The sequence below is a fragment of the Eleutherodactylus coqui genome, chromosome 4 (genome assembly GCF_035609145.1).
Source record: "Eleutherodactylus coqui strain aEleCoq1 chromosome 4, aEleCoq1.hap1, whole genome shotgun sequence".
Lineage (NCBI taxonomy): Eukaryota > Metazoa > Chordata > Amphibia > Anura > Eleutherodactylidae > Eleutherodactylus > Eleutherodactylus coqui.
The window spans coordinates 265,373,185-265,445,273 of record NC_089840.1 but is presented as its reverse complement, the minus strand read 5'-3'; the positions used below and the strand labels follow the sequence as shown (position 1 = coordinate 265,445,273).

General features: G+C 44.2%; 1 protein-coding gene across 1 annotated transcript; it reads left to right on the top strand.

Annotated features, from left to right (window-relative positions):
• The first annotated feature begins 34,486 nt into the window (after window positions 1-34,486).
• Window positions 34,487-61,509, top strand: LOC136626288 (solute carrier family 2, facilitated glucose transporter member 3-like). The gene is made up of 10 exons (XM_066601227.1): window positions 34,487-34,713; window positions 44,222-44,320; window positions 49,411-49,571; window positions 51,947-52,187; window positions 53,236-53,398; window positions 55,733-55,920; window positions 56,019-56,123; window positions 56,314-56,415; window positions 59,365-59,568; window positions 59,768-61,509. The coding sequence occupies exons 1-10, from the start codon at window positions 34,699-34,701 to the stop codon at window positions 59,975-59,977; spliced, it is 1,488 nt and encodes a 495-aa protein (XP_066457324.1). The 5' UTR covers window positions 34,487-34,698; the 3' UTR covers window positions 59,978-61,509.
• Window positions 61,510-72,089: the final 10,580 nt, after the last annotated feature.

The following is a 72,089-nucleotide window of genomic DNA, read 5'->3' as shown; positions in this document are numbered from 1 at the left end:
CATGGCACGTGCGTGAGGCTGCCAAGCTGCAGAGCCGCCACTAAGTTACGGCCGTTGTCACACACGACCATGCCCGGTTGGAGGCTCAGCGGCGCAAGCCAGCGGTCGGTCTGCTGTGTCAGACCCTGCAGCAGTTCGTGGGCCATGTGCCTCTTCTCTCCTAAGCTGAGTAGTTTCAGCACGGCCTGCTGACGCTTGCCCACTGCTGTGCTGCCACGCCGCGCAACACCGACTGCTGGTGACGTGCTGCTGCTGCTGACACATCTTGATTGCGAGACAGAGGTTGCGTTGGAGGAGGAGGAGGAGGGTGCTTTAGTGGAGGAAGCATACACCGCCGCAGATACCAGCACCGAGCTGGGGCCCGCAATTCTGGGGGTGGGTAGGACGTGAGCGGTCCCAGGCTCTGACTCTGTCCCAGCCTCCACTAAATTCACCCAATGTGCCGTCAGGGAGATATAGTGGCCCTGCCCGCCTGTGCTTGTCCACTTGTCCGTTGTTAAGTGGACCTTGGCAGTAACCGCGTTGGTGAGGGCGCGTACAATGTTGCGGGAGACGTGGTTGTGCAGGGCTGGGACGGCACATCGGGAAAAGTAGTGCCGCCGCCACCATGCTTTTGAAAGCCTCCGTTTCCACAAGCCTATATGGCAGCATCTCCAGGCTGATCAGTTTGGCAATGTGCACGTTTAACGCTTGAGCGTGCGGGTGCGTGGCGGCGTACTTGTGCTTGTGCTCAAACAGTGGCGCTAGCGACGGATGCTGGATGGGGCCGAGGACAGCGGAGGTGAGGGTGTGGGTGCAGGCCAGGAGACGGTAGTGCCTGTGTCCTCAGAGGGGGGTTGGATCTCAGTGGCAGGTTGGGGCACAGGGGGGGAGGCAGTGGTGCAAACCGGATGCGGTGAACAGCCTTCCTCCCACCTTGTGGGGTGCTTGGCCATCATATACCTGCGCATGCTGGTGGTGGTGGCTCCCCAGCTGATCTTGGCGCGACAAAGTTTGCACACCACTGTTCGTCGGTCGTCAGGCGTCTCTGTGAAAAACTGCCACACCGTAGAGCACCTTGACCTTTGCAGGGTGGCATGGCGCGAGGGGGCGCTTTGGGAAACAGTTGGTGGATTATTCGGTCTGGCCCTGCCTCTACCCCTGGCCACCGCACTGGCTCGGCCTGTGCCCACACCCTGACTTGGGCCTCTGCGTCCTCACCCGCGTCCACGTCCTTTAGGCCTACCCCTACCCCTCAGCATGGTGTATTACCAGTTGTGCAGAAACAGAATGCTGTAATTAAATGTGCCGCTTATTGGCCTGTGGTTGGAGGCTGACTTCGCTTACCGAACGCACAGCAGAGCCAGAAAATAATTTTGCGCAAGCCTGCTGTAACACTTAGCTGGCTGCGTATGAATTAGGAGGACAACTACACCCAGCACAGACCCAGTACACTGAGGACAGTCACAGGCAGCCCAAATAGATTTTTTTCCCAAATGTTTTTGGAAAGGCCCACTGCCTATATTCAATAAATATATGTCTTCTGTCCCTGCCTCACCACTACTGGCCCTGGAGTATGTAAAATAACTGCAGACTGTTGCACTGTGGACTGGAATACAGCGGTGATGTAACAGCCAACACAGAGCCAGGAAATAATTTTGCGCAAGCCTGCTGTAACACTTAGCTGGCTGCGTATGAATTAGGAGGACAACTACACCCAGCACAGACCCAGTACACTGAGGACAGTCACAGGCAGCCCAAATAGATTTTTTTCCCAAATGTTTTTGGAAAGGCCCACTGCCTATATTCAATAAATATATGTCTTCTGTTCCTGCCTCACCACCACTACTGGCCCTGGAGTATGTATAATTACTGCAGGGCGCAATGCTCTGCACGGCCGATATACAAAAAAAAAAAAGTGCAACACTGCAAAAAGCAGCCTCCACACTACTGCACACGGTTAGATGTGGCCCTAAGAAGGACCGTTGGGGTTCTTGAAGCCTAAAATACTCCTAACGCTCTCCCTATAGCAGCTCCGGCACCAACAGCACTTTCCCTCCTCTATGTCAGAATAAATCTGTGGCGAGCCGCGGGAGGGGCCGATTTTTATACTCGGGTGACACCTGATCTCGCCAGCCACTCACTGCAGGGGGGTGGTATAGGGCTTGAACGTCGCAGGGGGAAGTTGTAATGCCTTCCCTGTCTTTCTATTGGCCAGAAAAGCGCGCTAACGTCTCAGAGATGAAAGTGAAAGTAACTCGAACATCGCGTGGTACTCGTCACGAGTAACGAGCATCTCGAACACGCTAATACTCGAACGAGTATCAAGCTCAGACGAGTATGTTCGCTCATCTCTAATCAAAATGTAATTTCAACATAGAGTTATCATGATGCACCAACTATACAGTCCCACAATGACACCTGACTAATTCCTCTCTGCTAAAGCTTCCAATGTTAAAAAAACAAAAAAACATTTTTGCTTTTACAACTACCGGTAACTTTTTTTTATTCCTTCTGTGCATCTAACATAAGAGTCCAAAGAGTCCAGATTAAACATCTGCTCCCATTTTGTGTCTGCAGCTCCACTGCTGTCCTATGTGTCTCCGTGATCACAAAACACAATATACAGTGGGGTAAAAAGTATTTAGTCAGCTACCAATTGTACAAGTTCTCCCACTTAAAAAGATGAGAGAGGCCTGTAATGGACATCATAGGTAGACCTCAACTCTGAGAGACAACATGAGAAAACACATCCAGAAAATCACATTGTCTGATTTTTAATGAAATTATTTGCAAATTATGGTGGAAAATAAGTATTTGGTCAATAACAAAAGTTCATCCCAATACTTTGTTATATATCCTTTATTGGCAATGACAGAGGTCAGACGTTTTCTGTAAGTCCTCACAAGGTTGGCACACACTGTGGCTGGTATGTTGGCCCATTCCTCCATGCAGATCTCCTCAAAAGCAGTGATGTTTTGGGGCTGTCGCCGGGCAACACTGACTTTCAACTCCCTCCAAAGGTTTTCTATAGTGTTGAGACCTGGAGACTGGCTAGGCCACTCCAGGACCTTGAAATGCTTCTTAGCATACAGGTGCTGCTAAATCAGTAACTGGCGAAAAACAACATATGGCCATCCAGTTCAGCCAACTGCCCCTCAATGTTGATCCTGAGGAAGGAAAAATCTGGCAATCGGAATAATACCTGGATCACCGACCCTTCTGAAGTTATTAATGATGCGTCCAGGCCCCTCATGTACTGTTGTAGTGAGTTCCCCATCACCACATCCTCCAGCAGAGAGTTCCATAGCCTCACTACTCTTACAGTAAAGAACCCCCTTCTATGTCAGTGTGGAAACCTTCTTTCCTCTATATGTAGAGGGTGCCCCCTTGTTAAGTCACAGTCCTGGGTACACACAGATCATGGGAGAGATCTCTGTATTGTCCCCTGATATATTTATGCATAGTTATTAGGTCACCCATACAGACATCTTTTTTCTAAACGAAATAATCCCAATTTTAGTAACCTCTCTGGGTATTGTAGTCCGCCCATTCTATTCATTAATTCAGTTGCCCGCCTTTGTACTTGCTCAAGCTCTGATATGTCCTTCTTGAGTACAGGTGCCGAAAACTGTCCACAATATTCCATGTGTGGTCTGACCAGTGACTTGTAAAGAGGAAGAACAATGTTCTTGTCATGTGTCCCTAGACCTCTTTTGATGCACCCCATGATTCTATTTGGCTTGGCAGCAGCTGCCTGCCACTGGTTACTCCAGTTAAGTTCACAGTTAATTGAAATTCCCAAGTCCATCTGCATGTCAGTTTTGCCCAGAGGTTTCTCTCTAGTGTGTAATGGTGACAAGTATTTCCTGCCCATGTGCAGAACCTCACATTTATCAATGTTAAACCTCATTTGCCACTTTTCTGCCTCCAACTTATCCAGATCCTCTTGAAACCGCCTTGTATCCTCTCTTGTTAATTTCTTTAGATAGTTTTGTATCGTCTGCAAATATTGATATTTTACTGCACAATCCTTCTACCAGGTCATTAATATATATATATATATATGTGTATATATATATATATATATATATATATATATATGTATATATATAGAATAGGGCCCAAAACCGACCCCTGTGCTACCCCACTAGTAACAGTGACCCAATCATTCTATGCACCATTTATAACCACCCTCTCTCTGCTTTCTATCACTGCCCAGTTACTTACCCCTTACACACATTCTCACCCAGACCAAGCATTCTCATTTTATATACACCAACCTTTTATATTGCACAGTATCCAAGACTTTGGAAAGGTCCAAATATACAAGATCCAGTGTCTCTCCTCGGTCCAGTCTAAAACTTACCTCCTTGTAGAAGCTGATCAGGTTACTTTGACAGGAGAGATCTCTCATAAAACTGTGCAGATACAGAGTTATACAGCTATTTTCCTTGAGGTCCTCCAGGATAGCATCTCTTAAAAACCTGTCAAACATTTTACCCACAACAGTAAGTAAGACTTTCCGACCTGTAGTTTTCAATTTCACTTTTTGACCCCTTTTTGAATTTCAGCATCATATTGGCTATGCACCAATCTGGTGGAACAGACCCTGTCACTATAGAGTCCTTAAATATAAGAAACAAGGGTCTGTGTATCACATTACTTAATTCCCTTAGAACCTGAGGACATATGCCATTGGGACCCGATAATTTGTCTATTTTAAGCTTTTTTTTAAGACCGCACTTCTTCCTTTGTTAAGGCCCCTTTACACGGAGCGATGATCGCTCAAAACCGATCTTTTGAACGACAATCGTTGCGTCTAAACGCACGGCCATTGTCCGCTTTTCGTGCAATGCTCAGTGATCGTTAAATTCAAGCCAGCCTAAAAATCATTGTGCAGTCTTATCAGGACCACACGCTGAGTTCTCCACGGGTAGTGTTGATAGTATTGTTTCCGCTATTTAACCCACCAAAGAACAAAGGAACTGAATGCAGATAAGAGCCCTCCGGATATTAACTGCATTCAGCTAAAGACTTCATTTGCATGCTAATAAGCTGTTAAGTAGCTGAGTAGCTACTTAATAGTTTATGCGAAATGATCGCTCAAAACTGTCGCTCAAACTGTCGTTTAAACGATTTTTGAGCGATCATCGCTCCATATAAATGGCCCTTTAGACTAGTGCAATTCAATAGAGAGTTTACATTACCACTCTGCATTTCATCTGACATTTCATTTTCCTCTGTGAATACACTGGAGAAAAAGCTATTTAATAGATTTGCTTTCTTCTCATCACCCTCTACAATTTCTCCTACATTATTTGTTAAAGGGCCAAAACTCTAAAGTATAACTCTTTTTACTATTTATATAGCTGAAGAACAGGTTATGATTACTTTTATTCTCCTTAGCAATAAGTCGTTCTGTCCCCATCTTTGCTGCTTTTATCTGATTTTTACATAATTTACCGCGATGTGTCGAACTTGAGCGCCAGGAAGATAACACGCCGTTCGACAATGCTGGTCTTTGTGGCAGATTGCCTTCTCTGTCCCCCTAATAATTGAGTCCCCCACTACCAAGACCTGTCTAGCCTGCCCTGCGCTCTCATTCCTTCTTACAGGAGCAGACATTCCCTGGTGGTCAGAGAGCATGTCGTGCTGTAGCGGTGCTTTTCCTGTAATGGCACCCCCTCATCTGCCAACTTTGCAAACTTGTTAAGGGTGTGCGAGGACTAGCCTTCCTGTAGCTCTGATAAACCAAAATCTGGCCAATAAGAAACGTCACTGATGAAGCTTAAGCAACCATTGTTCTGGCCTCATTCATCAGTAACAGTTTTGGTAATACAGATAAGTTTGGCCCCTGCACTGTGGGAAATGGGAGGTCTGGTTGGATGGAGTTGATTAAAATCTTTGGCGATGACACATGCTTCGTTCACCCGACATAAGGATGATCACAACACGTTCTGCTTCAGATAGTGACATCATTCACATTGTCTGTAATGGAAAAAAACACTTTGTTAAGATGAGAATAAATAAAGTTATATTAAAGGGGTTGTCCCGCGAAACAAAGTGGGGGTATACACTTCTGTATGGCCATATTAATGCACTTTGTAATGTACATTGTGCATTAATTATGAGCCATACAGAAGTTATTCACTTACCTGCTCCGTTGCTAGCGTCCTCGTCTCCATGGTGCCGTCTAATTTTCAGCGTCTAATCGCCCGATTAGACGCGCTTGCGCAGTCCGGTCTTCTTCTTTTCTGAATGGGGCCGCTCGTGCCGGAGAGCGGCTCCTCGTAGCTCCGCCCCGTCACGTGCCGATTCCAGCCAATCAGGAGGCTGGAATTGGCAATGGACCGCACAGAAGACCTGCGGTCCACCGAGGGTGAAGATCCCGGCGGTCATCTTCACAAGGTAAGTAAGAAGTCACCGGAGCGCGTGGATTCAGGTAAGCCCTATCCGGTTTTCTTTTTTAACCCCTGCATCGGGTTTGTCTCGCGCCGAACGGGGGGGCTATTGAAAAAAAAAAAAACGTTTCGGCGCGGGACAACCCCTTTAAGATGAAGCACATCATTGTTTTTCTGGTGAAATTCTCCAACAGTTTCATATATCACACACCTATCTTACCACTGGAGAAATCAGAGATCAATCCAAATGGTGGCTTTTAAAACATCCTGACTAGAGATGAGCGAGCGTACTCGCTAAGGCAAATTACTCGAGCGAGTATTGCCATTTTCGAGTACATGCCCGCTCGTGCCAAAAGATTCGGGGGCCGGCGGGGGTGAGCGGTGAGTTGCGGGAGTGAGTATGAGGGAGCGGGGGCGGAGAGAGAGATAGATTTCCCTCCGCGTTTCTCCCCCGCCGCCCCCCGAATCTTTTGGCACGAGTGGGCATGTACTCGAAAATGGCAATACTCGCTCAAGTCATTTGCCTTAGCGAGTACGCTCGCTCATCTCTAATCCTGACAGGTTCCCCCCTCCCTCACAGCTTGCATGCGAAATTGCATCACAGTCTGCAATACTATTTTATTCTATATGGGTGTTTTCACACTTTAGAGACACCCTATGTAACTGATTCTTTACTTCCTATCTCCTTTCTAATCTGTTGATGCTTATCAGCTGCAGAAGGTTCTAAAGGCCCATTTACACAGAACCTTTATTGCTCAAAATGTGTTCAAATGCACAAATTTCCGATTACACACCAGCCAACCCCCAACTCAGTCACAAGTCGGCGTGTCTCCAGTGGGACTAAAGAAAAGGCAAAGCGCATCGAAATGCTTTCAGCGTTTTATGCTGGATTTTATCCAAATAAAAGTACTCGTTTTTTATTCAAACATGTGCACATGTTTCCTAAAATAGGTTGCGCCACCCTATCAGTTTTTTGTCCTACTTCTCTCTCTCATTTTTTGGCTGTCCAACCAATTAGGTTGCACAGTTACTGATTTGGCAGCACCTGAAGCTGTATGCACGTATCTCGCTCTACTGCACACGATAAAACCATCTCTTGAAAAAAACTGAAAAGAGATCTTGTTTTTTCCTCACTGGAGTAGCTCCACCTCCTCCTCCTTTTCCACCCCCGTCTTTTCTACTACGTACAAGAATATAACTGCGATAATACTGCCTACAATGTACAATAATACAACTACTATAATGCAGCCTCCTATGTACAAGAATATAACTACTGTAATGCAGCCTCCTATGTACAGGAATATAACTATCATAATACTGCCCCCTATGTACAAGAATATAACTACTATAATACTGCCTCCTATGTACAAGAATATAACTACTATAATACTGCCCCCTATGTACAAGAATATAACTACTATAATAATGCCCCCTATGTACAAGAATATAACTACTATAATACTGCCCCCTATGTACAAGAATATAACTACTATAATACTGTTCCTATGTACAAGAATATAACTACTATAATATTGCCCCCTATGTACAAGAATATAACTACTATAATACTGCTCCTTATGTACAAGAATATAACTACTATAATACTGCCCCCTATGTACAAGAATATAACTATCATAATACTGCCCCCTATGTACAAGAATATAACTACTATAATACTGGCCCTATGTACAAGTATATAACTACTATAATACTGCCCCCTATGAACAAGAATATAACTACTATAATACTGATCCTCTGTACAAGAATATAACTACTATAATACTGCCTCCTATGTACAAGAATATAACTACTATAATACTGCCCCCTATGTACAAGAATATAACTACTATAATACTGTCCCTATGTACAAGAATATAACTACTATAATACTGCCCCCTATGTACAAGAATATAACTACTATAATACTGCCCCCTATGTACAAGAATATAACTACTATAATACTGCCCTCTATGTACAAGAATATAACTACTATAATACTGCTCCCTATGTACAAGAATATATCTACTATAATACTGCTCCTATGTGCAACAATATAGCTTCTATAATACTGCCCCCTATGTACAAGAATATAACTACTATAATACTGCCCCTATGTACAAGAATATAACTACTATAATACTGCCCCCTATGTACAAGAATATAACTACTATAATACTGCCCCTATGTACAAGAATATAACTACTATAATACTGCCCCCTATGTACAAGAATATAACTACTATAATACTGCCCTCTATGTACAAGAATATAACTACTATAATACTGCTCCCTATGTACAAGAATATATCTACTATAATACTGCTCCTATGTGCAACAATATAGCTTCTATAATACTGCCCCCTATGTACAAGAATATAACTACTATAATACTGCCCCTATGTACAAGAATATAACTACTATAATACTGCCCCCTATGTACAAGAATATAACTACTATAATACTGCCCCTATGTACAAGAATATAACTACTATAATACTGCCCCCTATGTACAAGAATATAACTACTATAGTACTGTCTCCTATGTACAAGAATGTAAAAAGACAAGGATTGCCCATGCACAATGATCTATTGCTGTCAAGCACACAAGATGTACATGAGGTTCTTAGTACACCCTGTGATTATACTCTATAGGCCCTCTTGCCCCTTATGATGACGTCTTTTTTATATGTCCCTTAGGCTATTGAATGCAGCACATGGCTTATCTTGTTATCATCTCTGCTACATATAAAAGCTGTATCGGTCAGCTGTTTGAAGTATTTTCAACCTCATTTGCATATCTAAATCTTTATTATCTAGATTTGGAGTATTAAGTGTTGGCACTTCTGTGCTCTCTACATAGTTGACATTCATTTTTCACATTGCTGTTTGTTTGTGGATTAAAAATGCTGGCAAGTAAAGATGTGTGAATCAGGTCAGGACATAGAATGTATTAAAAGGCAATAAGTATAATTATATAATAGTATGTTATGATCTTCTTATAATACTTCAGAAGATTAGGAATGCATGGCTATTTTGATCTATAAATAGCACCACACTTGTCCACAGGTCTTACATAGTATTGCAACCTAGCCCCATTCACTGCATTGCAGATACGCTGTAATAGCAGACATAACTAATGGAGAGGGGTGGCTCTGCTTCAGGAAGGGGCAGTCATGTTTTCCTTAGGGACCATTACACAGGACGAAATATTCCACATTTTTGCAGAATATGTCCTCTTATGGAATATTCAGCACCAAACTCTGCACTGCTCATGTAAGGATTTGAGTGCAGAATTGAAAATAGCTTAATCCTGCTGGCAATTCCATATTAAAACCCACAGTTAGCAGTGCAGATTTTGGTGCGGAATTCAGGGACAGCATACTCCGCAACACTATTGTGGAATATTCTATCCAATGGGAAAGGTGCCTAATAGAGATGAGTGAGTATACTCGCTAAAGGCAATTGCTCGAGCGAGCATTGCCTTTAGCGAGTACCTGCCCGCTCGAGACTGAAGGTTTGGGTGCCGGCGCGGGGAAGTGGTGAGTAGCGGCAGTCAGCAGGAGGGAGCGGGGGGGGGGGGGGGATGGGGAGAGAGGGAGAGAGAGATCTCCCCTCCGTTCCTCCCCGCTCTCCCCCGCAGCTCCCTGCCTGCCGCCGGCACCCGAACCTTCAGTCTCGAGCGGGCAGGTACTCGCTAAAGGCAGTGCTCGCTCGCTCATCTCTAGTGCCTAACCTACAAAACAAGCTGTGATTGTTCCCAGCAAGAGGAGCCAAGTAATCTTGTAGATATGATACCTTTTAATGGCTAACAAAAATACATGATGTTAATGCCAGCTTCCGAAGAGGCATGCAATTTCATTCAGCCTGAAGAAGAACCCTACGTTGGTTCGGAAGCTCGCTATAACATCATGTAGTTTTGTTAGCCATTAAAAGGTATCACATCTACAAGATTACTTGGTTTCTCTTGCTGGGAACAATCACATTTTGCTCTACTGGCTAACACATGACCAAACCTTTGTTTTCATTATACAAAACAAAGTGACCCGTGGAGCTCCTTAGACAAGACAATGACAAGAAAGTTGGGCAAAATTTCAAATCAATGTTAGGTTCTTAGAAGACACCTTTCCTTAGCTGGGTATAGATGTCCATAGAAGCCTATGTGTCTGTGTTCAGCTACTGAGAAGAGCTGACAAGGAACAATGACAGCCAAAGGGGCACAGCGCTCTGGAAAGGACTTTTTAACCCCTTAGGCCTCCTTCCCACGAGCGTGACGGGCTCCGCAGCGTAATATTCCGCTGTGAAGCCCGTCACGGCGCCCCCCAGAGCCCCTATACTTACCTGCGGGAGATAGCGTGAAATCGCTTCCCCGCCCACCGCCGCGCGTCACCGCCCGTCACCGCCCACCACCGCCGCGTCACCGAGCGTGTCACGTGCACGGCCGGCCGTGTCACGTGACGCGGCCGGACCGCGTCATTTGGCGTCATATGACGCTCGGCGGTGGGCGGGAAAGCGTTTTTTCACGCTATCTCCCGCTGGTTACAGCGGGAGATAGCGTGAATGGACGGCTTCCATTGACTGCAATGGAAGCCGTCAGTGCGTACAGCCCGTCCTCACCCGCAGAAAATAGAGCATGCTGCGGGTGAGGACGGGAGAAATCGCGGTGCGTAATTCCGCGGTGGAATTACGCATCGTGAGCATTGTGCTATTAGGTTCAATAGAACCTAATAGCTGCGTGCAACGCAGCGGATTTTCGCCGCGAATTACGCGGCGGAAATCCGTTCGTGGGAAGGAGGCCTTAATGACCCAGGCTGTAAAGTTACGTCCTGCACGTTCGGGGTATGTATAATACCTTATTTACCCTGCATGGTGAATTCGTTAGAAAAAAAAAGACAGAAGGCCAGAAATGCGCTTTTTTGGTCACCCCATCTCCATGAAAAAATGTAATAAAAAACGATCAAAAAGTTCTATGTACTCCAGAAATACACCAACGGAAACTACAGGACGTCCCATACAACATTAGCTGTCGCACAACTTTGGCGATGAAGTTATATCTTTCAGAAAATGGCAGCAGAAAATAATTTTAAAAAATTAGGTATCTTTGAAAAAAAATAAAAGTAGTACAGCAAAAAAAAAAGCGATGTAAATTTGGTAGCATAGTAATATTCATAGTGACCCATAGAATAAAGTTATCAGGTCATTTTTGTTACAGTATGTACGCCGTAAAAAGAAGACACACCCAAAGATGGCAGAATTTAGTTTTTTTTTCTATTACGCTCTACTAAGAATATTTTACAAGTTTATCAGTACATTATATGGTACCATTGAAAAATACAACTTGGCCCGTAAAAACAAGCCCTCAGACAGCTATGTTGATAGATAAATAAATAAAAGAGCTATGATTTTTAAAGGGGGACGGAGGAAAAAACGAAAATGGAAAAAAAGGGGGACGGTCCTTAAGAGGTTAAAAGTACACTACCCTTTAAATGACACTACTGGTCAAAAAGTTTAGAACAGCTCAATTTTTTCAGATTTTATTGATATTTACAGTTTAATGTGTCAAATGTACTTTGAAATGAGAACAAATGAACAAGTTAAAATGAATAAAAATAATGGGTTATCTTTGTTTCACCAAAATAAAACTAGATTTTTGACTCTCCAAAGTCGCCCCCTCTAACTGGTATAACACAATCAAGGCTTTCCTTCTACAATTGCATTCAGATATTGTTTTCAGAAATGCCTTCCCAACATTGTTGCAGAAGTTCCCACAAATGTGCTGCACTTGTAGGTTGCTTTGCTTTCATCTTTCTGTCCAGTTCATCTCAAACAAGCTCAATGGGGTTTAAGTCTGGAGACTCTGCAGGCCATTTAATTCTTTGAAGTCTACCTTCTTCTTCTTGTCTTCTTAAGTAGTTCTGGAGGAAACTGACAGGGAGAGGTCTGGTGTAGTGGCCCAGAACACCATCTTGGTCCCCTCCATAAATGTCATACATGTTTTGTCCTATGTAGATGCACTATGTAAAGCTTGTCTTGTCATATCCAGTGTGTGTGTTGCACAGCTGCGGCGCTTGAGAGGTTAACAGTAATAAAATCACTGCCTGCATGTAGATGTATCAGTTTGTCTTGTCATGTGGTACAAGTGAGGTTATAAATGTGAGTGTTAGAGAGTGAGAAAGGAGTCCATCTTCAGGAGCTCCAACAGAGTGCTAATACAGAGCCGCATGGAAGCACCTTCAGCTTCCATGTAGGTGAAGATGAAGGAAGAGGAGAGATATCCCATAGCGTTTGGAGTCTGGATGTGAGAGGAGTGAGTCCTGTTAGAAAGAGAGAGCGAGCACTAACAAAGTTCAAAACAGGTACCCGTTCGCACTACAGGTGTTTCCTGTGCGGTCGTCCATTGTTAGGATCACCGCACAGAGGTACCTTATTGTGACACCCACATGTCTGCCGTGCGGGGTGTTTATTGGCTAAGCCTTCTTTAGTCATTGTCTGCCAAAGAGTTTGCAGAGTGACCCCTTCCCCCCTTCCTCCTCTGGAGTGCTCCCAATCCAGGACCCGGTGACATACAGATAACGTGAACTGTAGGACCTTATTCATCCTGTGTGTCTTCCCTACCTCTGAGCTATAGCATGCTAATGTTCTAAAGTGAATTGTACCTGCATTACGTATTATACAAGTTATTCTTCAGTAAAAGTTATACCGGGCCCTATCCATTCCTGGGGACCCGAGGTACTATACACAAGTCTGTGTGTTCATTTCTCCACTGCATAGAATACTGGTGTGTGGGAATGGTGGCGAAACAAGTAATTTGTACTACTACTTCCCCCATCCCGTTTGGGTGTTGTAGCTAGCCTGCTTTGGCCTTGGCTATGTGTCATCCCTCCTGGACCAGAGCCTGTTAAATGCTGAGAAAGCATTTATCCCTCTAAGCTCTTCACATTAGCCAGGTGCCCAGGGCCACCTCTCTGGGGTGTTGCACTGGCATACCAGTTTCCAGGTGTCTTTTGATGGTATAGGAAGCTGTACTGACTGGCGCCACGGCTTTCTTGCCACTTTTGTTGTAGAACAGACCTACACTTCTAAGGGTTATAATTGTCTGTCTTCTTTGGTTAATTGCCCCTTTCTTGCCATTATGATAATAATGTACTCTGTCCTGAGGAGCAAAACTGTCCAAACCTTGCTCTAGAGGTGGTTGTGATGCAATCTGTTCCAACACTGCTTATATAGAATTAGCGCAGGAGCATAGCTATAGGGGATGTAGGGGTAGCAGTCACTACCGGGCCCTGGAGTTTTAGGGGGCCTATATAAGAAGACACCAATATTACAAATAGCAAATGGTAGGTAGGGGGCCTGTTACAGATTTTGCATTGGGGCCGAAGACCTTCTAGTTATGTTTCTGAATTAGAGGGTTTGAAAGTAATCTACAAACGTTGAGACACCTGCGGGATTAGTAGTAGTACAAAAGCAGCAGGATTTTTGAATAAAGGGTCCAGGCACATTCACCACTATAAATCAATGCTCCCATTCCCTAATAATAATAATCAATGTAAGGCTACTTGAACACGTAATATCAATACAAAAAGAAAAAGGAGCCTGATGCCAACATATTAGGACTTCCTGAAATGGGTAGATACTTTGGCATGCTTTCTTGTTGTCTTTGCTGAGCTCAGCATCAATTTTTTGATGACTTTTTCCAAAGCCCACACTTCATGGGTTATAATTTCTCTTATTTTCTTGTGAATCTGGCAAACGTTGGGAGGTTTTACATTGGAGATCTTTTTGAGGCAAACATGGCTTCTCTTTGCATACTCAACATAGAATAGATGAATAGAGCCATCCATCATCCTTGCATGTGTCAGTGCTTTGTTTAGGGGGTCTGACATTTTTGAGCTATGGCATACTACTTAGAAAATAGAGCCGTCATCTTGTTTTGTTAAACTTTACTTTTGATGTCTTCAAGTAATGTCTCTTATCCTCTCGACTACACCAAAAATTGTGTGAGAGTCCCCCATTGTGTAAGTGAGCTTAAAGATGAGGTATTCAAGGGTGCAAGGTATACCAATCTTTACTTGCATAACAATGCAGTCCCTTTAAGCTGCAAACAAGAATTAACAGTATGGTCACTTTAAGCAGCTCACACGAATCAATCATACAGGCCCCTGAATTAAGCTTGCAGGTTTCAAACACTCTGAGCGGGTCATATAACATTCAGAATGCAGAACGTTTGCTGCCTTCCCGGGGCTACTGATGGGTGGAGCACCCTACCGATTCACAAAGAGGCAGGCACCTACTAAATGATCATCACTTAGTTCTCTTGCACTGATCTCTATGGCCGGTACAGGTAGAGGAAGAGGAAATGTTCTAAGATTAATTAGTAAAGCAGGTCATATACCAGAGATAGAGGTTGCCTGATCCTACTTATCTTGGTGGGAATGGCCAATGATCTCATGTGTAGGGGACCTCCCAACTGATCACAGACAGCTGAAATCCAATATGTCTATTGGATTAGATATCAATATGAACCCATAAACCATCAAGAATTTATCGATCTCCCTTCATAATACTTCTAACCAACAGCTCATATAAGAAGCTTATAAATCACCTGACCACCAAGTCACTAGATTACTAACTTTGTCTATGCAAATAGTGGATCATATGAGATGGTCGATTGGCAAACCACTACATTTCCTGAGGTAGAACAAAAATGGAGTAGGTTTCTCACTGGGGTAAGAAACTTAAGCATTGGTATGAACACTAAATGGTTGAGTCACGAGGGACGGGATACTATATTGATGGGTAACCATGGACTTGTGGTGTGTTTAATGGTATGCATCAAGTAGTTCTGGGCCTAGCTGCCCCAAACACCACTAGCTGAGCCAGATTTGCTTATTCAAGGAAGGGATTGAAGATGAGACATGGATGGAGGTTTTATCTGATGGTTATTGGAGACTTAGTGACCATACATATGAGATAATCTATAGATTCCTTATGTCCAATGTCAACCTCCATCTATTTATCACTCAAACACCATCTTTAATCCATATCCATCAATGTCTACTCTCTGCCCACTTCTGGCTTCATCCATCTACACCCACTTTGACTTTCCTCCATCTATAACTCTTCGATAAGCACCTACTTTAGCTTCCTTCTGTTCTTAGCTGCATTTGTAAGTGGACCAGACCCCAAAAATCATCTGGTTATCAAAGAGCATTGATAACCATTGCTGTTTTGGCCTGTAGTCTAACTACATCTCCATGTGTGCAGTACATGGCTAACATTGGAAAGAATGTGGCAGTGGTAGTTTTGGATGAACTAATAGCTTTGTCTCCTGGCAAGATAATTAAAGTTGTGACTAATTCTTTTTCTGAGAAATGGTAGGATACCGTATTACATAACTACTTTTTTTTTGTTCTACATACTTGGTAAAACCAGTTCACTGCCAAATGTGTTCTGCTGCTTTGAGAACTGATAGAAGAGATCTTTTTATAGAACCTACTGCAGGAAAAGTGTGGATTGGCTGGTTGCAATGGGTAACTCCTAAACTTTATCTTTGGACTACCGATGAGTCCAAGACATACATATCCTCCTGGGTCTTTTGACACTTTTTTTTTTTAGCACCTCAATGGTGGCCTGTCCTAGCTTTGAAGTATCCTGTGTGCCACTCAATGATTTGGTGCTGCGTTATATCTCTTCCTGCATGGTCCTATCAGACCACATACTAAATGGCTATTAGAGACCTACATCTTATAGAGTATTGGACCTCCTTTGGCCTTCAGAATCTCAGTTGTGACGTAGATGCCACTAGGTGATGAAATCGTTCTGCAGGAATATCGACCCATGTGGACAGGAAGCTCCTTATAGTTGCCGCAAATGAGATGGAGGTACTGACATATTTTGACCAGCCGACAGGAAGGGGTCATCAATTCATGGTTCCTTGCACTAAATTCTGACCTCCCATCAGCACGGGGCAAGAAATATCTGGATTCCTCTGACCAGGAGATGTTTTGCCGCTGCTCAGTAATGCAATTTTTGCGTTCTTTTGCACACTGTAGTCTCGTCTTTCTGTTTCTCTTAGACACAATGGCACTGGAACTGGTTGTCTTCTGTTATAGCCCATCTGTGCTAAGGAACGGCAAGTTGTGCATTAGTTGGACACGTTCGTTGGAGCTCCAGCATTGCATTTGGCTGCTCCTGACTGTCCAGCATCTGTTGGTCAGAATGATTCTTCACATCCTCTTTGACCCTTTTCAGCGGCAAGTTGTTTCCGTCCACAGGATTCCCTTTTGCTAGATGTTCTGCCTTGATAACGCCCTTCTCGGTATACTCTCCACAGTGTTACATGTGAAAACATGTTTGGCAGGGAAATCCTGGCCCCGCTAGTCTAGCACCGATGACCAGACCACGCTGGAAATCGCTGATATTTCTATCTGATATGGATTCACACTGAATCTGATCCACGTAAAACTTGTCACGGGATTTTATGCTGCATTCCGGGGTCACCGTTCTAATTTCCGTATAGGGAAGCACCAATTGGGAGAGGGCCAGGGCTCTAATAAAGGGGTCATTCAGTCTATATGGTCATGCAAGTTATAAAGTACAAAGGTGCATAAAAACGCCATATTTTATCTGTTGGAACCAAATATGGGGCATCTAATTGTAATTATTCACTATCGGGCCAAATCCAGGTAAATCTCCAGAGTCACATAGGCGTTCCTGTCTACCCCATTCTCCATCTCACAAGCGTAGCGTTTATCCAGGTATCTACGTCTCCAGATAGCAATTAGAAGACACACAGAAAAGGTAACTAGCCCTCAGCATGGGCTCTCGAAGACTTCCAATAAGCAGGGTGTTGAAAGTCATGTTTCTGCTACTTCATTCTCCTTGTCCTCGTATTCCCGGGGATATTTGCCATCTGAATATGTGCCCAATTCAGGGAACAATTACCCAATCTTATCTTTTGTTCTAACATACCAATGACGCCCTGCGCACGGTATCACCATCCATGAATATGCTGCACCGTAACATGAAACTGTCCCTGATTAATGACCATTATGTTCTCTTGAACTTACACTGCTATGAAAAAATATGTGCCCCCCCCCCCCACCCCCACCCAAGATACTTGTGAACAAACTGGTTTAAAATGTTATAGCTGGATTCATTTAACCCCATTAAGGGCCAGACACTTTTTAAGGATTTCACCCATGTGGCGGTTTTACTGCCCTACTTTTCTTTCTTCAGCTACCAAAATTATTTTTGCTGTGCTTTTTTTTCCCTATGACACGTAGGGCTATTTTTTTTAATATGTTTTTTCACTGACTTTTTTTCCCCCCTGTTTTTTAGTTTTATTAGGGGTAAAAAGCGAAAATAAATTTTTAAACATTTATAGTTGTTTTTATTTTAAATTAGTATATTTATACTAAAATAAAGTATGGGAACGGGTTCCTCATTGTGTTTCAGACGTTTTGATATATGATATGCATAGTTTTGGGTTACAGGACGCATATGGCGACGATTTTGGCTGGTGTCAGCTTTGGGTCATTTTCTTTTTTATGTATATACATATTTTAATTTTATTGTCATTTTAAAATATATATTTTTGTAACTATTTTTCTTACCATCTATGACCCCCATGATGTCATAAAAGACCTCTGGGGGTCATTCACATTGTCTTTTCTTTTTGTTTTATTCACACTTTTCCACTGTAGCATCCATAGGAGCCGAATCCATAAGAGCCACAAAATGATGATCTCCCCCCCCCCCCACCTCCCTCCCTCCCTCCCTCACTCACTAGGTTTTCTACACACTTTTTGGGTGCTCTCCTTAGGGATTCACGACACCCCTCCTGACACACGTCATAGGCCTCTTACCAGCTAAGCCAGAAACCTACGGCACACTAATGAGGGGCAAACTCCCCGAAACAGCTGTCTGTGTATGGTTTTCTGATTTGGTTTCCTATTCCCAATCATTGTTATAAAGACCAGTATAAAGGGTCCCATGTTGATTTGAAGGAATGCTGCCATCCAATAGGTGGCGCTGCAGAGATATAGTTCCATCTTTCTTATTTGCATAAATTACCTAGAGGAGCGGGCATGGCCATAAAGTCTCCTCACTCACCTCTTAAGTGTTTTTACACCCCTTCTGGGTGCTCTTCTTGGGGAGAGACGATCCCCTATTCCCAACCCATTTACTCTCTAGGTATTTCTACACACTTTTTGGGTGCTCTCCTTAAGGAGACTCGACACCCCTCCTGACCAACATGGGAGCCCGTTGCAGAGGTAAATATCCCCTTGTAGTGAGAGTAGTCACTGGCAGAGCTGATCAGGGTCTGTTTGGACACTGCAGCTCTGCTATACGAGGGGGCACCCTGTGGTCATGTGATCACCGGGTCGCACGGTGGAAGTAATACTTCCATTTTCGCTTTTTAGTGAGCGCTATATACCTGGGAAAGGAGAATGCAGAAGCGGTTAAAAACCGCATCTCTCTTCTCTTCTGGTTCCTTTGCTGTGTCTGACAGCTGAGGATCTGACCTACTTCTTCTTGATTGCAGGAACAGAGGCTTTAATCCTGTGCAGTACATCTGCTATCATCAGGTACTAAAGCCCAGGACCAAGTGCCGTATATTTACGGTGCTTGGTCCTTAAGGGGTTAAAGGGGTTTTCTGGGCACAAAATGGAAAATCTGAAAATGTTGAAGTCTAGTAGGTTCAGCTAAGTAGTGACAACCTCTACTCTTTATTTGCCCCTCTGGACCCTCTTCTTCCGGTGCAGATGCCGATCTGCCACTGTGTTAACATGCATCACGTCCGCAGTAAACACAACACCAGACTGTTACATACAACTCCCAGCATGTTGCCAGGTGAGGGGTGCACCATGCTCTGCAGTGAGGAACTACCGATTGCGAGGTGAGCGGAGCCGTGCTGCAGGTCTAAATCCGCTGATGTTGAGTTAAAATCCGCGCTAATGGTGCAGATTGTGACACCGTTTTTGATGCAGAAATGCTGTTACTGATCTTGGTATTTGTATAGCGCCAACTTATTACGCAGCGCTTTCAGGTAATTATTACTTAATTACCCCCCACCAAGCTGGGTTCTCATTTTACCGACCTCGGAAGGATGGAAGGCTGAGTCAACCTTGAGCCGGCTACCTGACGCACGTGGGGATCGAACTTGCAACCTTCAGGTCGTAGGCGAGAGCTTACACTCTGCGCCACACGAGGCTCATGTTGATTTTGCCTCAAAATTTTCCACAGAGGAAAAGTGGCAGAATTTCTACTATTTGTAAAAATACCCTCAATCACATCAATGATTGGTGAGACCACCCTTTATCTTCACAACAACATTAATTCTTCTGGGTACACTTGCACACGGTATTTGAAGGAACGCTTCAGAGAGGTTGTTCTAGACATCTTGGAGAACCAGGCACAGATCTTCTGTGGATGTCGGTTCGCTCGAGTCCTTCTGTTTCTTCATGTAATCCCAGACAGACTGGATGATGATGAGATCAGGGCTCTGTGGGGCCAAATCATCACTTCCAGGACTCCTTGTTCTTCTTTATGCTGAAGACAGTTCTTAATAACATAGGCTGGATGTTTGGGGTTGTTGACCTGCTGCAGAATAAATTTGAGTCAATCAGAAGCCTCCCAAAAATTCTTACTTTGCGGCATTATTTCAACACCTGCCTAAAAGTTTTACACAGTACTGTATATCCCTGCTCTCTCTGGGTTTATGAGTCTAGCAGGCGGTCCTTAGCAGTAATTGACAGCTGTCTCATGCAGGGGAGGGTGTCGGTCATTCAATGAGCCCAGTCTGATAAACTGCAAGTAACACTGAATCGTTTACTCAAATTCTATATCAACCTGCTCGGCTCCTCCTATTCCATAATATTGTGCTTGTTACTAACGCAGTTCCTTTTTTGCAGCCAGTATTTGGCCAACTCAGTGGAAATACTTTACCCAGCAGCTCCTCTGTATTAAAAACAAAGTATGGCAGCTTGTCCGTGGTTACGCGAGTCCTATTCGGCATGGGATGAATTTTACACATGCTGAAATCCGCCTCCTATTGTTTGCAATGGGGAATCCGCGTGCCAGTGAAAATGTTGCAAAATTTTTTAGCATGGATTTGAAATACACCTCAAATTAAAAAGTAGCGTGTCACTTCTTAGCGTGGACTTTATCCCAAGGGAAGCTAAATATCTGTGGTGGAAAACTGGAAAACTGAGCCTAAAATCTGTGGGAAAACAGATTTCCCTTGAAAATGTTTTGCCTTTGTTACGCTAAGACTATAGCGCACCATGGGTTGTGCAACCAAAGAGTGCAGTGCAGGCCTGCAATCTGATAACCTAATAGAAGACAATGCGGGTCGTGTTGCGACTTGCAAGTAGCCACAACTGCAACAGATCCATTGATGAAATACAAGCCCAGAGAGAGCAGAGTGTGCCAACAGCGCCACCAGATGAGGCCCCTTTTTCTGCTTTGATGCCCCAGATACCAGCAGTGAGGGACGCTCACTTCAGGAGACTCTCTGATCTGTCCTGGACTTCAGCTTCATGGAGGAGGAAGAGAAACTCGACATCCTACTGGGGAAAGAGGAAAACGCTGGATAAAGCAGCACAATATGTCAGCGCCTGCCATAACGAAGAGGAGAATGATATGCCATGGATTTCTACACCCCCTACACGATGTGTCGTAGACCTCTACAACCCTAACCCTAGAAGTGCCTCTACACCCGAAATTCCTATTCCTGATCTGCCACCCCATCCCCTAATCTCTATATTATCTGTGGCCCTATCATTATTGCTGACATACTCTTCAGGATATTGATAGGAGTGCTTTATTTTCAGACACAGCGCCACTCTTCCACATGGACTGTGCCTGGTACTGCAGAATCAGTAAGAAAGTTCCTAAAAAAGGATTGTGAGTACTCCGGGACCCTTACATTTACAAAGTCCCCAATAAAGCTATTTTTTGCATTCTTATGCATTCAAAATACAATCTGAAGGAACTTTACAAATAGTCAGAATTAAACAATTTCCTCCAGCTTTGTGTATACAGTTCTTTACACAGGATTAAACTCTAACAATGGAAACAGTGTTTGAGAGAGAGAGAGCAAAACTAAAAGCTATTCAACCAAACAGATCTATGACTGGGTCAGCACCTCTGCTTCAGTTGTTGCCTATTATTTAACCCATAACATACTGTTCTGCACGGAGCAAAGTTGCCTTAGGCACAGGAGAGATAACAATTTTGGACATTCAACCACTTAGATGTCATGGTCAATAGCCAACGCAGCAACTAAGGGTTTAGAAATATGGAGGAGGTTCTCTTTGTTAACCTATTAGCATCTTCCATCGTCATGGGATAATAATGGGTAAATATAGTAGCCAGGGGCCTAACTAAAACATTAGCGATGTCATCATGAAGCCACTGTTTTTCTAATTAATATTACACACCAAAATGTATTGTAATTAGAGATGAGCGAACACGTTCGGCCCCGCCCCTTTTTCGCCCGAACACCGAACTTTGCGAACACCTCGGTGTTCGGGCGAAAAAGTTCGGGGGCCGCCGTGGCAGCGCGGGTGGGTGCGGCGGGGAGTGGGGGGGAGAGGGAGAGAGAGAGGGCTCCCCCCTGTTCCCCGCTACTGCCGCCCGCGCCGCCGCGCATCTCCCCGCCCCCCGGCGGCACCCGGACACTTACGCGCGAACACTGCAGTGTTCGCTAAAGCCGGTGTCCGGGTGCGGATGTGTCCGTAACGGACACGTTCGCTCATCTCTAATTGTAATCAAAGTGTCTGCTTATGCATATTCATCAGGGCAATAGTCATCAGACCAACCCTCTTAGAACATAATATGTAGCAGCAGCTGGTCACGTGACCACACAGTTTAGATTAATTCAGAAACAGGCTCTCTCCTTAAAAGTTACAGAATAACACCTTAACATCAAAGTAAAACAGACATCTTATAATTTGACATTTAAACAGAATATATAGCACATGGCCGGTTAGCTATGTATGACATGTACAATTGCACAGGGCACTGGGCAACAGCTTGTAGGGGCAGGCCAGATGATTACCTTCGTGCAGCAGCATCCTGTGGAACTACATCAACATCCTCCTCTGATGGGCTGTCTGCCCATCGGCGCTCCTACAACACAATTGCTTAGTTCTGTTGCTGTATTTATGTTATGAGCTGAGTTCTGGTATTATATTTATGTACTCAGCTGTTCTGGTGCAGTATTTATGTACTAAGTTTGGTTCTGGCGCTGTATTTATGTTATGGGCTTGGTTCTGGTGCTGAATTTATGTTATGAGCTTGGTTCTGACATTTTATCTGTGTACCGAGATTTCTTTCTGCTGTATTTACTGTATTTTATAAAAATGGCTCTGGTGCTGTATTTATTCACTGAGCACTGAGCTTGGTTGTGTATTTGTGTTATAAGCTTGGTACTGGTATTATATTTATGAACTGAGCTATTCTGGTGCTGTGTTTAGGTTCTGCGCTTGGTTCTGGTGCCCTTTGTATGTACCGAGTTTGGCTCTGGTGGTGTATTTATGCTATTAGCTTGGTTCTGGTACTGTATCTGTGTACTGAAGTTTGTTTCTGCTGTATTTACTGTATGTTATAAAACCGTCTCTGGTGCTGTGTTTACGCTATGAACTTGGTTCTGGTTCCATATTTACACGATGAGCTTGGTTCTGGTATTGTATCTGTGTACTAATGTTTGCTTATGCTGCATTTAGTGTGTTTTAAAATTGGCTCTGGTGCTGTATTTATGCACTGAGCCTGGTTCTGTATTTATATAATCAGCTTGGTACTGTTATTATATTTAGGTACCGAGCTGTTATGGTGCTGCACTTATGTTATGAGCTTGGTTCTCATGCAGTATTTATATACTGAGTTTGGTTCTGGTGCTGCATTTATGTTATGAGCTTAGTTCTGACATTGCATCGGTTTCTGCTGTATATATTCTATAAAATTGGTACTGGTACAGTAATTGTTCACTGAGCTCTTCTGGTGTGAGTTTTCTGCTTTCTTTGCAAGCAGAATATAATATTATATTAGTTAAATGTATATAGTTTTCTTTTCTTATGAAAGGTGTGTGTATATGTATGTTTGCACGCATAAGGTTATGTTATGAGCTTGGTTCTTGTGCTGTATTTATGCTATGAGCTTAGATCTGGTATTGTATCTGTGAACTGGGGTTTGTTTCTGCTGTATTTACTGTATGTTATAAAATTGGTTCCGGTGCAGTATTTATGCACTGACCTTGGTTCTGTATTTATGTTAGGAGATTGGTGCTGGTATTATATTTATGTACTGAGCTGCTATTTTTATGTTATGAGCTTGGTTCTGATGCAGTATTTGTATACCGAGTTTGGTTCTGGTACTGTAATTTATGCACTGAGCTTGGTTCTGTGTTTATGTTATGAGCTTGGTACTGATATAGTATTTGTTCACTGAGCTGTTCTGTTGTGAGTTTGCTGCTTTCTTCACAAGCAAAAGACAGTATTATATTAGCTCAATATGTATAGTTTTCTTACCTATGACAGGTGTGTGTGTATATGTGTATTTTCCTGCATAGGATGCCATCTAACTTAAGTCCGACACCTATATTGCACAAATCCTGACTGTCCCTTTTTTGCAGGATTGTCACACAAAAAAGACTTCAAAAGAGGCGGGGCTTAAGTAAATATATCCCAAAAATGGGTATATCTGGGATATTTTGGAGGCTTTCCTTGGCTAATTGGAGCCAGGCAGCTACAGAGGAAGACACCAATATTATGGATGCTGCATGGTACATGGGGGCTATGTTAGAGAGTTTGCATTGGAGAAATAGCCAATATCATTCACTCCTTGTATACATCCTTCTGGAGTTTCTCAACGAAAATGGCAGATAACAGGGAATAAAAGACTGAAGGCTTCGACTGTCCAACAGGGGAACAGGTGAACCCCCTGATGGGCCCTGAGCCAGGCACATATTTCAGTGTAGACATGGCCACACACCAACGCAGCCACCTTTCCAATGGAATGCATGTGATGGTCAGGGATCAGGTCAAGGGCGTAACTATAGGGGGTGCAGGGGATGCGGTTGCACCCGGGCCCAGGAGCCTTAGGGGGCCCTTAAGGCCTTTCTTCTCCATATTGGGAACCCAGTACTATGCATAAAGCATTATAGTTTGGGGGCCCTGTTACAGATTTTGCATTGGGGCCCAGAAGCTTCAAGTTACGCCTCTGGATTAGGTAATATTATACCGTGCGCTCCCAGAATGAATTTTACCGGTGGTCCTTAGGCGTGTCAATCTGACACTGATAGACTGCACTTAGTTGCACAGTAAATGCAGGCAAACTAATATAGTGATAGAAACCATGAAACACTAAGTATGACTTACACCATCAATGACTAATGCAGAATCTTCTAGAAACATGGGGACTTCCACGACAGACGGAAATTCGTAAGCAGGTAGAATTGCGATGTCACGTATCAAACATACTGTGGTGAGTATAGGAAGACGTGCCGTGTCGAAAATAGAAGGCGTTTCCTGCTTCTGTCAGAGGGGAGCTCAATGAGCGTGCTTAGGGGAAAAAGACTTCTATGTACTCTGCAGTATACGAGGTTTCAAACACATGGGCTCACGCACGTGGCCGTACTACATTCGAGTTGTATGGAGCCATGATACTGTCCCGATATGAAAGTCTATGGTGCCATACTGTGCCAACTATTGATTCAACTTCGTATGGAAATGTATCTAGCAAAACCATATTCCAAGCCAGACGGAGTCGGTGAGAAGAAGTGAAGCCTTATTGTCTGTTTGTTGGTACAGAGAAACCCCAAAAATGACATACTTAGTGGTGGCGATCCCCAAGCCGCTCCATACTCTGCTCCTCCTTACTTCCAGTTAGAATGTACATGCTGGACATGTGACCAGCACTGGCAAATCTGAGATCAGCGATTCACCAGCGCCGATCATGTGTCCGGTGCATACTATCTGCCTAGAAGGAACAGAGTACAGAGCGGCTTGGGGAACGCCAAAGTGAGTATTTTGGGATTTTTTACCAGCACATATTAAGGCTGCAGAATAGGGGCAGTATTTACTATGGGGAGAAAAAAAAGGAATTATTAATTACGAGGAGCAAAAAAGGGGTAATATTACAAATTGTGGCATAAAAGGCTGCATTATTAGTTATGGGAGAAGAAAGTGGGCATTATTACTCATTGCAGCAGAAAAAAGGCATTATTAATTATGGGGGTCCAAAAGGCAGCATTACTTACTATGGCAGAAAAGGGGAAAGGAAAGGGGAAGTATTGGAGCAGAATAGACAACATTATTACCAAGAGGCCAGAAAAGGGCCTTTATTAATGATGAGGATAACAAAGGCGTATTATTACTGATGGGGCATAAAATGGGGCACTCTTACTGTGTGGAGGGCACTAAAAGCATCACTTATTGTGTGGGGTCTAATTACTATCTGGGGCACTATGGATTGTATAGAGGGTGATGGAAAAGCAAAGAGCCAAAGATGTCTATGTATCAAATTCTGTGGCAGAGAGAAGTCAGGGTGGTGGTCTGTGCCTGGATGGCGAAGAAAAGGGAAAAAGAATGACATCAATGAGAGGTCACGTCACTTGTGATTATTGCAAGTAACTTCAGTATAATCACTATCACTATGTAGAGTCAGTATCTGATTATTATTTAGAGGTGTACTTTTACTGTGAGGGGGCTGACGGAGGGGCGCTATTACTGTAAAGGGATCAGTGAGGGGCACTATTACTGTGAGTGAGGGGCACTACTAGGCCTCTTTCACACTAGTGTCATTTCATGGCATAGTTAGCTGCACAATAAAATTGCGACTATCAGAACCAGTGGTTTCTTATGGATTCATTTTGGCACGCAAACAATAAGCGTGTTATCAAGAACCGAAATTCCTCGCTGCCAAAACATATAGGTCTTGCCCTATCTTTGGACAGAACAACGCAGGAGGCTCTATAGACTCCGGACAGGTGCCTCTAGTTGAGGCATTTCAAAGTCATTAAAGTAGTTCTGCCGACTACACCAATGTGTTCAAACGCCCCTGAGTGATGACATATTGATAGAAGATGCCATCACTTTATGACAGTCCAACTGTCAGCACTCCGGCCATAGCGCTGTTTTAGGGCTCCAGACCATTACAATTTTCACATTCTGCATACCACCTTAAGACCATCTGACAACATTTTTTGACCCACCCTACTGGAGAACCATGGAGAGTTTTGTGAAACCCATACTATGAGGCTGTAGGGTCCTCATGCGCCACCATATGGTGCCTTCATAAGATTATGCTTCTGAACTGGGATATCTCCATAAAACAGAGTAAAATTGGAGGTATACCAAGTTACAGTGTGGGCCTATAGGTGGTGGTTGAATTAGGTTACTCTTTTATAGAACTGGGCCCTTGCCAACTTCTGGAATGAAATGGCAGTGGAACTGGAAAAACCATACGCTGCCTCATAAATAAATAAGATATATTTGCTGCTCATATTAATGAGGATGATTTACTGCATATCAAACTGTGCCAGCAAAAGTGGGGTTAATCGTGCCAAATTTATTACAACAGTAATATAAATTTGGTGCAACTCGCTAGACATATTAGAAATGCCCATTCCTTATGCCACATCATGGCTGTTGTGCACCAAAAATTGTGGACATCTTTAATAAATCTGCCATATTGTGCCATATTCTCTTAGCCACGCCCCTTTTTCGAATCACTCATAAAAACTGTTGATGGAAATGTAAAAAATTGTCTAAAACTCAGTCATAATATATTTGGCACATACAATAAACACAGAGGGCGAATTTCTCAATGTATTTGCTTCAGGTTTTGGGGCAAACTATGCCAAAAATAGCCATAGATCATTGCATGCACCAAAATTGTGCAAAAATGTATTTTTATTTTACGTCATGCTCGCTAACTTACCAAGAGGGGCATGTCCAAAACCTTTAGACAGTTTTATTAAAGGGTAGAGGTGAAACAAAAGTCAAATGGGCTCACAGGCAAATTTTGGACATGGGACCCCTTAACCCATATAGTAATATATGTCATGTATCTCATGGGGCAATGGACAATGTGTTGACAAAGGCATACCAGCGATGGTAAAAGTCCGTAATGAAGCCATAGCCCTTGACTGCTTCCCATTTCACCACTGTCCCAAAACTGCACACTTGGTGGTGCTCCATCCTGATGAAGGCCTCCAACTTGTGCAGCTCACTCAGTACACTCGTACTATCTCAGATCTGGCTTACTGTCTCCCTGCCATACAATTTATACCACGCCCTGGTTACCAGGTTCCCAGGGACTTTTGGCATGTTACATGAGACACGGCTTGCCTTACCCAGTGCCCAGAGGGTACAGTTCTTAAACAAAATTTTGCTTAAAACACAATCTTACAAAGACAGTATATGTATTACAAAGAATGCTACAATAAAACTTAGGGGCTATACACCACCCTATTACACGGTGTCCCTCCATGAAGATGGTGCACGGCACTGAACATCCGACTCTCTTCAGAATCCCATGTATGTAACGTGTGCTTGTGGGTAATGACTTATATGTAGGCCTGCTAGTTACAATATCTAAGCTCCAGCAAACACAAAAAATACAGAAATATGACTTAAATATGAGCCAGGAACATATAGAACGATTGCTACAAAAGTATTCATCCGCCAGTTGCAGACAAGTCATTGGACAATACTTGAGTTACTTTTGGACTGTGTGCAGAAAACCGCCATTACTGAGTTCGGTGGTAATATTACGTATTGCATGTGCAGGGTACGAGGAGTGAGCCCACAGCCAAGGAGATAGCGGGGTAAATTGAGGCCTTTGTCATGGGGCTTTACCGTCTCCTCCCCTAGGGGTAGCAAGGGACCCGTCCAAGTTACTGCTTGGGGAGTTTCACAGGGTAACCCAAGATGCGGTTTACCTTAAGTCCTTTGTCACTCGTGACGCTACTGTTCCGTCCTCTGCGGTGAATCTGGATGACTGAATAAACTAGTCCACACACAGGGAAACGTTTCAGAGCAAAACCGGGAATGGTCGGCAGTGCTTGTTTATTTGTAACAACGGTTAACAGTCCAAACACTTTACACAAGCCATCAGGACACTGGTGCAGGGAAATTAGTGGTGTGACAGAGGAATCACAGGATGACAGACGAGTCCACAGTCCAAGTTATCTGCGGGATTCTGTTCCCACTCATGTTCTCTCTCTCTCTCCCGCTCTCTACCGATTAACACTCACATTTAAGGAAAAGGAACTCAGCGCTACTTGGCGGTTCCTCTCATTCTCTAAGTCCTCCATGGTAATAATAGAAAGGCCTGGGTGAATTGGGCACAGGGCACACAGAAGACCATCGCTCAGCCTCTTCCATCCTCGGACTCCTTGTAGGACAAGGCACAGTTTCTCCTACTCACTAGAAGTCTCTTAATTCCCACAACTCCAACATAGACTAGACCAGACTTTGCATAGACTCTGGCTTAGACTCAGACTCTCTTGCATTCCACCTTGCAATCACACATATATATCATGATCACATGACACACAACAAGATACATTTTTCAGACATAACCCAGACGTTAACCCATTCAGTGCTGCAGAGGTGCAATACACATCAAATTCACTCACATAGAAGACACTGACAATACAATTGCACAGGACAAACATATGCATACTTATGGAGGAGCCCTGTTAACTCTAGGCCACTACATATGGTTGAGGTGTATTACTCACCCTTGTGATTTATGAAAGATTGTTCTAACATTCCGTGTATGTTAAAGTTGTTCCTACCTTCCCTTTAAACTTTGTCTGATTCATTCCAACTTGCTATCATTTGTTTTAGGTATGACTCTGTGCAGATCTACCATGTTTCATGAAATTCCTTCTGGGCATAACACTTTCAATTTCCACAAGTTGTAGTAATAGTGACCCCCATAGTTCCCCCATGTAGCACCACAAACTCACCCAATACCCACTCTCACAACAGGCAAGTCCATTTGCTATGCCTGCAGTCCAGAGCAGGCAGTGCGATGCAGTGACATCGTTGCGCCACCTGACCTCGGAAGCCTGACAGCGAGTCTTGGCCAATGTAAGTGTCGGGACTGAGAGCTGATAGCTGGCTGCAGCCACTTAGCTTTCCCATGGATCTGTGTCCTGATGATGCAGATCCAGCTGAAAAGCAGTTTTTGCCCGGGGATCTGGATGGGCCTCTTTGTCCTCTGGGCCTGGTTGCACCCCCTGTTATCTCTATCATTATGTCCACAATCACCCATTTTTACTGAAAGCGCCCATTCTCTGCTGTGGGTTATGTATAGTGGGATGGTCAGGGTGATGAGGAAACATCACACTTTGCTGCAACACAACGAGATGTCACAAATTCTGGTAGATGGGGACATGTCAGGAAGAAAGCGATGAGCTAAGAGGAAACCCAATGACAAAATCAGCAATGCACAGTCATCACTGACATTTGCAAACCATTCTGCAGATGACTGGTCCTCTTAGACATTGGCCCAAGGGGTTAAAGAAGGGGCGACTTGGTTTTTACTGTTGGCCACCAAAAAAAAGTTCAGATCATCTCCTCAAAAGTTTTAACTGGTCCCTCACCCCTTCCCACCTTGAATAAACATGTACGGTGCTGTGAACGTGAGGACACAAATGTTGTGCCTGTGCAGTCCCCTGAAGTAATGGCTGGAATCAGCATTTAATCTATCAAGGAAGGAGGGTTCACTTTACCTCCTCAAGGGATTGTCCAGCTCTGAAACATTGCTAATGATCAATAGCTGATCAGTGGGCATCAATTACATGGGATCCCTACTGATTAGCTGTTCACCAGACCGCTGTTTCAGTGTATGGAGCAGGAAGCAGACAGCGCCGTACATCATGCAGTGGCCAGGCATGGTATTGCAGACTCAGATCCCATTCACTTCAGTGCAACAGAGCTGTAATACCAAACCAAGCCACTGCGCTATTGATAGTGTACTGAAAGCTCCTGCTGTCCGTAGCAGCTTGTAATCAGTTGATCGGCAGACCCCTACTGATCTGCTATTGGTAACCTATCCTGAGTATCGGTCATCAATAGTTTTGATCATGGAAAATTCCTTTAAAATTAATTTAAACACGTATGTACCAATAACAAAAAAAAATACTATGAAACACAAAAACAGACCTCACTCCGTAATGTCAGCCAAAAAAATTTGTATGGCTCTTGAAATGTAGTGAGGCATGAATAGAGAAATATGCTGCATCCCGAAGGCCAAAATGACTGGTGGAAGAAATCTGTATGTCTTCCACCTCTTTGAAAGGGTTGTGCCATGTTTGGAGTTATTACTTATCCTATGAATAATTTGAAGATCAGTGCAAGTGCTACGACTGCTCAGACCCCCACCAATCCTGAGGACAATGCCCTGGTGCATCCCCGTGGCAGGGAGTGCTCAGCTAACTCTGACGGTCCCATTGAAGTGTCTGAAGTGGCAGCCCGCATGTGCTGTGTCGCGGATGGTGGTGCAACACAGGTTCAAGATGGCGCGGCAAGGACAGACGGAAGGACCGGTGGTTCATTTTTACAAAATATGCTTTACTGAACATCAACTAAATAAACATGTTTTCTCTTCATAGGAGGGTTATTGTACTTGAACGCTGCATTATAACTTTAGCGTAAAGTCTTTTTCATAACGTGACCATACTCTTAAAGTGACAGTACTCTATAAATGTTATGCGTCCAACATATATTTCTCCTCACTTGGCAGCTCTCACCAATCTTTACATTACTGTCACTCCTCTAGCTCTTTCCAGCAGCAGCAAGACACATGACACATTTCCTAGTATTTTATCAACGTCTTTTGCTACTTCCCATTACTAGAAGGAATTACAGGGGGTGAGCAAAAATATGGAAACAACGTACGAAATGCATGCCTTAAGTTAAATGAGATTATAAATCATACTTTAATAAGACATGCAAAGACCGATTTTAAGTGGAGGTAATATGACACAGATGCTGCCGGGCAGAAGTGAACATCTGCCCGAACAACAATGTTCCATTGGTCAGAGGTTTGAGCCAATCAGCTGCAGTTACTAGCTGGCTCCAAAAACTACCCAGAGCAGGGCAAGAGGTAAAGTAAACTCAAAAGCTCCCACCAAAGCAGGGGTCAAAAGGGCAGCTTGGTGCTAATGATTAAAATCCCATGCATTTCATGTGGTGTTTCCATATTTTTGTCCACCCCCTGTATTTTCCCTTACATGAGGAAAATTGGCTTTACCTCAGTGGGGGTTTTTTGCCTTCCTCTGGATCAACATTGGTTGTCACATCAATAATGGCGGTTCAATAGACCGCGCTACATTGCTCAAGCCACATTACTTGATTCCATACTGCTGTTCTATTATGTATGTCACCTCGTACTGTCGTAAACACACATCGGCATTAACTTCACATTACACTCTATATGTAACGCTTACATAACATAACTACATCACAGACATCATTATTATTGATTACCCTGCAACGCCTTGCATTAACCCATTACCTATGGCCCCATTACTAACAGTGACACAATCCTGTGAATTGATTTACCCCCACAGTGGCCAGAGATTTCACCTTACACAATACCTGAGGATTGTAATTAGCCCACGCTCGCTGACAACATATTTTGATGCTCGCTTCTTTTTGTAGCGTTCCTGGAGTATCTTTTCGGTTGTGACGCTCTATATCCACGTCACCGCCCACATCAGTGAGAGGGTGGGACCTGCTTTACAGCGCTTATAAGAACTTCAGAGCGCTCGGATCTTCAGCGCTCTAACTCTTCTCTCCCAGCTCCCTGCCGGGGAAGCTGGGACCTTCACTTGCACTCTAGTGTGTTACATCCGTACAAGCTGTGAGAACGACTACCTACACAAACACAACAAATTTTAAGATTGGCGATGAGAAAAGGGAGTAAGAATGTGCATATACAGCCGGACACCAACATCAAACAAACATAAACCAGACGTGCATACAAACACCCACAGGGAAAAACAGGGGCATCAGACCCAACAACACACAGAACTGCCTCATACTTACCAATGTATTAAACAACCAGACAGATGGAAATATCTATAAGTAAGTACCAGGTATTGATTTGCATTTTGGCCAAAACACGTAAGCTCACAATGCCCACGTCAAGGGTCCTTGTTGTATTGTAAGTCCCTTCAAAAACAAGACAACTACAACAAAGGAAATGGGGACCCTGCCAACAAGCAGGGTGATCATCCTGATAGGGATAACCCCACGCTGGAACCTAGGGGGCAACTGTCTCGCCCTAGATGGTAATAAGCAGGGGCGCTAGACAAGGGAAATACAACATAATACACACTGAACAGGACAGTTCACACTTAGTGTAGTCTATACCTACAGGTATACACAGAACACAACTCTGTTCACATCAAGTAACTGCAACATAAAGGGAACACCACAAAGAACAAGACATTGTACTCACCTAATGTAGTCCACACCTTCAGACATATACTGAACAAGTCATTGTTCTTACCTAAAGTCTGCTCACCTCACAGACAGAAGGAAACCCCACTCAGAACCTCATGCATGCATAGATAAACAGGAGTTAGATCAAGTGTCCACACACCGAGAAAGGGACAAAAGCGTCAGACATCACCCATCTGACGGCAGCAGGAAATATGGTGTCAGACATCACCCATCTGACAAAATTAAGGACATCCGATGTCTGGAGGCCGCACCTGAAAAAAAGGGAAGAGAGAAGGGGCCTGCAGAAGATGCAGACAGGGAGATTAGATGTCCAGACCATCTTCAGGGAAGGTGGGGAAAACAACTCAAACAAGCAGCATGTATAACACAAAACACCAAAGTTCTGAGAGGGATGGATAAATATCCAGCACCTTCTAGCAAAAGGGTCTGGAACTTATCTGCACAGACTGGTGGTGATTGACTGACTGGAGCAATACACACCCAGCCAGCTCAATGATCTCACACCTGTGGAAGTGTGCTCCTGGTAACTGATAGAACTACAGGTCCCATGAGCAACACCTAACACAGTGCCTTACAACAGTGCTTATCAGCACTCTCCTCCCCTTCCCGGCCATGTCTTTGGCTCGTAGAGGGAGGACTCCTTTCCTTGGCAGAAGTCCCTGCACATGGGGGCAGAGCTTCACGTGTGGTTGACATAACTGCTGGGCTGAGTGGCTGGGAGCCACTACTGCGTGAGAGGGGGAATTCTGTTCAGCGCTAAACCCTTACAGTTGACCACACTTTCGGACATTCTGGGGCTCCATTCTTGGGATCAATCAGAGTTATAGGGGTTGGATCCCCACTGATCTGCAACCTCCTTAAGGAAAGAAGTTCTCAGCCTGAACAGAAAACTCATAGTGGCTGGCAATAAAAAATGGATACAGCGTCTATCACAAAGCATCATGGGTGATTTCCCATAGACACTGTGGCCAGAATGATTATACTTTTTGGTTCTCCTCTCAAGCATATTATTTTTCCTTTCTCTTCTCATAGTTATAAATGGTATTCTGACTGGTCCATGAATGGTCCCTGGTACTTCATCTGGCTCTCAGCACAGTCTTCCAAATGACTTTGGGATTTTAGGGGACTCTTTAAACTTTACCAATGCTGTAGTTATTGTCCCACTATATACTGTAATTCCCAGAGTAGTTTTGATTGACATCTGACCTGATATGTCTGAAAATAAATAGCACATAGTAAAAAAAAAAACAGTTCTGTAAGCTGGCGATCTAAGCAGGACTAGCTCAGTAAAAGATCATTTTGACCCCAACAATATTTAACCTGGAGGTTCCAAGTTACCCCTATATGACACTAATACTGCATTAATAGGAATTAGCTGCATTTTTCCTTTCTACTTTAAATAAAGGTTGAGCATCAGGGGTGATGATTGTACCCATGGCAGTCCCTGACAAAGGTCATATTAAGATCACTGCATACTTTGAATTTCTGTTACTGTCAGGGATGGATATATTACCATTAAAAACTGTAAACGTCAGTGATCATTCTATATCCAATAATGATGCAACTCCTGTGGACTCAGCCCTTTTTGGCACTTATATACACGCTCGCCATGCAGTGCCAGGGCATTTCAAAGATTGCGAAGTGAATAGAGGGGAAGTCTTATATATCAAGAGAGTTATAGAGGAAGGTCTGCAGATCCTGCAGCACTGAGCCTGAGAACGTGTACTATACAGAGGGCAGGACACAACTTGCTATATTAATTTGGCTGAATCCCGGTGCTGCAGTCGTCTTTGGATTTAACCCTACGTGGAGCAGGGAATCCGTGAGATGGAGCCTAGAAGGGTGAGTTATTACCTTATTTTCTACATAGATGAACACAGTTGAACCACAACAGCTGCCAGCAGAAGATACGGTAGTAACTCTGCAATATACTATTATGCAAAGGAATCTAGATGCATCTGAATGTGAAAGACTTGTGCAGGAAAGTCATAACTTCAAGACGTCTCTCCACCTGGAGAGCACAATTGTTTACTTGCAGAACAAGTTCTCAATGCAACGTGTATATAAGGTGTAGAGGGTGCCAGGGGAGCAATTGTCTCCTGCCCCTCTCTGCTAGCTGAACCCATGCTTCACAGATTTTGCCATTATAGATATACAGAACTGGAATACCTCATAGCGTGGGGCTCAGGACGGCTCCCAATACATAAAGGGGATCTCCACTTTTGATAAGTTATCCTCAGCTACACTTGCACTCACATTGCACCATGTGTCCTGCCAAAGTTTGCTGCCTGACTTGAGTTGTGCATATTTACGACAGCGGGTTCATCTTGCAGGTCCCTTCGCAGGGGGGCCTTTAAATGTCTGCAGAACGTAGCAATGATAAGAATGGTCTGTAGTGTTATAACAGTCTATAGAGGCGTATATGGATATCAGTATGCTGTATAGATATCAGTGCGCTTATCTTATCTTCTGGTTGCTGATATTACATGATTTCCTGTACTGATCCTCCTCCATCTCTCAGTCTCTTGATCTCATGACTTTCTGGTTTTCATTTTTTTGTATCTTTCTTGTCTGACATTCTGCCTTATTCCTTGTGTCGCTCTCTCATTCTCTGTCATTCCTTCAGCTATGTTCTTACTCTCTTTCATTCCTTCTTTCTCTCGTCTTGTCTGACATTCTTTTCTATCATATCTCTCATTTCTTGTGTTGCTCTCTTATTTTTTCTGGCACTTTCACATTCTCTCTCGTTTTTTTCTGTCTCTCATTCTCGTCATTCCTTCTGTCTTTCATTCTCTCTCTTTTCTATTGTCTTTCATTCTCTCTCATTCCTTCTGTTACTCTCTTGTTCATTTTGTTGCTCTTTCCCATTCTCTCGCATGCTTTCCCCCCCCCTTTCTCTCTCATTTCTTCTGTTATTCTCTATTTTTTACCCATTCCTTCTGTAGTTCTGACATTCTCTCTCATTCCTTCTGTCACTCTCAATCTTGTATATCTTTGATTGCTTTGTCATATTCTCATTCTCTCTGCTGCACACTATTGTTGTTTTCTCTCTCATTCTCTGTTTCTTTCCTTCTATCTCATTTTTACCTATCTCGTTCTTTTCTATTTTACAATCTCTCATTCAAATCACTTTCATTCTCTTAGTTTCTGATATTTCTTTATAAGCCATTCTCTATCTGATCGGCAGGGATCCCAAGCAGCGGATCCCTGTTGATCAATTATTAATTACCTATCCTGAGAATAGGTCCTTAATAGTAAAAGCTCAGAATACCCTTTTAACTTGCTTTCTGATATTTCTGGATATACCATTCTCTCTATCACTCTCTCATCCTTCTGTCACTTGCTGTCTCATCCTCTTCTCTGTCGCTCTCTCTTATTCTCTTCCCACTGTTGCTCTCACTCATCCTCCTCTCTCTATCATTCTCTCTCTCATCCTTCTCTCTGTTGCTCTCTTTCTCTTCCCTCTGTCGCTCTCTCTCATCCTCCTATCCCTGTCACTCTCTCAATTTCTTCCCTCCGTCACACTCTCTCACATTGTCACCTCCCTGTCGCTCTTGCTAATCCTCCTCTCTTTGTCGCTCTCTCATCCCCATCTCTCTGACACTCTTTCTCTTCCCTCTGTTGCTCTCTCTCATCCTCCTCTCTCTGTCACTCTCTCATTCTATTCCCTCTATTGCTCTCTCATTATCTTCCCTTTGTCGCTCTCTAATCCCCCTCTCTGTCACTCTCCTTCTCTTCCCTCTGTCACTATCTTTCATTATCTTCTCTGTCACTCTCTCACATCCTCCTTTCTCCATCACTCTTATTCTCTTCCTTCTGACATTCTCTCTCATTATCTCCTCAATGTCACTGTCTCTCATTCTCTCTCTGTCACGCTCTCTCATCCTTCTCTCTCCGTTGCTTTCTCTCATTCTTCCCTCTGTCGCTCTCTCTCATTATCGTCTCTCTATCGCTCTTTTTAATCCTCCTCTTTCTGCTACTCTCTCATCCTGCTCTCTCTCTGTCACTCATACTCTCCTCTCTGTCGCTCTCTCTCATTATCTCCTCTCTGTAGCTATCTCTCATTCTCCTCTCTGACGCTGTCTCTCATCCTCCTCTCTCTGTTGCTCTTTCTTATCCTCTTTTCTCTGTCGCTCTCATTCCCTTCCCTCCGTCACTCTCCTTCATCCTCCTCGTTTTATCGCTCTCATTCCCCTCTCTCCGTCGCTCTCTGTCATCCTCTTTTCTGTTGGTCTTTCTCATTCTCCTCTCTCCGTCGCTCTCTCATCCTCCTCTCTGCTGCTGTTTCTCATCCTCCTCACTCTGTCGCTCTCTCATCCTCCTTTCTCTATCACTCTCATTCTCTCCCCTCCGTCACTCGTTCTCATCCTCCTCTCTCTGTCGCTCTCTCATCCTCCTTTCTCTATCACTCTCATTCTCTTCCCCCGTCACTCTCTCTCATCCTCCTCTCTTTATCGCTCTCATTCTCTTTCTTCCTTCCGTCACTCTCTCTCATCCTCCTCTCTGTCGCTCTCTCATCCTTCTCTCTCTGTCGCTCTCTCATCCTCCTCTTTCTGTCGCTCTCTCATCCTTCTCTTTCTGTCGCTCTCTCATCCTCCTCTCTTTGTCGCTCCCTCATTCTCTTCCCTCAGTCACTCTCTCATCCTCCTCTCTTTATCGCTCTCATTCTCTTCCCTGCGTCACTCTCTCTTATCCTCTTCTCTCTATCGCTCTCTCTGATTTGCTATCTCTTTTCTTGGGGTGTAGACACTGTACAATAACTTTCTATGTGTTTAGTCCAGGACAGACTTGCCAAAAGATATAAAGGAAATTCTGAAGACAGGAACAAAAAGTGGCACCTGTAGTATGTTGCAATTTTTTCCCTTGCGCTCCACCTACTTATATAAGTTACATCCCCAACCCATGGCATTTGAATCACACATTACAGATATTCTGTACACCCCAAAATTAATACAAATGAAACACAAGACCTACTAGGTAGATAGTAAGACAGACAGGGAGAGAGCAATAGAGAGACAGATAGAAAGAGAGAGCTATAGAGAAATAGACAGAGAGAAAGAGAGCGTGATAGAGAAACAGACAGAGAGCAATAGAGAAACAGAAAGAGCAATAGCGAGAGCAACAGAGAGACAGACAGAAAGAGAGAACGATAGAGAGACAGAGATAGTGATAGAGAGACAGAGATAGTGATAGAGAGACAGAGATAGTGATAGAGAGACAGAGATAGTGATAGAGAGACAGGGAGAAAGAAACAGAGAAAAAGCGATAGACAGAGAGAGAGAGAGCAATAGACGGAACGAGAGCGATAGAAAAATTTTTCTATGTGAAAACTATGGCCCCCTGCACAAGGGCGGAAATTCCGCAGCGGTGCCCGCCTGCATAGGATTGCATTAGATAACGCAATCCTAGGAAGAAGGCCGTGATTTGCCCGCATGGAAACTTACGCAGAAAACAAATCGCAGAGGCCCGCACAGAAATGTCAGTAGTGACGGGCCGGCTTCTCTCTGCACATGCGCCGGCTGGCTGGCAGCCGAAGCATAGCAAAGAATGAAGATGCCGGGAGCGGGTGAGCCGCAGGCCTCAGCAGGGGCACGGGACCGCATCCCGCTGCGAGAATTCTCGCAGCAGAATCTGACCCGGACGTCTGCAGGCCACCTAAGGTAATGGTCCGGGATCCAGGACTGGTCTTGCCGTTTGCATTTCTTCTCCTCACCCAGAGGGTTGTTTGAACACCAGAGGATTGTTTATATCTTCATCTGCTGCTAAGTAATCTATTTACAGAACGAAAGCGATAGACAGAGAGATAGAGAGACAGAGTGACAGCGATAGAGAGACATAGAAAGAGCGATAGAGAGACAGAAACAGGCAGAGAGAGACAGACAACGAAAGATACAGATAAAGAGAGAGAGGCAGGCAGACAGACAGAGAGACTAACAGACAGAGAGAAAGACAATGAGAGAGACAAACAGAGACAAAGAGACAGAGAGTGAGAGACAGGTACAGAGAGAGACAAACAGAGACAAAGACAGACAAACATAGAGAGACCTGTGGGCATTTTTATATTAGATATCTGCTCCAAACCTCCAAAGTGACACTCTAAATAATCACCGTCGGAAATCTTGCGGTTTGGCCGCAGCAAAAACTCGAGATTTCCGCCGGAAGAACCCATGGAAAAGCATGTGGCCGGCGCTCCCATAGAGAAGTAGATAGACACGCTGCATCTTTTGAAACCGCGGCGGCCGCAGCTTCAACCGGATTTACCACAGCGGATTAGCCGTCCCGTGTGGACGAGATTTCTGAGAAAGTTTTGCTGCGGGCGGATCTGCTGCGGCAAAACCGCAGCAAATCCGCCCTGTGTGAATCCAGCCTTAGGCCTCCTTCCCACGAGCGTGACGGGCTCCGCCGCGTAATATTACGCTGTGAAGCCCGTCACGGCGCCCCCCAGAGCCCCTATACTTACCTGCGGGAGATAGCGTGAAATCGCTTCCCCGCCCACCGCCGCCGCGTCACCGCCCGTCACTGCCCACCGCCGCCGCGTCACTGGCCGTGTCACGTGCACGGCCGGCCGCGTCATACGGCGTCATATGACGCGCGGCGGTGGGCGGGAAAGCGTTTTTTCACGCTATCTCCCGCTGGTTACAGCGGGAGATAGCGTGAACGGACGGCTTCCATTGACTGCAATGGAAGCTGTCAGTGCGTACAGCCCGTCCTCACCCGCAGAAAATAGAGCATGCTGCGGGTGAGGACGGGAGAAATCGCGGTGCGTAATTCCGCGGTGGAATTACGCATCGTGAGCATTGTGCTATTAGGTTCAATAGAACCTAATAGCTGCGGGCAACGCAGCGGATTTTCGCCGCGAATTACGCGGCGGAAATCCGTTCGTGGGAAGGAGGCCTTAAAGTTCACAACCACCACTTTTGAAACATTTTATGTTCACATAGCGAACATTGGGTCAATCTAGTAAAGTTAAAAGCCATGCTCACCTGCCCAGTAGCCTCACTGATCCGATGCCGCTGCCGTTTTGGTCCCACGAGACTGAACCTGGAAGTGACTGCAGCACCAATCACTGGCCTCACTGGGCATCTGTGCATGAATGGCACATGACCACTGGCACATGACCACTGCAGTCTCTTCCGGGAGTAGACTGGTGGGGACTGGAGTGGTAATACTGGAATAGGAGGCCATTGTAAAACCTATCTGCCCCCTGTAATTTTTTATCTCAAAGAGCCTCTTTAACCCCAAGCAAGACTTGCTTTTATAAGTACACCAGCTCATTAAGTTGACCTCAGCTCTTTATACAGCACACAGACCAGAACCCCTTGTGTACAGACCCCAACCCCTCCCCTGCCTCGTATACTGACCTGAAACCAGTTCCCTTTGTATATAGACCCAAGAGCAGACCCCAAACTACCCCTTTAAAGACCTCAAAGCAGATGTTCAACTCTACCCGTTCCTGCACTTTCTGCTACAGCAGACAATGCCCAAATGCCACTCAGAGGGAAGGGAAGTGCAGGAAGGGGGAGAGGTGAATATGTTGGGTGAGTGGGATATTTGCGGCTCTTCCGGGAGTCTGGGACATCTCCCCTTTTTCTGGGCTTCCAGGGTGTGGCTGCAACATAGAGCACATAACCCTTTGCAATCCAATTTTGGATTCAGGGTTTCCTAGAGGGTTTTCTCTTTCTGCCATTATACAATAGCGCCATCTGCTGGCTAGAGCCAGTACTGCGGTATGGGACATGCTGGAGAGGCCCCCGACAACAGAGCAGCCAGTAATATACAGTAAGATTACCCTGCCGGACGTCTTCAGACATCAGAGCTGTACAGGCTTCAATCAGAATGTCTGCAGACGTCAGACAGTGGATTGGAAAGGGTTAAAGTAAAAGTTATCCTTGCGGTCACTATAAAGCTAACATTAAGGAATTGTTGTATGATCAATACATAACACTGGGAGCATTGCCAATAACAACAGTAGTGAAGAGAACAGCTGTAAACTAAAGATTATTCGACGGCAATCACCCTGCTTGTTGATGGTTTCCAGGTAACAGCAGAAGTTTTTTTCCCTTTAACTTGCATAGATAAAAAATAAATTGAAAAGCAAGAAAATAGTTGAAAAATCAGGAAATTGTTCTGAAATTATTTTACAGTTTACATTTTCTAAAAATGCAAATGAAACCCGAAGCTTCATCATAAAGATGTATCAGTAGGTCTTGCTTTGGCACGTCCCCTGCCGTCAGCCAGGAGCGTTCTCTTCCATCTCCCTGGACTTCCCATATTATATAGACTCATGTGTCCCAGTCATGCCTAGGAACGTTCATATCTGCCAAACATGTGGAACGTGTAATTATCTGCAAGTAAATGAGTAATTCCACCCTAATTGTGAATTCAGGCGTTAGTATGTGCTCCGCGAGTCAGTGCTCTGTGCAAGGTACCTGCTAGGGGATGGACTGCGAGGGCACATGCCTCCTAACTTTTCAGCAATGAAAAGAAAGACATTTCTTGCAACACAGCGTTAATTTTTACATTAGGCTATGCCCATTTTACTCTATGCCATGTCCTCTGTGCTCACTCACAGCAATAGTGCCCATTAGTGACCGCCTCATCGTCATAGTGCTCCTTAATGTCCCCCTCACAGTAATGGTGTCCCTTAGTGAGCCTCTCACAGTAATAGTGCCAATTAGTGACCCCCTCACAGTAATAGTGCCCCTCAGAGATCCTTTCACAGTAATAGTGCCCCTCAGAGATCCTTTCACAGTAATAGTGCCCCTCAGTAAGTCTCTCTCACAGTTATAGAGCCTATTAGTGACCCCCTCACAGTAATAGTGCCCCTCAGTAAGCCTCTCACAGTAATAGTGCCAATTAGTGACCCCCTCACAGTAATAGTGCCCCTCAGAGATCCTTTCACAGTAATAGTGCCCCTCAGTAAGTCTCTCACAGTTATAGAGCCTATTAGTGACCCCCTCACAGTAATAGTGCCCCTCAGAGATCCTTTCACAGTCATAGTGCCCCTCAGTAAGCCTCTCACAGTAATAGTGCCAATTAGTGACCCCCTCACAGTAATAGTGCCCCTCAGAGATCCTTTCACAGTAATAGTGCCCCTCAGCGAGCCTCTCATAGTAAGACTGCCCTTCAGAGATCCTTTCACAGTAATAGTGCCCCTCAGCGAGCCTCTCATAGTAATAGTGCCCCTCAGAGATCCTTTCACAGTAATAGTGCCCCTCAGCGAGCCTCTCACAGTAATACTGCCCTTCAGAGATCCTTTCACAGTAATAGTGCCCCTCAGCGAGCCTCTCATAGTAATAGTGCCCCTCAGTGAGCCTCTCACAGTAATAGTGCCCCTCAGCGAGCCTCTCACAGTAATAGTGCCTATTAGTGACCCCCCTCACAGTAATAGTGCCACTCAGAGATCCTTTCACATTAATAGTGCCCCTCAGCGAGCCTCTCACAGTAATAGTGCCCCTCAGAGATCATTTCACCGCAATAGTGCCTGTTAGTGAGCCCCTTGCATTAATAGTGCCCGTCAGTTATTCTCTCATAGTAATAGTGCCCCTCGCTTACCCCCATCATAGTAATTGTGACCTTCAGTGAACCCCCCCTCACAACAAAAATGCCCCTCGAGGATCCTCTCACATTAAAAGTGCCCCTCAGTTACCCCCCTTATACAGTGTTTCCCCGAAAAGAAAACCTACGTCCAATCAATGCAGTGCTGGATAAACCAATGCGATGGCTGTGATTGGTTCATCAACTGCTGCATTGATCGGCTGAGTGCGGCGCACGAGAACCAATCAGATCCATTGCTTCCTGGAGGCGGGATTTATGAATTCTGTCACAAGGAAGTGATGATATATGAGCACCTAGGACTGAAGAACAGTGCAGACCTCCATAGAGCAGCTTGATGGATGTGAACAGAGCCTGCTTGGTAAGTAAAATAAAGACCTAGTGCAAAAATTAATATAAGACAGGGTCTTATTTTCAGGGGAACATGGTAGTAATAGTGAACGTCAGTGACCTCTTTTAAAGTAATTATGCCCCTCAATGACCCCTCACAGTAATAGTGCCGTCAGCAATACCCTCACAGTAATAGTGCCTCTTAGTGACCCCCTTACAGTAACAACGCCTCTCAGTGACCACCTCACAGTCATAGTACCGCTCAATGACCCTCCCCACAACAATAGTGCTCCTTAGTGACCCTTCCCACAGTATTAATGCCCCTCAGTGACCCCTCACAATAATAGTGCACCGCAGTAACCCTCTCACAGCAGTAGTGGCTGCAGTGAACCCCTCACAATAATAATGCCCTTGCTTACCCCCATCAGTAATTAAGTCACCTTCTATACAGTGGAATAAAAAAACACCCTATACTACCCTCTCTTACTCTTCCTGTCGCTTCAGTCTGTGCCAATGTCGTTCCCTGCTCACTTCCGAGTAGCGTGATCCTGTGATTGTTGTGGGCAATACCCAGCCTCAGGATTGATATGGCTGAGGTCAGTGATTGGCCGCAACAAGCACTTGATTGCCCTACCTGAAAGTGAGCATCATGGACCAGAGTAATGGTGGGTGCAATAGGAGTGAGCATAGGCTATCTTTTATTTTTCTCTAATCCTAGCTGTCCCTGCAGGATATGCATCCTGCCTCTCGGGACATTGGGACAGCCTGCAAAATCTGGGACTATCCCGCTGAATACCATACAGTTGGGAGACAGTGTAATAAATCTGTAATATTACTGTCAGTGCTGCCTTTCAATCATTACATGGTATGGAGGAATTGCATCGGAGTCAAAAGCATATCTGACAATACATATGCAGCGCCACCTACAGGCAGGAACAAAGAGGTGTGGATGCAACAAACTCCTTGACATTTCATTTCATTTTTGTTCTGTTGCACCAGCATTTGCCCTGTTAGCCCACAAGGGGTGCTGTATACTGCAAATGACAGTCTACTACCTCATCCACGACTCTCCAACTCATAGTGGTCTCTTCATAGCCGTAACCTATGAGACTGGTGCAGGAGGAAAGTTTCAGTGTCTGTATATACAACAATTCACTGACAGCAAGCAGAGATCACGAATAGATAAAAAGTATATTGGATCATTTTTTAATTAGATGGTTAGGATTTGCCAAAAATATTTGATTGCGGCAGAGAAGAGGTTAACTGACTGATTAAGAGAATTGGGGGTCTTGTTCCCCATTTGCTGTGAATGGAAGCAGGAAGAAAAGACTGCAATGATTGGTGGGGTCTGATGTGCCATAAATGTGACTGGTGGGGTAACCCTTTAAGCACCGCACCCATGAAAGTGGTCCATATAGAATAAGTATTCAGTATAACATCTGTCTCATCTCACATCTCTCTGCAGGGGGGTCTTACATGTTCTCTCGCCTTCTACGTACTGGTGGCATCAATTGGATCCCTGCAGTTTGGATACAACACAGGAGTCATCAACGCTCCCGAACAGGTAATGTGAAAGTGTCCGGTGGGAATAGCGCTGATGCAATTAACTTGATGGTTGTGATAAATATGTACTATTGTGGGTCCATGGTCAGAGGGGGGCAGCACTGAACTGCCACACTTGTTTACAATGACATTATGATATAAGCTATCCACTATAGAGACTATCCACAGCTACCACTAGATGGTGCTCACAACATACAAATTTATACAGCCACCACTATGGGGATCTCACAGTATACAGATGTATACAGCCAAAACTATAGGGAGTTCACTGTATGCAGAGTTTTTACAGCCACCACTAGAGGGAGCTCAGCACACATAGATTTATACAGCCACCACTAGGGGAAGATAACTGTATACAGAGTTATACAGCCACCACTAGAGGGAGCTCAGGACATACAGATTTATACAGCCACCATTAGGGCGATCTCACTGTATGCAGATATATACAGCCAGCACTAGAGGGAGCTCACCGTATACAGATTTATACAGCCACTGCTAGAGGGAGATCACAACATACAGATTTGTATAGCCAGACATGGAGACATAGTGAGTGACTGTAACCACCCATTTAACGCCCCCAAGCTGCTGATTGGCTAGGGCGGTGATTTGCTGTGGCTGGAGGGTTATGGTTAGGGTTAGGCTAGGGTGAGTGTTTGCTGGGGTTACAGGAAGCAGTTGTACGGTGGCTGGAGGGTTAGGGTTAGCGTTGCGATTAGGCTTACATGAGTAGCGGCACTCACGGAGTCGGCTTTTGGAGGTGGCTGAGAATCACTGCTGCAGCCGGGGATCGCTGCGGCCCCATTGAGATTGCGAGCGCTGTTGCCTTCGGCGGCACTGCCAGCTGGGGTCCCTGCGTGGCTTAGAAGCAAAGGCTGACAGCTGCCGGGCAAATGGCAGGACAGACAGCAGGGCCGCCTTCTGGGAATGGCGGGTACGGCATTATATATTTATGAGAGCCAGCTGGTAACAGTGACAGCGGGGCACTTACACGGAGGCGGCAGGTGACAATCACAGGGAGAGGCGGTGGCTTGCAGCAGAGAAACGGGGGCATCGGGGAGTAGATGACAGAAGGACCACAGCAGAGACTGGAGACCAGCGGCCAGCAGAGACAGCAGCCGAGCCAATTGGTATAGGGTGTATCCTATACCTCCACCAGCACAATCCCCAGTCTCCACCCATTCTTCTGGCGGAGACAAGATACACCAGTACCGATATATTCAGCCACCACTAGGGGGAGCTCGTTGTATACAGATATATACACCCAGCACTAGAGAGAGCTCACTATATACAGATTTATACAGCCCCCACTAGGGGGAACTCACTATATACAGATTTATACAGCCACTACTAGGGGGAGCTAACTGTATACAGATATATACAGCCAGCACTAGAAAGAGCTCACTATTGTATATACAGATTTATACAGCCACCACTATGGGGAGTTCACTGTATAAAATTTTATACAGACACCACTAAAGGGAGCTCACTGCATACAGATTTATAAAGCTACCACTAGGGGGAGCTCACTATATACAGATAAATACAATCACCATTAGGGGGATCTCACCGTATACAGATATATACAGCCACCACTAGGAGGAGGTCACTACATATAAATTTAGACAGCTACCATTAGGGGGAGCACATTTCATACTGATTTATACAGCTACCACTAGGGGTAGCTCACTACATACAAATAAATACAGCCACCATTAAGGGAAGTTCATTGTATATGGATTTATACAGCCACGACTCCGGAAAGCTCACTATATACAGTTATATAGAGCCACAAGTTGGTGAAGGTCACTACATATAGATTTATACAGCTACCACTAGGGGGAGCTTCCTTTATATGGATTTATAGAGCCACCACTAGAGGGAGCACATTGCATACAGATATATATAGTTACCAGTAAGGAGACCTCACTACATACATAAATATACAGCCACTACTAGAGGCAGCTCACTACATACAGATTTATATAGCCACCACTAGAGGGAGCACACTGTATATAGATTCATACAGCTCCCATTGAGTTCAATACTAGTTGTACAAATCCATATGCAGAGAGCTCCCTCTGGTGCATAAATCTATATTGAATCCCTCTGGTAGTGGCTGCATGCAACCAAAATTCTATCATTTATTAGGTTGGAACCAGATCCACCTGTATGGACACATTAGGAAATCAAAGCAGCACAGAATGGTGCTGATAATAAATATGCAGCGTATGGCTGCATATGGCACTGCGCATGCCCTGTATCACACGCATATGGACATGCGCAGTGTGACTTTTTTTTTAAATTTAAGCCCCTGATCTGTTTGATAGCAGGGATGCGTATGGAAACGCTGCCCATAGGCGATGTATTGCGTTTCGACAGCGTATCATACGCAGCCCATATAAGTATATAGGGCTCACGCTGCGTGGTATGCAGAGAAATAGAGCATGCTGCGATTTGTTTCTCTTGCGCATCGATATGCAGTGTCTACACGCCGGTATACGTGGATCAATGAAGGTCCATTGACTTATCACGTATCACGGTCGTAGGCATGAGCCATAAGAAATATGTAATTATATATGAGCTCCTACTCCTGACATATTCTTCTGCTGGCGCCTTCTATATGGAAGGAGTGGACTGCGTGCTCCAACAAGTTACAGTATTCACATTTTTCCTTGGCATCCTGAACAGTCCTGTCCTAGAATCACAGAATGTTCCGGAATGTACAAACACAAGTAACCTATAAACCTATAGAGAGGAAGATGAAACTTACAGTAAATGGAAAATAAAATGTGGACAGCCTGGCGCCCAGCAATGGTGGCCTGCAGAGCGGGGTTGACATATATGTTCTGTCCTCGACCTGGATGAGTTCTATCATCTTCCAAAAATGTACTGGTTTTACTGGTTTACCCCCAGGCAGCTGAGTGATAGAAACCTGAAGATACGCACACTGCAGAAAAAGCTCCCTCTCTGAGGCCGTATTCACACGCCAAGTGTGATATCAGTCTGAGAAGCTCGGAAACCTGAAATTTTTTATGCAATTACAATGTATTTTGCAAGAAAAACACATCGCCACACATTGCTGCATTTGCGATTTACACGTACATGAAAATCAATTTTTTTTCAATAGCAAGGCTTCGGTCAGGCGAGCGTCTTTTTTTCGCGCATGAATAGGCGCATGAAAAAGGCGGCTCTATTAGAACCAATGCTTTCCAATGAAAGCAGTCACATGTCCGATTTTTACAAGCGTGAAAAAAATCACACCTGCAAAAGATAGAAAAGAGTTAAAAAAGTGGAGCATCACAACGTACGAAAACACGGTTTTCATGTAATGGGATGCAACTTTGACAGTAGGATAACCTACTGTCAAAGCCCTTAAATAAACCCTAGCTGCAGGGGAAAAAAAATAAAAAATATCAACCAGAAGTGCTGTCTGGCTCCGGCACGTCTTCTCCCCTGGTCCCCGTCACTAGTCTTTTTTCATTTCTTCTGGCTGGTGTTTGAAAAATCCTCGCCTCCTGAAAGCACTGCCTCTAATTGGCTGAGCGCTGTGACTAATCACAGCCATTGAATGGCTATGATTGGTCATAGCGCTTAGCAAATCAGAGGCAGCAATTCCAGGAGGCGGGGATTTTTCAATCCCCGGCCAGAAGAAATGAAGACCAGTGGAGAAGAGGCGCTGGAGTCGTGAGAGCGCTTCCAGGTGATGTATTATTATTTTTTTTCTGCAGCTAGGGCTTATATTGCAAGACCCCACCCACCCTACCCCCAAAAATCCTCGCCGTGGGGAGTCCCCTCATCACTGAATACTATTACAGTGCTGTCAGATTGTTCAGTGATGAGGGGACTCCTCGCAGAGTTGAAGGAATCCCCTGCCACAGCTGTCACAAATCGAACTCCTCTGCCACTGCTGTGACAGGAGATTCTTTCATCCCAATGGGAGGTCCCCTCATCACTGAACACTGTGACAGGAGGAGACTCCTCGTGGGGATGGAGAAATCCCCCGCCACAGCTGTCACAGCAGTGGCAGAGGAGTGCGATCCTCTCCATAAATTGTTAATGGGATTGACAACAAGGTGAAACCCCTGGATGTGACAGCATCTAGGGATTCCACATCCAAGGAATCCCCTACTACAGCTGTCACAGCCGCAGCAGGGGATAGCGATCCTCATCACTGAACACCGTGACAGGAGGAGACTACCCGTGGGGATGAAGGAATCCCCTGCCACAGCTGTCACAGCAGTGGCGGAGTGCGATCCTCTCCCTATGTTTTCAATGGGGCCGATGCTGCTGCCACCAGCCCCATTGACAACAAGATGAAACCCCTGGATGTGACAGCATCCAGGGATTCCACATCCAAGGAATCCCCTACTACAGCTGTCACAGCCACAGCAGGGGATAGCGATCCTCATCACTAAACACTGTGACAGGAGGAAACTCTCCGTGGGGATGAAGGAAACCCCTGCCACAGCTGTCACAGCAGTGGCAGAGGAGTGCGATCCTCTACCTATATTTTTAATGGGGCCGCCGCTGCTGCCGCTGACCCGTTTGACAACAAGGTGAAACCCCTGAATGTGACAGGGGTTCCACATCCAAGGAATAACCTACAACTGTCAAAGCCGCAGCAGGGGATAGCGATCCTCTCCCATTGCTTTCAAGGAGGACGCACTATTTATGTGCGATTTTTAGCTTTGGTTAGGAGTTTTTTAACCATGCATAATGTGATTTTTTTTCTTTTAGCGCACCTATTAATGCTCTAAAAAAATCGCTTGTGTGACGGGGCCCTTCAAAGACAGAAAAACTGCACTTGCATGAAACTCGCATTTGCTTTTTTTTTGCCTGCCATAGGAAATAATGGGCGATTCCTAAACCAGAATCTTCCAAAAATGGAACATGCTGAGATCTTTGTATCTCACACCATCGGTCCGAGAGAAAAATCACCCATGTGAACAAAAAGATTGAAATAACGTGTACTTTTCAATATGTCTATAGAGTATAAAATACTTGCTAGGACAGACTCCTGTCCGTGACTCTGCTACAAAATCTCCATCTATCTTAAATGCTGATCTGGGATTGCTTCTTGGTTCCTCACAGATCATCAGATCCTTCTACAATGACACGTACATCCATCGCTACCAGACGCCGATGTCTGCCAACATGCTCACCTCGCTGTGGTCACTGTCCGTGGCCATATTCTCCGTCGGGGGAATGTTTGGATCTCTCTCTGTTGGATTCTTTGCAAACTACTTTGGCAGGTGAGAGCGTAATACTGTTATAAAGAGGGTGACAGCGAGTCTGTGCTGTCAGATGTTATGATTTGTTGACCAACCAATGATCCAACCATGGCTGCCCTACCACGAGGCGACCTGAGCCTACTGCCTCTGGCGGCAGTCTGAAGGAACACAGAGGGGGCAATGCTAGTGCTGCCACCCAGCTGGTATCTATTTGACTATATTAATGGCTGTGAACCTGCCAGGAACCCAACCCAACAAGCATTTCACCTGCAGTCAGGTGGCCACCATTGTTGTAATAAATCTTTGACCTTTGACCTCACCCCCTGCACACAGACAATGGCCTGTACCCAGCGCAAAAGCTCGGAGCGGAGTTTAGGGGTCACAGACTGATTACAGCAATGGTAGTTTCCCGATCGGGGCTATGGACAGAGTGAGTGAAATGCTTTTTGGGTTGCTGTATGGCTGAAGATCCACTATGGGGAACACTATTACTACTGGGGCCACAATCGGAGTCACTACTAATTCTGGGCCACTAACAGCATCACTGTTAATACTGGGGCACAATTAATAATAAGGCCACTATGCATAGACATTATTAATACTGGGGACACTGGGGATTACTATTACTACTGGGGCCACTATGGGGGTCACCATTAATATCACGGCCACTATTTAAACCAAGACCACTTTGGAGGTCACTATTACTACTGGGGCCGTGGAGGGGGTCACAATAACTATTCGGGCCACTAAGGGGGACACTTAGGGTGGATTTTCAGATAAGCATAATTTTCTCCCCCTATATGGCCGTGATAATCAGGGCCCTATAACGGGATAAAACCAAACCACTGATCTCAATAAGAGTTTAGTGGTTTTGTTTTCACCACCTCTTTTCGCGGCCGTGATTTGTACGTTCAGGAAAAGATAGGACCTGTTCTGTTTCCCGCATGTAATGAATACTACGTGCGGGGAAGATCGGGCAGCACCTATCTTCCCGCGGTTATTTTCAAACTCTTGCGCTCTGGCCCGAAGTTTGAAAAGCCGGCAAAGGGGAAGAGATTCCCATCGTTCAGGTGCAACTACGTCTGTGCCGCCAAGCGTAGTTGCGCCAACGGTGGTCTGAATAAGCCCTTAGCTTCTGGCAGGATAAAGGCTTGGGGACCCATGGATCCAACCTTATGTATGTGGGTGACATTAGTGTAATTGGATAATTCAATATAGCAGGAATTGATTAGCCCTGCCGTTCTTAAATTCGTTGCTAGCCTATAAACGGTGCAATAACATGCAGTTGCAATAAAAAGTAAGTGAACCATTCTTTTGTTATTAATAAACTACGGTGTCATTTTATCTAATTCACAATGACAAACGCAATGTAAGTAATTTCAAAAAACAGTTGTATCGTTCATCTCTTTTATTGAACACATTGTAAGGAAAAAAATAAGTGAACCTCTGTGTTAATACCTTCTCTAAGAGCTAATTTGGAAAAGGTGTTTCAATTGTGAGATGGGATTGGAAGTACGGGTATCGCAGATACTTTGCAAACTAAATAAAGGCACACAAAGCCTGGTTATTGACAAATGCATAACAACATGACTAGTTTCAGTTCAAACACATTTCAGGATCAGTTAACATATGGTTTAAGCAGAATAGCAGGATCAAAATGGGAGTGGGCTTTCAAGGGGCATCCAAAGCCTACGGTAGGAGTAGTATTATTTAGAATACAGTGTAGCATTTATATACAATTACATACATCAGAAGCAGCACCTACAACATTGTAACACAGGGGCTTAGATACAGCAGCTCAGCTCTAGTATACTTCTGTATAATGCAGTCACCATATTATAGTCAGATCCCAGCTCTAACCAGTAATAGTGATTATCACAGATGCTTTGCAAATGAAATAAAGGTACACAAAGCCTGGTTATAGACAAATGCAGTTTCAGTTCAAGTAGACTACAACACATTTCAGGGACAATTGACATATAGTTTAGGTAGAAGATAAGGATCATCTCCAGTCCCATTAGATTGCATCATGTTTTGGTTCCAGTTGACCTGTCTCCCAGACATAATTGCACAATCAGTTTCACTTCCAATAGACCGCAACACAATTCAGAGCCAAATGATTTGTGGTTCAGGTAGAAAAACATGGTCATTATATTGCACCATGGTTTGGTGTCAAACATACCGTAATAACTCACCCAGCGTTATTTCCAGTAGATAGCAATGCATTTCGGGGTTAATTGACCTATGCCTCCCACACAATAATATAAGGAGCAGTTCTACTATATCACAAAAACCATTTCAGAGCCGATAGACCCATTCTTCATTCTTTAGCTCCAGTATCAGTGGATTCCTTAGAGTTACATATAGTAACCAGTCTCTCGAATTCTCTTTGGCAGGAAGAAATCATTGCTGTTGGTGAATGTCTTTGCCCTGGTGGGAGGAGCACTGATGGCGCTCTCGAAGCTTGCTTGGTCATTTGAGATGCTTATTATTGGAAGATTCGTCATTGGAATTTTCTCTGGATTCTGCACTGGTCTGATACCCATGTATATTGGAGAAATGGCCCCCACCGCTTACCGAGGGGCTCTGGGGACGCTGAACCAGCTGGGCATCGTAGTGGGAATATTGATCGCACAGGTAGGTAGTGGCGTTAAATGCTTATGATATCCACTGACTGGCCCCTTTATTAGAGTTCCGGCCCTTTCACAATTGGCGCTTCCCTGTATGGAAATTAGAGCAGCCAAATACAATGCTGGTGCTTCAGCTAATGTGTCCGAACGTACAACACGACCTTCCTTACTCGGATGGTCTATAACAGCAGACAACCAGTTCCAGCGAGTCTAAAAGAAACAGAAAGGCGAGACTCCAAAAGAGTGCAAACATTGCAGCAATGAAAAACATTGCCCGGTCAGATGGATCCAGATTTCTGTTATACAATGCTGATTGGAGGGCCTGAATTTGGCACAAGCAGCATGAATTGATGACCCCTTCTTGTCAGCTGGCAAAAACACTTTAGCACCTCCATTTAATCTGTAGTAATAACTAGAAGCTTCCTGTCCACAGGGGCCGGTATTCCTGTAGAACGATTTCATCACCTAGTGGAACAACAGTTTTCTGTGCTTCCGGTGGCCAGAGGAGGTCCAACACATTACTAGATGGGGGTCTCTAAGAAAATGGCCATTCAGTGTATATAGGTTAATTAGAATATTCCAAGTGCTAGTCTTATGTTGGACCTGTGCGGTATCTTCTGTTAACCAACGCCATATGGTATTGTGCCATAAAGTATTTAATTAACTTTATTGTTAGAGTGCCTAATTATAAGCTCCATGCAATACTTTGTCTAAATATTATTTCTATATATTAGCCAAAATGCTCTACAGTGCCGCCATCACCATAAGCATACTGTACAGTTTATAAATGGCACTGCTATGTGATACTGCCATACAGTCTTTAAATACCAGCTCCATACATAACGTAATCTAATAACAGTGTTATGTAATTAATATGGATTCATGGTGGTAATGAGGCTCAGATTTAAGGTAAGCCTAATATACCCTGCGGGACCCCACAAGGCTGATCCTGCATGTGTGCCCAAAGCAGAGGAATTGTACCATTACTTGAACATGTACTGATAGGAATGCACAGTTTAATAAATAATTGTCTTTACTTGTATCTCATCTTTTAGATTTTTGGTCTGGAAGTGATCCTGGGGTCTACAACATACTGGCCTCTCTTACTGGGGATCACAGTTCTTTTGTCGGTCATCCAGTGTGGGTTGCTGCCTTTCTGTCCAGAGAGCCCCCGATATTTACTCATTATTAAGAAGGAGCATGAACTAGCTGAGACCAGTGAGTACCCTGAGATAAGTGATGGTCATGGTGGTCGTGCAAAAAAGTGATAGAATAATCCACCAGATTGCCACCTGTTGGAAGGTAGCTACCCTTCGAGTCAGCATTTGAACATATAACAGGCCTTGTAGTATGACTAGGGTTGTAAGCCGAACTAGAGTATCCATGCACATACAGCTGTTTCGGCTTCTTGCCCCTCAACAGTGCACAGTAAGGTTCTGGTTGGCTGGGTGAGAGGTGATCAATGCAAGTCCGGGCAGGAATAATGTTTCTCCTTGTGGAGAGTACCAAGAGGGTGCAGGGAGTCTTATAGGCCAAACAATGATTCCTAGGAAGAAGCTATGCAAATGAGTGATGGAATAATCCTCAACGGCGCAACCTATTGGATAGTAGCTACCCTATGAGTCAATATCCAACCTTTTAGAAAGCCATGACTGGGGACAAAAGCCAAACCAGAGTGTCCATGTATAGAGAGCTGTTTTGGCTTCTTACCCTTATCAGTGCACAGTAGGATTTTGGATGGCTGAGTGAGAGGCCATCAATGCATGTCCGGGGTGGGGTAATGTTTTTCCTTGTGGAGAGGACCATGTGAGTGTAGGGAGTCTTATATAAGCCATATAATGCTCCATGGGAAAAAAGGTTATGCAAATAAGTGATGGAAAAACCAAACATTTTTGGTGCCACTTTTGTTGCATTTTTAAAAATGTCTAGAGATGTGAAGTCACTTTGTACACCCCCCCCCCCCCCCCCCAGCTATGGAGTGAGATTGTGCAAAAGTTTTGTAATTTTTCAAAAAGTCACGTCATAAATGTCTCAATCAGCTGCACTCCGCTCAAACCCCGTCCCCTGTTCTAGGAGTTGTCCTACTGCATAGCCAATGAATGAGCTAAGCAGTGGGCTATGTGTGGGGTAACAAGCTTATGTCATGGTCCTTTTCATTACTTCTGGGTCTGAAGATGGCTAGATGTGTATTATTAAAACTGGGCTGTGTGAATGGGCAGATCTAGCTTTGAGAGACAGGCCTACTTGGGGTGTTGGAGGCACCAATGGTGGTCTAACAACTCACAGTGCCCCACCTCGCAAACTTTTACTAGCTCAAGCCCCCATGTCCAATTTGAAGAGAGACCTAGGCCTTTGTATTTCTGCCAATTAATGTCTATTACAACAGTGGACTTTAGCACTGATACAAGCACCGGGGTTCTAGGCTTGAACATTGCAGAAACAAACAAGCTTCATTGGTTCACGGGAGAGGCTCACAAAGGCATGACCACTGGGATGGAAGCCACTGATACACAACTCTAGTTGTACTGCTTTACCACCTGGTTCGACGTTCTGCTACTTCAGCACTGATATGTCAGATAAACACCGGTGTCACCAAGAACAATGCTGCCCCAAGAACAATGCTGCCCCATAGGAGCCGCAAAGAGTCAGCGCTGGATACCAGCTAGACTAGGTGCTCTCCCGCACTCCCTAAATGCCGCTGGCCTCCTTTTCCGCTTTGCACTCACCTGGGTGACCTTCCCCTCTTAAAGGCACAGCACACAGCATAAAAAGGAAACATACATAAAACAATATCCAAACTTAGGGGTAGCTTGGAGGGCACACTGTACTTTATCACGCAAGGTTTGAAAAGTCTAAAAGACTTTGATCATAGTTTGTCTTATCCTAAGCCAAAGCAAGACCAGATATGATACAGGAGACATGTTTGCTCATTTGTTGGCGGATCGCTGCCCTGTTTACATCGGTCAAAGAAATGTTCATTCACATTGGCTTGGAAACCTTGGGCATCCAGTTACAGGGACCCGTTGCTCCTTTACCTCCCCTTCAGCTACTCCACTAAGGATGACCTTCTAAACTATGCACATACTTTGGCAGACTTCCCCACCAAATAAAATTTGGAAGACAGGTTAACAACCTGATGGCAAAGATTGGCCTGATAGTAATAGATTTATTAGAACTGTCTATAAACGGAAACAACCTTCAGATCTCTGCAGATAAGTGGCACAGCAGATGGCTCCTACAAGGAGATGGAGCAGTAGATGTCTTCTGCAAGGGTGTGTCCTTCATTAGTAGTAATACGTAAAAGGCTTGGCCTGTATATAGCAGGACTTCGGTGGCCCTACATAAGTAGACAGAGGCAGATGTGTATTTATATAGTAATTGTTAATAAAGTCTATTATTAAACCAGTTTATAAGCCGGGTGGCCCCATCAAATGGCATCCATGTTTGCCTCCCTTCCAATGAGTTGCTAACATCCTGCCTTGCATTTTATTGATTTCTACATAAACTTTTGAGCAACTTCTCTTATATTTAACTTTCCCCGTGTGACTTTAGTACTACAGAAAGTTCGAGGGACTCAAGACGTGTCCTCTGACATTGAAGAGATGAAGGAAGAAGCTGATCGCATGGCGCAGGAGAAACCCGTTTCCTTTATAGAACTCTTCCGATCCAGACAGTATCGGCAGCCAATTATTATCGCCATCGTTCTGCAGCTTTCACAGCAGCTATCTGGTATCAATGCAGTAAGTAGACTCATCTTCTGTCTTCTTCATGGAAGGAAGTCTTTTTTTCATGTCTTATTATTATCCTTATTGACATGGTGTTCTCTTTTTCCTTGCAGATTTTTTACTATTCCACGAGTATCTTCGAGAAAGCAAGGGTCCCTAATCCTATTTATGCAACCATTGGTGCCGGCATTGTAAACGTTGTTTTCACGGTGGTATCGGTGAGTTTCAGTTATTGCAATGAGACTCCAATGCCATAATGGGAGTTTAGTGTATTACGGTGATGCCAATGTCTCTACCCCATTCTCCAATTATCAGTGGAGTCTTCCCATACTTGTACATGACTTCTATTGTCTTTACAGGATTGCCATTAAAGATATTTAATATTAATAATGTTCTTGTCTCTTTTAGCTTCTGGTTGTGGAACGCGCTGGGCGTCGGACTCTGCACCTCACTGGTCTTGGTGGAATGGCAGTGTTTGCCCTGATTATGACAATTGCCACGAAACTAATTGTAAGTCCTTGGTTCAAATTTTATCCTTCCTCCTCGCCAGAATAGAGGCCCACACCGAATTCATAGTGCTTAATAGCAGAACTCAGCATGGTCCCCAAACCCCCTCAAACTGATATCTGACAAATATACATTTTTTTTTAATTAAAATTTATATCCACTATCAATTTTATAATATATCCTTATGGGGTTTGTTCCTGGCTGCATGTCTTAGGGGTAGAGTTCCAAATAACTTTCCTCCCCTTTAAGTCATAGACTGAAATCTTCACATATAAGCACAGTAAGAGCTGTACACGTGGCACCAGATCACGTTTGTGCCAGGTCTTCCTGGACAAAACATTGCATGGTATCTCTCTGCCTTTCTTTGAAAGGAAGGGAAGATTGCTCAGAAAAATGAGGCTTTGTGTAAAGAGTGAAAATTGTACAGCGGTAGTATAATGTATTTCAAATATAAGTTCTTTAAAAAACAATTTGGGAATAAAAAACCAAGAGCGCCACGCGAAATCCAACTGATATCTAAATAATAATGTCAAAGTACAGTGTCCAAATGATAGCCCCATATAGTGCTTCTAAAATACCACCTTACGTAATACCGCCATACAATGCACAATAATATCACCAAACCGTGCTCAAATAATTCCACCATATAGTGCTAATATAAAACCATCATACAGTACCAAATAATTCTACCATATAGTGCTAATATAAAACCGTCATACAGTACCAAATAATTCTACCATATAGTGCTTATATAAAGCATCATCACCGTGCAATTTTTATATAATACCACCATACAGTGCTTATATAAAAACCATCATGCAGTGTTCAATAATATCACCATACAGTGCTCAATTAATTCCACCATGCAGTACTTCTATAAAGCTACCATACAGTGCTTACATAATATCACCATGCGATGCTTATATAATATCGTACTACCATTTAATGTTAAAATAATTCTACCATACAGTACTTCTATAAAACAACAAATTGGAATAAACAGGCGGCACTCAGTGATATCAAACTCCGTAGCAGTACTTTATTCCATAACAAAAGTGCAGGAGTAATGGCAGAGCTCCGCTGATTACCATACGGTAAACACGGTCAAAGATTTACATATCCATTAGGCGAGTGCAGTTTGCTTCCATTTCAAGTTTGAATTTATAAAAAACTACAACAGAAAATCAGTATACTGTGCTTACATAGTACTACCATACAGTGCTTATATATTATCAGTATACTGTGCTTACATGGTACTACCATACAGTGCTTATATATTATCAGTATACTGTGCTTACATAGTACTACCATACAGTGCTTATATATTATCAGTATACTGTGCTTACATAGTACTACCATACAGTGCTTATATATTATCAGTATACTGTGCTTACATAGTACTACCATACAGTGCTTATATAATATCAGTATACTGTGCTTACATAGTACTACCATACAGTGCTTATATAATATCAGTATACTGTGCTTACATAGTACTACCATACAGTGCTTATATATTATCAGTATACTGTGCTTACATAGTACTACCATACAGTGCTTATATAATATCAGTATACTGTGCTTACATAGTACTACCATACAGTGCTTATATAATATCAGTATACTGTGCTTACATAGTACTACCATACAGTGCTTATATAATATCAGTATACTGTGCTTACATAGTACTACCATACAGTGCTTATATAATATCAGTATACTGTGCTTACATAGTACTAACATACAGTGCTTATATATTATCAGTATACTGTGCTTACATAGCACTACCATACAGTGCTTATATAATATCAGTATACTGTGCTTACATAGCACTACCATACAGTGCTTATATAATATCAGTATACTGTGCTAACATAGCACTACCATACAGTGCTTATATAATATCAGTATACTGTGCTTACATAGCACTACCATACAGTGCTTATATAATATCAGTATACTGTGCTTACATAGTACTACCATACAGTGCTTATATAATATCAGTATACTGTGCTTACATAGTACTACCATACAGTGCTTATATAATATCAGTATACTGTGCTTACATAGTACTACCATACAGTGCTTATATAATATCAGTATACTGTGCTTACATAGTACTACCATACAGTGCTTATATAATATCAGTATACTGTGCTTACATAGTACTACCATACAGTGCTTATATATTATCAGTATACTGTGCTTACATAGTACTACCATACAGTGCTTATATAATATCAGTATACTGTGCTTACATAGTACTACCATACAGTGCTTATATAATATCAGTATACTGTGCTTACATAGTACTACCATACAGAGCTTTTATTATATCAGTATACTGTGCTTACATAGTACTACCATACAGTGCTCAAATAATTGCACAATACAGTGTTCAAATAATAATACCACCATACAATGCTCAATAAAATCGTCATACAATGCTTACATAATACTATCACAGTACAAGGGGGCTTGCTCCCTTTTTTGAAGGAACGGAAGATCATTCCAAAAACCAGGCTGTAGGTAAAGAGCGGAAATTGTGCAACTGCGAGGTTGTTCGAAAACAACGACAACAGCGCAACGAGGAATCCAACTAATATCAAAGTAATGATGCCAAAGTACAGAGTCTAAATGACAGCACCATCCAGTGCTAATATAAAACCGCCATACAGTGCTTAGATAATACCAACATATCGTGCTGCATAAAATCACCAGTGTGCATATACAACCACTAGACTGTGCTTAAATAATACTATCACAGTGCCCAAATAAATAATATTATCACCATATATTGTACTAACAGTACCTAAATAATACCCTTAATGCTCTAGCACCATCCCATTATATTGATACTGATGCATCCCATTAATGGTGGTTGGAGCCCCTAGATGGCAGAGTTCCGTGGAGAGGGTAATGGTAACATCTTCTCTTTTTATCCTGTGCTAGGACCAGGCGGTAGGATGGAGTTACGTCAGCATCGTGGCCATCTATATTTTTGTGGCTATGTTTGAGATCGGTCCAGGACCCATTCCTTGGTTCATCGTAGCTGAGCTCTTCAGTCAAGGTCCTCGACCCGCAGCCATGGCTGTGTCCGGGTGCTCCAACTGGACAGCAAACTTTCTAGTGGGCATGTTGTTCCCCTATGCAGCGGTAAGTTGGGAAGGTAGTATGGGGAATAGGCTTTTGGTGCAAGAAGTAGATGCACCCCTGATAGTCATGTGGTTAGGGGGACCCTATTACTATTTTTGAAATTGTGCCCAATCCAGTGACACATCTGAAGGTGTACAAATGAGGTTCCATTTTTTTTTTCCTTCTACCACTCCTCTAACAATCTGTTTCCATACCACAGGAGGGATGCGGCCCCTATGTCTTCCTCATTTTCATGGGCCTACTGATTATCTTCTTCATCTTCACTTTCTTCAAAGTCCCTGAGACAAGGGGCCGGACATTTGAAGACATTGCTCAGGACTTCCAGAGAAAGAGTAATTTTGAACCTGCCAACAAGAGCAACAACGTAGAACTAACTGGAGTTAAGGTGCCCCAGGGTATTATTGAGTAAACAGTACAAAGTCGACAGTCAGCATCCACCGTGGGCTACCGCTTCTCCGCAGACCGTTTACTCCTTAAACTAACAGACCATTGCTGAACTGACGGAGTCTTATTGTCTTTTTGTCAAGTATAAGATTACACGATTCTACAGATCATTGGGAAGACACCAAAATATTTTTTGGAAGCCTTTGGATCTATTATAATGTATATATTCATTGCCATCAGGACCAAATTGACTGTATATAATGTATCATATATGATTGGAAAATCTTGTTGCTCTCCGTAAGATCGATTAGGACCAAGACCCGCCGGATATTCAAAAACTTACAATATGAACGTGAACTATGACTAGTTTATTTATTAAGGTGGATTTAAATATATATTTTTAGATATTTTCTATCTTGTCTGGATTGTAGGATTCTACAGCAACATCTGCAGCAAGTGTCATGTTTCCCTGCAGCACCTCCACAGGTGAAAAGAGGTATTACACAGTTCCCTTTGCAATCAATTGGTTTTCTGTGTAATGCATGAATATGCTGGGTCCTCCAGAGTAACAGATGCTTTATATAGCTGCTCTACATTCTGGTCAATAGATGAAGGTCCTGAGCAGAGACCAACATTCTGTTAGCCCTAAGAAATCCTTAATAGGGTATTGTTTTAATCGAAAAATGCATTTAACTTTTATGGGATGATGGTTAGCTTGATTACGTGTCTAGTCATTGGACCACCTTGTTATATTCATGTAAGGGATGGACTACAGGTGATGGCAGAAGCTTAATTTGTAGATACTGGGCCCAGTGCAAAATCTGTAACACGGCCCAAACTATAAGGCTTTATTCATAGTATTGGGCTAACTATATGGAGAAGAAAGACCTTAGGAGCCCCAATGCTTCAGGGTCTAGGTGCAACTGCCTCCTCTGCAGGCTGGTTCCTAGTTGCAATTACAACCTCATCAACCCCTATACCCATGACACTGGGCTTCCAAAAAATTTAAATGCTCAAAGGTGCAAGCTTCCGGCTGCCATCTGGCCACCATGAATGGAAGGACTATTGGTCAGCAGCCCACGTACAAATGACAAAAATCTAGAGATTCAGGAGTCTCACTCACCAGCTGCTTCCTGTCCGATCAAATCTGAGCTGCCGCTTTGCAAATATCAAAGAAAAAAAATGCTTCCATAGCAGGGCCAAAAAGTTTAACAAACGACTGCAAAAGCTAATTTTTTTAACATTTTTTAAGGAGTTTGTAAAATTGTATCATGTTCTGGAAAGGGATGATTATTCTTGGCATTAAATCCATTTTTATACCGTTATTCCAGAAGGAAGATTCTATGTGATGTAGGTATGATGTATATAAGGTTTTGAAATATGTATTTATATATCCCATGCACATGTCTGCAAGCGTCACATAAAAAAACTGCACTATTATGGATATGTCAAAATCAAACCAATTTGGTCAAAAGAACCCGAAATGCCAAAAAGTAAAAAAAAAGGCTGAAAAAGTGCTAACGTTTTTATAAATAAAAAGTTTTGTTATTTGAGAGACATGATAGTTTTGTGGTGTTTTGTGTCCTCCATATTGAGTCTTGTCAACATCTCCTCCTATGTCTTTAGAATTTCAAAATTTCATAGAGGGTCAAGCACAGAGGAGAAGGAACCACTGCAAAAATATTCAGTGCAGAAGGTAAAATGTTCCTGTTGTGCTACATCTTGAGCACAAGGTGGTACTACTGGGTGCCATATAATATACTCGTATGCTGTTGGTCATATTACCTTGTACATAAAGATAATGTCCTAATTCAATAAGAAGTCAGAGCTTTGTGTCATTCTGAGGTTATGTGACCTAAGAGCATGGCCAGTTTTTTTTATAGAAAATTTGCCCCTGGACAACCAGCAGATTAGAGCTCCTGGCTTGTAAATTTTAGTTTCCATTCTACTTTAAACATTTGAAGCTTTATTTGATGCAGACCACAGACTAGAATACACAGACTGGGCTAGAAAACCAGGGAGAAAGACACACTGACTGGACGGACTAGACAAGACTGGACTAGAACTAGAACAAGTAATCCTGGATAGAACAGATGTTGTAACAGCTATCAGCCGCACCGTACTGCAGAAGCCAAAAGTATTTATACAGAGACTAACCAATCACACTCTCCTTTTTGTAACAAAGCTGAGCAGTGCAGTCTTCTGCTCAAATAGTCAAAGAAGCTGCCCCAACAACAACTTAGAAAGGAAAAGATAGCATTGCTCAGGATTTCTCTTGCTGATCGTAACAGGATGTCCAACTACCTATGTAAAGAGAATTCCGAGGCACGAGAAATTTCCAGAAAAAATTAATTTTATTCATCTTCTACTTAAAATGCAATGCATGTTTCAGCCACACAGAGACATTTTCTATCATCTATCTATCTATCTATCTATCTCCTATCTATCTATCTCCTATCTATCTATCTATCTATCTATCTATCTATCTTATATCTATCTATCTATCTATCTCATATCTATCTCATATCTATCTATCTATCTATCTATCTATCTATCTATCTATCTATCTCTAAACTGCTAGATGCCATGAGAAGCTGGAGGAGTACCAGGGCCTGACAGAGAAATTAGAAAGGATATCGAAAGTGAAGGCCAAAGTAGTCCCAGTGGTGGTAGGAGCACTTGGGCCTGTAACTCCTAAGCTAGGGGAATGGCTTCAACAACAAACTCCCAGGCATCTGGTAGAGGACCCAAGGCTGAGAAAGACACAGACCATCCATAGGGTGGTCAATGCCTCATTTAATAGACTGCATAGCTTCAATTGATTTCAGTGGGCATTCTATCACATTTCCTGCTCTGACCCCAATGCGGATGTCTAGTTTGGCTGTACTGACAGCGGGCAGGAGGATCAGCTAATCTGTGGGGATTCCCAGCGGACAATCCCCGACAATTAACTAATGATATTCTTGAGGATAGGTCATTAATGTTAAATTCCTGGAAAACCCCTATAACCCCTTGACACTTTTAGGCATACATGTACGCCTTCCAGAGTCGGTGTTGCTATGGAACGAGATTAGGAGCCGATCCTGCAACATATAGGATGGGTGCCGGCTTTTTCTGTCAGCTGACATGCTGATTACAGCTGTTAACCCTTTAAATGTCGTGTCTGTTCTGACAGTGGCATTAAATACCCCAATCGAAGTTCGGTTGTCCCAAATGGTCCCCCCACAAAGAGATCGCAGAGTGCTGTTTGGTTGTCAGGGCACCTATGGGCCTTCTTAGGGCCCTCAGGGCTGCCATGTATAAATGTCTTCCAAAGCCCGCCTGTGCTACGTCTTGATAAACTGGCTGTCAAATTGTGGTATAATGTAATACTATGGTATTACATTATAGTATATGAGCGATCAAGTGATCGCAAGTTCAAGTTCCCTATGGGGACTAAAACAAAAAGAGTGTCACGTCAAAAAACTAACAGAGTTTTGAATAACTGAGATGATGTCCACCCCTGACTTATAATGGGGTCTGTCATATTTTTATAGTATTACCTGTATCCATGACGGTTCGGTAATGAATATGTAAGGGCTAGTTTGAGGATCTCCAACCGCAATTTAGACGTGCAGAGGCAACCTGGCAGAGCATTTCACGGGCCTTGGAGGGTGTGGCTAACATAGTGGGCAGGGCTAACCTATAGCGGCAAAGGAAATGGGAGAATGACAGAGGGGGAGAAAACGAGAAAGAGAGAGAGAAAACAAAAGAGACAGAGGGATAGAGGAAAAGAACACAAAAAGGGGAGAGGGAGAATGAGAGAGAACAAAAGATGGTTTCGGTCAAGTCATGTTGTTAACTTGGGTTGCAAATAGTGCTTTGATATGCTTAGTACACCAAAGCATTACTGGCAACCCGCTGTGCGCCATAGAAGATTCGACCATGTAAACTACAGCCCCCAGTGTGATCTTAACAAAAGTAAGGACATGCTGAGAGTTGTAGTACATCAAATCAAAGTACAGTGCACCCTTCATGTGATGCAGTCAGAGACAGAACGCACAATGACATGGAGTGACTCAGGGGTGACATCCTCCGCGGCACTTCCTCCTCTTCTCCATCTACTCTAAACCTTCATGACTTCTCCAGTGTATTCTTGCCTCTGTGGAGTTTGTCGCCCAGATGTTGTCGGCTCCCCTGAAAAAATAACATCACAAACTGCGTCATCTGAAAATAGTGTCACTCACTGTGCCCCAAATTATACCCTACAGTGCCCCCAGAATTAAATGATACCACACTCTGTCCCCAGAAATAAATTATACCGCACTGTGCCCCCAGAAATAAACTATACCACACAGTGCCCCCAGAAATAAACTATACCACACAGTGCCCCCAGAAATAAATTATACCACACTGTGCCCCCCCCAAAAAAAAAATTACACCACACTGTGGCCCCAGAAATAAATTACACCACACTGTGGCCCTAGAAATAAATTACACCACACTGTGGCCCTAGAAATAAATTATACCACACTGTGGCCCCGGAAATAAATTACACCACACTGTGGCCCTAGAAATAAATTACACCACACTGTGGCCCCAGAAATAAATTACACCACACTGTGGCCCCAGAAATAAATTATACCACACTGTGGCCCCCGGAAATAAATTCTACCACAACTGTTCCCCCAGAAATAAATTACACCACACTGTGGCCCCAGAAATAACTTATAATGCACCGTGTCGCCAGAAATAAATTATACCACACTGTGCCCCAGAAATAAATTATACCACACTGTGGCCCCCAGAAATAAATTATACCGCACTCTGCTGCCAGAAATAAATTATACCACACTGTCGCCCCAGAAATAAATTACACCGCACCCTGCCGCCAGAAATAAATTATACCACACTGTCCCCCCAGAAATAAATTATACCACACTGTGCCCCCAGAAATAAATTATACCACAGTCGCCCCAGAAATAGATTATACCACACTGTGCACCCAGAAATAAATTATACCACAGTCGCCCCAGAAATAAATTATACCACACTGTGCCCCCAGAAATAAATTATACCACACTGTGCACCCAGAAATATATTATACCACACTGTGCCCCCAGAAATAAATTATACCACACTGTGCACCCAGAAATAAATTATACCACACTGTGCACCCAGAAATATATTATACCACACTGTGCGCCCAGAAATAAATAGTAATCTACTGTGTGCCCCCAATAATAAATTATACTCCATGGTGTACCACCAGAAATTAACTATGCTACAAGCCATACCTCTTGTAATAAATTATACTACACACTATGACCCCCCCAAAATTACCTATATTACACTCTGTGCTCCCCTATACTATGCACTGTGCCTCCAGAAATTACTTAAAGGGGTTGTCCCGCGCCGAAACGGGTTTTTTTTTTTTTCAAACCCCCCCCCCCCCCCCCCCCGTTCGGCGCGAGACAACCCCGATGCAGGGGTTAAAAAAGAACACCGGACAGCGCTTACCTGAATCCCCGCGCTCCGGTGACTTCTTACTTACCCGGTGAAGATGGCCGCCGGCATCTTCTCCCTCGGTGGACCGCAGGGCTTCTGTGCGGTCCATTGCCGATTCCAGCCTCCTGATTGGCTGGAATCGGCACGTGACGGGGCGGAGCTACACGGAGCTACACGGAGCCCCATTGAGAAAAGCAGAAGACCCGAACTGCGCAAGCGCGTCTAATTTGGCCATTAGACGGCGAAAATTAGACGGCAACCATGGAGACGAGGACGCTAGCAACGGAACAGGTAAGTGAAAAACTTTTGATAACTTCTGTATGGCTCATAATTAATGCACAATGTACATTACAAAGTGCATTAATATGGCCATACAGAAGTGTATAACCCCACTTGCTGCCGCGGGACAACCCCTTTAACTACAGCTCTTGACTCCTCATTTCCGTCACCATGCCACCTGTCTCTGTTGCTTTCCCACCAGCAGTCACCAGCGGCATGGTTGGGTTTGGAATGACATTGGATAAAGTGCAACCCAAAAGCATCCTACAGGCCCCATGTGCTTTTCAAATCTCACCCCCATACTGCACCTCCACCAGCCTCCCCCAGCCCCCTGCTATGTGCTTTTTACATCACCTGCTCCAATCCCAGAAATATGAGCTTCTTGTGCACCCCAGAAGCTCAAACAGCTCCCCCAGCCATAGAGGTTCCTCCTGTACCCCCAGACCTCATCTCCACCAACTACAGCTGCCATAGACCTCTGGAAAGACTTCTCTTTCACTACCCACATCTGGTAGAGGGTCATGTGACCGGGGAATGGCTGACATCCGACCTCCTCCATCAACCCACTACACTCTAGCCTCTCCCCAGCGGAGACAGCGGCTGAAGCAGTGGGGAAGACTGAGAGGGGTGAGAATAGAAGTAAAAAAAAAACATGTTGGCAGCTGACCTGGTGGTAGTTAGGAAACCAGGAGGGGGCAACTGGGAAACCGAGGGAGGAGGCCCTAAACCTGCATGTGCCCCAGCATATCTGGTGGACATGACGTCTCTGGATGTGCTGGCTAGTTCCTCACTAAAAACACTAGAATATAAGGACTGACAAGGGGGGTTTCATTAAATGCATCTATATATAGTAACCTGTGAGGCATAATAAGAGCACCGGTCCTGTCAGGTGAGCTGAGAGATAATAGTCATCTGTGAGGTATAATAAGAGCGCCGGTCCTGTCAGGTGAGCTGAGAGATAATAGTCATCTGTGAGGTATAATAAGAGCGCCGGTCCTGTCAGGTGAGCTGAGAGATAATAGTCATGTGTGAGGTATAATAAGAGCGCCAGTCCTGTCAGGTGAGCTGAGAGATAATAGTCATCTGTGAGGTATAATAAGAGCGCCGGTCCTGTCAGGTGAGGTGTGAGAGATAATAGTCATCTATGAGATATAATAAGAGTGCCGGTCCTGTCAGGTGAGGTGTGAGAGATAATAGTCATCTGTGAGATGTAATAAGAGCGCCGGTCCTGTCAGGTGAGCTGTGAGAGATAATAGTCATCTGTGAGGTATAATAAGAGCGCCAGTCCTGTCAGGTGAGGTGAGAGATAATAGTCATGTGTGAGGTAAACTAAGAGCGCTGGTCCTGTCAGGTGAGGTGTGAGAGATAATAGTCATCTGTGAGGTATAATGAGAGGGCCGGTCCTGTCAGGTGAGGTGAGAGATAATAGTCATGTGTGAGGTAAACTAAGAGCGCCGGTCCTGTCAGGTGAGCTGAGAGATAATAGTCATGTGTGAGGTATAACAAGAGCGTCGGTCTTGTCAGGTGAGCTGAGAGATAATAGTCATCTGTGAGATATAATAAGAGCGCCGATCCTGTAAGGTGATCTGTGAGAGATAACAGTCATCTGTGAGATGTAATAAGAGCGCCGGTCCTGTCAGGTGAGCTGTGAGAGATAACAGTCATCTGTGAGGTATAATGAGAGCGCCGGTCCTGTCAGGTGAGCTGAGAGATAATAGTCATCTGTGAGGTATAATAACAGTGCCGGTCCTGTCAGGTGAGCTGTGAGAGATAATAGTCATCTGTGAGGTAAACTAAGAGTGCCGGTCCTGTCAGATGAGCTGTGAGAGATAATAGTCATGTGTGAGGTATAATAAGAGCGCCGGTCCTGTCAGGTGAGCTGAGAGATAATAGTCATCTGTGAGGTATAATAAGAGCGTCGGTCCTGTCAGATGAGCTGTGAGAGATAATAGTCATCTGTGAGGTAAACTAAGAGCGCCGGTCCTGTCAGATGAGCTGTGAGAGATAATAGTCATCTGTGAGGTATAATAAGAGCGCCGCTCCTGTCAGGTGAGCTGTGAGAGATAATAGTCATCTGTGAGCTATAATAAGAGCGCCGGTCCTGTCAGGTGAGCTGTGAGAGATAATAGTCATCTGGGAGGTAAACTAAGAGCGCCGGTCCTGTCAGGTGAGCTGTGAGAGATAATAGTCATCTGTGAGGTAAACTAAGAGCGCCGGTCCTGTCAGGTGAACTGTGAGAGATAATAGTCATCTGTGAGGTAAACTAAGAGCGCCGCTCCTGTCAGGTGAGCTGTGAGAAATAATAGTCATCTGTGAGCTATAATAAGAGCGCCGCTCCTGTCAGGTGAGCTGTGAGAGATAATAGTCATCTGTGAGGTATAATAAGAGTGCCAGTCCTGTCAGGTGAGCTGTGAGAGATAATAGTCATCTGTGAGGTAAACTAAGAGCATCGGTCCTGTCAGGTGAGCTGTGAGAGATAATAGTCATCTGTGAGGTAAACTAAGAGCACCGGTCCTGTCAGGTGATCTGTGAGAGATAATAGTCATCTGTGAGATATAATAAGAGCGCCAGTCCTGTCAGGTGAGCTGTGAGAGATAATAGTCATCTGTGAGGTAAACTAAGAGCGCTGGTCCTGTCAGATGAGCTGTGAGAGATAATAGTCATCTATGAGGTATAATAAGAGCGCCGGTCCTGTCAGGTGAGCTGTGAGAGATAATAGTAATCTGTGAGGTATAATGAGAGCGCCGGTCCTGTCAGGTGAGCTGAGAGATAATAGTCATCTGTGAGGTATAATAAGAGCGCCGGTCCTGTCAGGTGAGCTGTGAGAGATAATAGTCATCTGTGAGGTATAATAAGAGTGCCGGTCCTGTCAGGTGAGCTGTGAGAGATAATAGTCATCTGTGAAGTATAATAAGAGCGCTGGTCCTGTCAGGTGAGCTGTGAGAGATACTAGTCATCTGTGAGATATAATAAGAGCGCCGGTCCTGTCAGGTGAGCTGTGAGAGATAATAGTCATCTGTGAGGTATAATAAGAGCGCCGGTCCTGTCAGGTGAGCTGTGAGAGATAATAGTCATCTGTGAAGTATAATAAGAGCGCCAGTCCTGTCAGGTGAGCTGTGAGAGATAATAGTCATCTGTGAGGTATAATAAGAGCGCCAGTCCTGTCAGGTGAGCTGTGAGAGATAATAGTCATCTGTGAGGTATAATAATAGCGCCAGTCCTGTCAGGTGAGCTGTGAGAGATACTAGTCATCTGTGAGATATAATAAGAGCGCCGGTCCTGTCAGGTGAGCTGTGAGAGATAATAGTCATCTGTGAGGTATAATAAGAGCGCCGGTCCTGTCAGGTGATCTGTGAGAGATAATAGTCATCTGTGAGATATAATAAGAGCGCCAGTCCTGTCAGGTGAGCTGTGAGAGATAATAGTCATCTGTGAGGTAAACTAAGAGCGCTGGTCCTGTCAGATGAGCTGTGAGAGATAATAGTCATCTGTGAGATATAATAAGAGCGCTGGTCCTGTCAGATGAGCTGAGAGATAATAGTCATCTGTGAGGTATAATAAGTGTCGGTCCTGTCAGGTGATCTGTGAGAGAAAATAGTCATCTGTGAGGTATAATAAGAGTGCCGGTCCTGTCAGGTGATCTGTGAGAGAAAATAGTCATCTGTGAGGTATAATAAGAGCGCCGGTCCTGTCAGATGAGCTGTGAGAGATAATAGTCATCTGTGAGATATAATAAGAGCGCCAGTCCTGTCAGGTGAGCTGTGAGAGATAATAGTCATCTGTGAGGTATAATGAGAGCGTCGGTCCTGTCAGGTGAGCTGTGAGAGATAATAGTCATCTGTGAGGTAAACTTAGGCTGGGTTCACACAGGGCGGATTTGCCGCGCGGAATTTTGCCGCGGCAAATCCGCCCGCGGCCGCTAATCTCGGGATTAGCCAGCCATGTCGACGAGATTTCTCAGAAATCTCGTCCACACGGGACGGCTAATCCGCTGTGGTAAGTCCGGCTGAAACCGCGGCGGCCGCAGCCGCGGTTTCACAAGATGCAGCATGTCTGTTTATTATTTACTTTCGTCGCGGCCGCGCTCTCCTCTATGGAGCGCCAGCCGCAACGGAAAAGCGAGCGGCCGGGCCGCTTCAAAGCTGCGGCGGCTTTTTCCACGGCGGTTCTCCCGGCGGGAATCTTGCGGTTTTTGCTGCGGCCAAACTGCGAGATTTCCGACGGGAATACGCCCTGTGTGAACCCAGCCTAAGAGCGCCGGTCCTGTCAGGTGAGCTGAGAGATAGTAGTCATCTGTGAGGTATAATAAGAGCGCCGGTCCTGTCAGGTGAGCTGAGAGATAATAGTCATCTGTGAAGTATAATAAGAGTGCTGGTCCTGTCAGGTAAGCTGTGAGATAATAGTCATCTGTGAAGTATAATAAGAGTGCTGGTCCTGTCAGGTAAGCTGTGAGAGATAATAGTCATCTGTGAGGTAAACCAAGAGCGCTGGTCCTGTCAGGTAAACTGTGAGAGATAATAGTCATCTGTGAGGTAAACCAAGAGCGCTGGTCCTGTCAGGTGAACTGTGAGAGATAACAGTCATCTGTGAGGTAAAATAATGAAATAGAAGAGGCATGCACATACACACATACTTATAATAAGGCACAGACATGGATGTGATTAATTTGCACTTAAAGAATACTACAACAGGATGAGTAGAGAAATAAATAAATACTTAAATGCCCTCCTGATATAGATGTGAAGGTTTTTGGTCCCTAAATTATTGTTAGGGGGAGACCAGGTTCCAAAGCTTGCTATTATATCATGTATTTTTGTTGGCTGTTAAAAGGTATCATATCTATAAGATTACTTGATTTCTCTTGCTGGGAACAACCACATTTTGTTCTACTGGCTAACACGGTACCAAACATTTTTAATGATATGGGAGGACGTGGCGGTTCTTGCACCTTGTATCCCCTCTAGCTTGGATACAAGATGTGATATGGAAAGGCATTGAGGCTCTAGTACCCCGTTGTACTGCCTCCAGCTTGGATATAAGATGTGATATGGGTGGGCATGCAGGCTCTAGTACCCTGTTGTACCAGCTCTAGCTTGGATACAAGATGTGATACAAGCGGGCATGAAGGGTCTAATACCCTGTTGTACCAGCTCTAGCTTGGATACAAGATGTGATATGGACAGGCATGGAGGCTCTAGTACCCTGTTGTACTGCCTCTAGCTTGGATATAAGATGTGATATGGGCGGGCATAGAGACTCTAGTACCCTGTTGTACCAGCTCTAGCTTGGATACAAGATGTGATACAAGCGGGTATAGAGGCTCTAGTATCCTGTTATACCAGTTCTAGCTTGGATACAAGATGTGATACGGGTGGGCATGGAGCTCTAGTACCATGTTGTACCGCCTCTAGCTTGGATATAAGATGTGATACGTGCAGGCATGGGGGCTCTAGTATCCTGTTGTACTGCCTCTAGCTTGGATACAAGATGTAACACGGGCGGGCATGGAGGCTTTAGTACCCTGTTGTACTGGCTCTAGCTTGGATACAAGATGTGACACGGGTGGGCATGGAGGCTCTAGTACCCTGTTGTACCAGCTCTAGCTTGGATACAAGATGTGATACAGGCAGACATGGAGGCTCTAGTACCCTGTTGTACTGCCTCTAGCTTGGATATAAGATGTGATATGGGAGGGCATAGAGACTCTAGTACCCTGTTGTACCAGCTCTAGCTTGGATACAAGATGTGATACAAGCGGGCATAGAGGCTCTAGTATCCTGTTATACCAGTTCTAGCTTGGATACAAGATGTGATACGGGTGGGCATGGAGCTCTAGTACCATGTTGTACCACCTCTAGCTTGGATATAAGATGTGATACGTGCAGGCATGGGGGCTCTAGTATCCTGTTGTACTGCCTCTAGCTTGGATACAAGATGTAACACGGGCGGGCATGGAGGCTTTAGTACCCTGTTGTACTGGCTCTAGCTTGGATACAAGATGTGACACGGGTGGGCATGGAGGCTCTAGTACCCTGTTGTACCAGCTCTAGCTTGGATACAAGATGTGATATGGGCAGGCATGGAGGCTGTAGTACCCTGTTGTACCACCTCTAGCTTGGATACAAGATGTGACACGGGCGGGCATGGAGGCTCTAGTACCCTGTTGGGTTACCACTAGCTGAGATGTAAGATTAGATACAGGCGGGCATGAAGGCATACAGGTTCCAGATGGTTATGGTATCCTGCAGTATATCGCTCCACATTTGACGTAACTGAGTCTCTAAATCGTGCAAACCCATAGGATGTAAAAGTTGGCGTTCTCAGATGGTCCCCTACATGTTCTATTGGCGATAAATCTAGTGAACCGGCAG

Excerpts from the sequence above, each read along its gene's own strand:
- LOC136626288 (XM_066601227.1), top strand. Across the intron at positions 56,124-56,313 it reads TTGTTTTCACGGTGGTATCG|CTTCTGGTTGTGGAACGCGC; the intron begins GTGAGTTTCAGT and ends TGTCTCTTTTAG. Across the intron at positions 59,569-59,767 it reads TGTTGTTCCCCTATGCAGCG|GAGGGATGCGGCCCCTATGT; the intron begins GTAAGTTGGGAA and ends TCCATACCACAG.